The sequence below is a fragment of the Homalodisca vitripennis genome, chromosome 7, assembly GCF_021130785.1.
Source record: "Homalodisca vitripennis isolate AUS2020 chromosome 7, UT_GWSS_2.1, whole genome shotgun sequence".
NCBI classification, from domain to species: domain Eukaryota; kingdom Metazoa; phylum Arthropoda; class Insecta; order Hemiptera; family Cicadellidae; genus Homalodisca; species Homalodisca vitripennis.
The window spans coordinates 2001735-2073823 of NC_060213.1; the positions used below are offsets into that span (position 1 = coordinate 2001735).

The following is a 72089-nucleotide window of genomic DNA, read 5'->3' on the forward strand; positions in this document are numbered from 1 at the left end:
CTATTGGTCTTTAACCTGGAAATGACATGTTTCATTCAGTATCAGCAAAGTGTAATTTGCTTTTTGTTGTCTGTTTTTGGCACAAATTATATAAGCACAGATATATAATGTTTCATTTATTATTTAAATGTATAAATAGGATTTGAAATGAAATTATTTTTTTAGATATTACAAGGCAATCATGATTTTACTGTTCTAATAAAAACTATTATTGTATTATTAGCAATAACATAAAAGTTCTAAATATTACTAATAATACTTATATACTAAGGAAAAACAATACGGGCATTAAGGAAAGGTGATTCCATAATTCTACGGTTTTTATTTAAAAGCCAGCTAATCATATTATGACCTTCTGAGAACATAAATGAAATATTTGAGTTCTTCACAATTTATTGTTATTAAGTTAAAGAATATATAATTATCTTTTAGAGGTTATTAAAATGCGATTTACATAGTATAATTTTTGACGTGTATAACAATAACTGATATATTCATGTATCAACTTAGTTTAAATTTGAATGTATGATACGTCCACTGAGAGGTAGTACAAAATATGATTGTCAGGAAGTTTATGGGAGAGGGGAATGGAAGAGGCAAGTTGAGCAGATATTGATATGAGTGAAGACCTTGTAATATCCGAGAGTGTGGTGAGTGTCGGTGATGGGGAGGGAGGTGGGAAATGGATGATGGAAGAAGGAGGTCGGGAGGGGAGGTGGTAACTTATTGCTGTCATAGCCTCCATCGTCTGTTCCAATCTTGGAATATAGAACTTCCCGAATTTTTTCACATTTAGAACACAATGTATTGTCAGTGAAACCAGCGAGTGAATTGGAGCTTATAACTTTATTTTTGTTACAATTTGAAATCTTAGCACTGATCATGGGTCATTTTCTTAGTTTGATGATTTATTGGCTGAGCGTTTGTCTGTTTATCTACACAATATCTAGAAAACGAACTGAATATCTAGAAGCTACATTTATATATAGGCAACACAGAGTCTGGTGATGGTCCTTGTCACTCCATTGGGTTTGTCTGAGCGTTAGCAACAACTTTCAAATTGGTCTTGTGAGTGACTGTAACTGCAATAAAAAATGCAGAACAAATGAATTTGTAACTGAATGACAATTTTGAATTTTCAACACACAAGTCTGTGACTAAGACGTAAAACTTAGAGTTTTTTCTAAGTCAAACATACGAGTATGATATTGAAAGGGAAATGAAGCTGTTTGATAGTGGGGCGTAATGAAACCACCGTGAACCCTTAGAGGTTTGTGGGGAGGGTAGTGATTTGAGCTGCTTTCACCACACTGTAACTATCTAGATATACAACTGCATATTCATATTCTCTCTGTTGGTATAAGTGTTTGTAAAACTGTAATGCACATTACAACCATCTATGATCATGTGACTAGAATACACTTATCGTAAAGAATGGCAAAGGCCATTTCTTTTGGTGTTTATTGATATTTCTTCCATGTGTTCTTCGAAATTTGTCAAAAAATGATGAATATATTTTAGTATATTTTAGTATGTGATAAAAAATGTGCAATTAGTCCAATCTTAATACATTTATAAAAAGATAGCCACATTTCATTAATATGGTGATATTATCAATGGTATGTTAAACCTCTGAGTAAAACTGTTATATCAGTAAACCCAATTGGTGCCTGACATCTATTTGGATTATATCACAATTATTTTAAGAACTTGATCTGAACTCATTTAGGTACGGATATTCCATGCCAAACCTGGGTTTTGTCAGCTGAATTTCATGAAAGTTATTAAAAAACGTATACTACTATAAACATTGTGTTTATACTAGGCCGAAGGAATTTTTATGTTACACCCAACAAAACATGTGAAATGGTGTAAGTCAACGCCAGTTTTGGCATAATCTGTCAGCGTAAGTGGTTTTGCTGTATTCAAAACTGAGAAAGACTTGTTCATGAATAGTGTACAATAGCTTGCGTATCTTAAAACAAGTTTCTCTGCAGATAAAATACCTTGCACACTGAAAGCAAAGCGCTTTTGAATGGATCTTTTACACTAAAAGCACATCAGTGTTGGCATCATTTACTGCCGCGACTGTACATTGTTTAAAAACTATTACTACTTAGACCGTCAGAGTAATAAGACGTTCTGTGATTATAGCAACACGTCTACGACACGTCTTTTTCTTATGTTTAGAATTTGTTCATCCTTTTTATATGATCAAAGGCTTCACTTTATCTAAGATTACTCCTAGGATAATGAATTCCGGTAAGAAATAGTCTACGAAGTATTGAGTACTCTTCTTTCTTCGCCATCAAGAAGAAAAAATATGGTTGGCGTCATGAAGCTTCGGGTCACGTCTGTATGCATGTTATTCCAAATTATTTATTTTGACTCTCATCTCAGTAACTTCTCAAACTTGAAAATTACACTTTGGTTTGCTTATATTTACTCTTTATATTAGGATTTTAATGTTTGTAGAGGACATTTTTTAATTTCCCGGAAGGAAAGTTCTTCAGCGTCGGTTTGATTGGCTTCATGAAAAGTGCTAGAAGTATAATGTAACCAATGTTATTGCAAAGATACACGTGTAGGTGTTATATCAGGTATTTCTATATCCTTATATAATAATATTACGTATTATTTATTTAATATTATTTTATAATATTCTGTATTTCTATATCGTGAATCTAATACGTGTCGTAATAGTTAACGTGGTTGTATGTTTTATACTCTTACAGCCTCTCATCGCATTGTACTTTATTGTATTGCTCGTTGAACGAAAAATATTGCTATATTTGCTTTGTTTCCTTACTGTTAATTCATGAGAGAAGTGTTGAGGGTAATCAATCTCAACCATGGATATTGCGGAGACATACAAATGTAATACACACTCAGCGGGATATTAGTGGTAAGGATGTAAGGATGACGTTGTTGAACATGCGGTGCAGCAGCTGCAATCTATTAATGTCCACTTTGGTTCCTCCGAGTAACACCCACGTAGTGGTACTAAATTTGTAATTACGTGCATTAGAGGTTACACCATCATTATACGTGTTATAGTATAGTAGACGTTAAGTGTAGATGTCATAGGGAACATATAGCCTACATATAGACATGTCAAATGTAATAATTGTCCTTAATTCCAACCTTAAACAAAACCAAGGTCTTTTTCATTCTGTATTACTGTATTTTCATCTCGCATTTCTTGTGAATATCTTTTGTTCAACACTTAATTGGAACTCACACTTCAAGCAATAGAATACCAAAGGCATCCCCTTCATGTATCAGTGATATAGATTTTTGAACGTTTAAAAATAATTAAGAAAATTCAACCCTTATGTAATTATACCCTATTCTTAATTCTGATGACTAAAACAGTTTTCCTATTGCACCGTTTGAATGACTTCCAGAATTTTCTTTACTTAAACAGCATTTGTAAATGACTTGTATAACAATATATAAAGAATAAAATAAAAAAAAACATTTTTTCCTGTTTCTCTTTACTCATAGTTATGTTAGACGTTTCAAAGAAAAAGATATATAGGACATCCTTATATTTACTTCTGATAAATTAAGTCATATAAACGTAAATTACACTTCTAAACGTCCTCTCATCAGTTCCTGCATCATTCTTGTTAAGGTCTCTAGTTAACTTTGTCTTTGGGTTAAAAGAACGATTTTGTAGTCATTACAAGATGTAATTTTGTAAAAATATTGTTTAAATATATGGAAGATATACTTAAGTAGAAATTACGTGACTGTCTAGTATTATTTTCAGTTAGATGTTTAGTATGAGTTAAAAGAGTTTTTGGTAATAAAGTTATAGGAGATGGGGTCGCGAATTTATCCCATTAGCCGTGGCAGAAAGCTGTGTATCTTACCATCGGTTTTGTATGAATTTGGTAGTGCCCATCAATTGTTCACAAGAATGCTAGAACTTGATGAGTTTAAAAATCCTATTTATTTGTTTCAAAGATTGTGGTTGTTGAATTCTAGTCACTATTTTGGGAAGAGAGTAATTCGTAGATGCATGTTTTGTATTGAACTCTGACTACAAAAAGTTACATTTTATCTTTGAGTAGGTTTACTTTCAATTTAAAAATGTGATCGTTGAGGAAAAACTAGAATACAAAATAGAAATCATGCTATTCTCAGTTGAACTGCAAAATGTCACTCTCAAACCATTTACAGATCTACTTGGCCATCTAATATAAGAAAAATCATATATAGTCAATAATATACACACTGTATAACATATAACGATTAATCACAAATTATGGATTTTTAAACTCTTGTTCTGGGTTACCTGTCTGTTCTTCTATAGAGGGTTAAGAAATCGAAATTTAAAATTTGGAATACGATAAAAGATTAATATACTTTCAATTTGAATAATCCCAACTAATCTATCTAAAAATTAGTATAGAAACCCCTAACAGTGTAAGTATCCATGCATGAAGGCTGTTACAGATTTAACTACCATTTACACTGCGCGGTTTCATTGGGTTTTATGATACTTTTTATAGCTTTTGAAATACAAAACTTTTAATAAATTCATGCATGAATACAATCCTTTCAAATCACTTCTTATCCCTGCAGTGTAGGAGCTGAAAATCTCTTCACGCTCAGAAAGAACTAACGAGCTGTAACCCAGCAATAACACAAGGAGAAAGCATTTGTCCGTTCGTATTTTTGACAGTTAGAAATTGTAATTGCCATCTATTTACATACAAAAGATCTGTTTAGAGTTTACAGATAAGGACCTGTAAACACAGTCTTATAAGTGCTGTGTTAATGGCTAGGGTGTCATGTAAAACTTTAAATTTATAACTATTTTTTTTCTAGAGATATTTTGTTGACAATCAGAAAGACAGGAAAAATAATCTTCCTGTCCCAAAAAAGACAGAGGACAGAGAAACTTTCAAGCTTCGTGAATGAAGCAGGCTCAATCCAACTCCCATGGATAGATACTCATCATAATCGAACCTTTCATTTCTTATACAAAATGAAGCAAGAATACAAGTCTTAACAAGTGCAAGTGCAAGATTTCAAGACTATAGCTACATTTTTCTTGATATAGCCTACGAAATACTGTTAACTCGTGCAGCTATATAAACAAAGAGAAAAAAATTCTTTTGAACATTTGTGATTGTGTCAAATAACTGATAAGTACGCTTTGTAGATTGTAATTTAATTTCCTCTCTCTCCACCTTCACACAATTAGAACAATTTAAGCCAGAAATAAGTGAACGAAGTACAAGGAGGGGTACATCCTTATTATCTATCCCAATTCATCGAACAACTACCTTTAGCAAATCGTTTACCGTTTCTGCCTGCCGATTGTGGAATGCTTTACCTGATAACATCAGAGCCATCGATAAGCGCGCTCGCTTTGGGGCGGAGGTCAGGGCCTTGATGCTGGGGGCTCAGGGGGTATAGCGGTTGGCGGCTTTGGTGTGCGGTACTTGGGGCAATTGCATGCAATTTGAATGAATGCGAGTGTTTGTCTGGCGATATTATTGTAAATTTGTATACGTATAGTTACCATTATTATTGATGATTGTTTTGAATTTAAGATTCATTTAATACGTAATGTAAATAAATAGACTAAGTTTTAGTTATAAATATATACATATGTTAGTTTAATTTGTATGAGGTTAAGTGGTAGAGAGGACTTTATAGTCCTAACTTCGCCTCTAATAAAGTCATTTTTCATTTCATTTCATTTCATTTCACACAGTTGACGTTCTCTTGGCAGTCAAGAGTGTAATATAGAGTGACAATAGAACACCTCAGTGTGATGGCACTAATTAGTAATTGGCTACTTGTGTGTGATTAACTTAACTAATTGGTAAGCACTCTGACATATAAATAGGGACATACAGTCAGACATACTTCAGTACACAGGAGCTTATACCCCGGATTTGAAATCTCCACTTAAAATTAAATATCACGCTTTTAAATTAAGTATCTTACACGTTTATTATTTTAGGATCGTTACTTTCTTAATAGTTAGACAAAGGTCACATTAAATTTCTGTAATAGAACCATAAACATTATAAATTAACAACTAGTCGAACGGACGGAGAAAATCCTCTAATCCATTTTTAAATAAGTACTTGGCATTGTAATATTTATTGTTTTCTTAATAGGATAATAGTATGCTAAAGCTTGTAGTGGCTACAATAATTATTAGCTAAGCTTTAATGAAACGTATCACTGTGGGGGTAGAATACTTTTTTCTGTCTGTCTATCTGTTTGTCTGTCCTCACGATATCTCAAGATCCAACTGGTCTACTTTTGTTTGAGGTTTCATTTCTATATAGGAACTTTGAATTGAAAGATGATTGAGCGTTAGTGAATATTTTAATAAATAAATAAATAAGGTCTTTATTTAGCAAGCGTCCATCAGTAACAAAAACTGTTTTTTCATGAAAACTCTTGTCAGACATATAGAATACATGGAGAACAATAACGTAAACCATAAAATAAACGTAAACCACTAAACTATAAAAAACTAAACTAACCTGATTGCATATGCATGGGTCAGGCAAACACCACCTTCACACTCCCCTTAAATTTCTTACAGCTATAACTTTTTAAAGTGGGTGGCAAAGCATTGTATTTCTTTGGTCCAAAGTAACTAAAACCCTTTTTCCCCCCGTTTTCCAGCTTTGTCTTTGGTAGGTGCAATAGGCTTGTTCTGACGGTACTACGCACATTAATTTCTTGCCTGAATACCAGCTTATTCCTGAGGTATTCAGGTTTTCCCGTCTGAAGAATTTTGTGGACCAGATTGACGGTTTGCAAGTCGGAGACATCCATGATAGACAACACCTTAGCATTTAATCTGTACTCGCTGATGTGGTCGAATTTTTTCAGATTGTAAACGAATCTCAGTGCTCTGTTCTGCAGACGAGTAAGTATCATCAAATTTTCCTGAGTCATAACTACAAGCAAAAGCTGGAAGAGCATAATGTATAGTAGGAAATATTGTTGACCGAACAATTTCCAGCTTGGAAGATTCTGGCAAAAATTGGTGCTTAATCTGTAAAGGGCCTTTAATCTCATTGTCACTGTTTTACATATAGCTTTGACATGATTGGAAAAATCGAGTTGGGGGTCAATAGTAACACCAAGAATCTTTAGACTATTACTTGCCATCAAAAGCTTACCGTCCACAAATATACACCGTTCAGCGCAAGCTATTCACAGACTGACTACTCGAAGATAACCGGTCTACAAGCATCACAGAAACATTTTAATTAGAAATTCAATAGCAAACCATGATCGTCTGACCATTTCTTTACACTCACTAAATCAGTATTGACATGACGGACAGCTCAGCCGTTTCAGAGGGTTTAAAAGAAATCAATAGCTGTGAATCATCCGCGTAGGAATGCAAAGAACAGTGACTTAAGTGATCTTTCAAATCTGCTGTGTATATAAGAAAGAGAATCGGTCCTAAACAACTGCCTTGAGGAACACCGACGAACCTAGGAAGTGCTGTCGATAACTTCCCGTTTACCTTTGTACGTTGCGTACGCCCAGACAAATAAGATGAAAACCATTTAACTGAGATATCATCAAACTGGTAAAATCTTAGCTTTGCTAGTAACAAATCAAAATTCACCGAGTCAAAGGCTTGGGAGAAGTCAAGGGAAGTAATCACACTCTCTAGGCCCTTATCTTTAGCTGAAATAATTTCATCAATGACATTGAGAAGTGCTGAGCAAGTGCTAAGACCCTGCCTAAATCCTGACTGTGTTTCAGGAAGTAATCCTTCAGATTCTAAATATATAAGACTAGTTGTTCTGCCACAAATTTTTCCAGTATTTTGGAGATGACAGGAAGGATTGAGATAGGTCGAAAGTCTGAAACTAAGGTAGGATTGAGATTCTTTTGGCAGAGGAACCACCACGCTCTGCTTCCAACTAGAAGGGAAGTTGCCAGTTTTCAATGATACATTGACCAGGTGAGAAACCTGCTCCAATGCAAAAGGGACTCAGGCCTCTAACCATTTTTTATGGATATTCCATCCACACCAAATGCAGTACTTGTGATACTGTTCATCAACTCCTTTACCTTACTTTCGGATACAGGAGAAAAAGTGAAAGTAGAAATCTATCCCCTGCACATTTGTTACTGTTTTAAAGAATTTCAGTTTTTCTGTGCTCACTGTCCCGTTACAACCCATAGTTGAGAAGTAATGATTTAAATCTTCTAGTTCAACAGAATGGTCCTTTTCTTCAACTGACCTCATCAAACCACCATCTCTTAAAGTAGCCCAGAAAGTTTTAGAGTTTTTGTATTCAAAGTATCAGTAAAATACTTCCTTTTCGCTGATCGTATGGTCACATTGAGTGCGTTTACGAGCCCTGCAGTATGCATTCCTAGAAACCTGTGTTTTCAGAGACAAATAAGTATGTTTACAATTATTCTTCTTTTTTGTAAGGTATGCTATGTTTGAATCTCTCCAAGGAGCTTTCTTTCTTGTTATTCTTTTTCTCACCAAGGGTGCACATTCATCAAACACTTGGACTATTTTTCTTGTTAACACATTAGCGATATCATCCACGTTTCGATGAATCATTATGTTATCCCAGTGTATATTGGAAAGCAACATCAATAAACGTATCACCGTCAAAATCTCTAAAATTCCTATATGTAATAAACTTTTTCTTTGGATTTGGATTTTTTGCAAGGCACGTCCACAGTAAGTCAACCTGTGGTCGGTGATCCGTCTACCTTTTGTGAGTATAAATGTTGGAGGTATCAACCATTCCTACGTCAAGGTAATGGGTCTTGTCTACAATTATCAAATCAATAAGAGAAAATGAACTTTCTGTGACACGTGTTGGGCTCCTTAATAATCTGAGAAAGGCCCATTGATTGAAAAATTCTTTCGAGATATTTTACATCTGCCCTCTTTTGGTTCAGAAGATTCACATTCAAATCACCCAGCAAAATCACTGAATCAACACCTGGTGACTCGTCGATGTACAGAGCGTGGATTAAGGAGCTCAAGGTCGAATAAGGAACGTCTGGGGGGCCTGTATGCAATGCAGATAGTAGCTTCAAACCTTTAAGATTAACCACACCACGCTGATGTATTCAATACGGTTGTCAACATTTTGAAGATAAAGACGAACAAACTTAATTTCTTGTTTTACATAGAGAACTATAACCTCCACCACCATCTCCCAAACCAGTGGGCCTATCACAACGATGGAGTGAATAGCAAGGGACATCAAAAACATGAGAGGGGGTCTCCGAAGATAACCATGACTCTGTGATTCCCAACAGGTCAAACTGGAAGTCCTCAATCACCGAACACAGCTCCTCAAAGCCTGTATTCAGTGATCTAATATTAACTTGAGCTACTCTACAACTGTTGGTAAAGTCTCGGTGCCGTTTCCCGACAGGTTACTAATTAAAGAAGGGGAAACTGAATCATCAGTATGGATATCTGAGGGCTGGGACACACACACCTTTTGGCTCAGCAGACACAGCCTCATAAATTATTTTCAATGAGTGAAAAATAAGATCACCAAAACAGTCATTTCCCCTTCCGATTCAAGTGTGTCCCATCACGCGCTAGATGATGATATTTAACCACAGCGCTAGTGTCAAGGAACTCTACGTTGAAATTATTGCACATCAGCATTAGCTGATCATTAAAAATAAAAAAAGGGCTTTTCTGATTGATATCCTTTCTTGTCAGAACACTATTTACAATTATGATAGAGTTTGGGAATTCTTGTTTTTGCTGTACTCCAACAGGTCAGCCATAGAGTGAAGCACTGTGCGCTTACCCCAACCACCATTATACCCAGGCCCCCCATTATAACCATGAACAAGGTTGGTTTGTACCAACAAGTAGATATATTATTTTAGGTTGTGCAGATTTATATTTTCCAAGCTTATCTTTAATTTGAGAAATTTTAGCTCCCGGTTTAATATCCACGATAGCCCCACCATCTGCACACCTCTTCCCTGAGTAACGCAGAAGTGAGTCCCCAATCAACAAAACATTAGACATAGGAGTTTCCTGAATCTTCTCATTTGCTTGTATTGTATACTTTGGACCGCTTATGTCACTAGAAACCTTTACTCTTACATCTGAGTGCAGGACATTGCGATGAGTAAAGGGTTTCTTTACCCACTTTAGAAACTACTTTGATTTGGTACATTTACAGAAACCCTAGGTTTGTTTGTTTGTCGTATGAACGACTTGTGTTGCCATTTACCAGATGAATTGCAAATTGTTGTATCATTAATACAGGTACTCTCCAACTCAAGGGCTTGAAAACGGTTTGTACATTTTACAATGTGGTTACTTGGGAGGGAATTTAACATTTGTATTTTTGGTACGTTTACCCTTAGGTTTTTACTTTTACCCATTTCCCCGATTTTTTAGTTGGTGGAGCACCATCACAATTGATATTGCTAGAACTTAAAACTTGGTCTATATTACGAACATGACAGCGGATGGTGAACAGATTGGGACATGATTGGGCCTTGCAGTGGTTGGCTCAGATGGAGCTACCTCAGACTTATTTCTTATCAAAAGGCCACTAGGGCCATCGACAAACAGTGCATACCAGTTACTGAACGAACTCCCAGCACTTCATAGTTTTTTGGCAAATGCCCCTTTATGACTACATTGACCAGTACACTTAGGCCACATTCATAAACTATTGTTTTGTTGAGTGCAACTCTACTCAACTCATGGAAACTGTTTTGCCTTGAAGCCCAGTTTAATTGTTAACTGCTTTTGCAACTACTGAGTTTATGCCAAGCAATGAATCCAGATGGTAAACCAAGTGACTAGAAATGTAACACCATACAAAAGCTCAAGTGCAAGTGCGAACCAGTATCTTGCTGTAAAGCTGTGTTATTACTACTAACACACAAAAACGCTGTAAATAATCAAAGCTGTTTAAACATAAGTTCACCTAAAAGAGCTTTTACATCATTACAAGTACCATGGTTTTACAATAATACTAGTCTTATAGTTAACCATTCTGGTAACTAGTAAATAGTAGGATAACTAAATTTGTATATACATTGAGCACAGTTATACGATTCTTTGTTTAAAGTTTGTTATTGACAATGGATGGTTTGGCAGGAATACAGGAGTTAGGACATTTGCCATCGGTAATGGTTACAAAATGTATTAAACAACGTTTCGAGGATTAGAAACCAATTTGGATTCTATGATTCAAGGATTTGGATTCCAATCATCGACTTTTGCAAGCATCCTCCGTGAAGCCAATTAAACGACACTTGGTAACTTAATACTACATAAGAAAACACTTTATACGTGTATCATGATTTCCGGGCTCTATTATAAAATGATATTTGAGAGAACGAGCTGACTGTTGCAAATAACGCAAATAGATGAAGTAATAAAACGTAATTTTGTGGTGCAGTATAGCGTCTACGGGATGAGAGCCAATTGTATTGTATAAGCACAAAACCTGGGTTTTTTAATAGAAAAATACTTTGTGGATATAAGGATGGGAGGCTTTAAATAAGCCAAAAATATAAAATTAAATTAGTTATCCTGGCTTGACCCAATTAAAACCAACCGACAGACAAGTAAATACATTTTTAAACAGTGTTAGCTAAATATACAGGCCCTTGAAGTGTTGAGTTTAAGTCTATCTAGTATATGACTTTTATTTATGTGTCCGCTGGTTGGCTTTAAGAGGACTGAGCATGGAGGAACATAATCTGAGTAAAAATATCGTTTCATGTGTTAACCCTTTCTACATGCTCCTATTCGATCTCCATAAAAAATAATAAAAATATCAATAAAAAATAAGTGGCTTAAGATCGTTTTATATCTTAGAAAACTTCCATAATTCAAGAAAAGTTATATTGTGTGTTTATAGAATGCAAAATGGCTTTAATTCACAAACAGTTTGTACTTACATAACATTTTTGATGTAAATTACATCATTAAAAAATTACATTTTCATTCCATGCTATTTTCTTATGAATTACTTAAATTTTTCATGACATTTCTACCAATAATATTATAAAATATGGATTTTTCATCTGCATAACGTGAAGGGTGAAACGAGTCTTCTTCTTGCAAATTTTTGTTCATCTTCGGAATTTCCTGAAACAATCCCGGATATTATACATCAGATTTGAAATTCATAATAATACTGAAAAAAGAATCCTGCTATTTTTATAACTGAATTAATAATTCAATTATTAATTTTAAAGACACGAATTAATTCGATGCATTATAGTGTAACCTTGTTTTGCTGGTTTATAATAAAATGTTTATTTGGTGTTTATTACAATTAAATTCCAATTTTAAATTTATATTGAAGAGATTACATCACGAAATAGTTTATGATTCAAAAAAGCATATAAAAGTATCATATAATAATAAGAGAACCCTTAGAAATAACCAAGAAAGAAATAACTTTAAAAATAATCACGTACAATTATAAAAAGCATGGCAACCTAAGATAAAGAGGACATATTGATTACTAATTGATAATATTGTTGGTTGATTAAAGCTTCGCCTAACCACGATAGAGCCCGGGCATTCAACATAATGCATAACATAAGCATTCAACACAAGCGTATATGTATTATTACCAGAATCGGTTTAAAAACCTGTTTATAATTTAATTCTCTTTTTGACAATGGAAAGTTTTGAAGGAAATCATATTTTCCCAGAAATTTGTCATCCTTTAGTGGTAAATAATTCAATCACACTCAATTCGAGATCTGAAATCTGATCACTTCTTCAACTGACGTACCACATATGTCCAATCTAGATTAAAATAAACTAATCAAACCAGATAAAAGGTGGCCCACAGAGGGCGAAATATTTAAACAATTCATTGCGTTAGCAACGTAACCTAAATACAAAATGATAGTTTTTGTTTCTGAAGACGAAAGGCTAAGACCTAAAAAGGAAGGAAATTAAGTCCTTTAGGGTTGAGGCCAAGGATGTGTTAATTCAGCGGAAAAGTAGATCGTAAAACTGGTCCTAAAACTCTGACGAGTCTCAAAAGCTTTATCACTGGTCAGCTTTACACCGTCTACAGTGTAATAGCGGAACTCTCTGAGTGCGCTGTGTAATAATGTTACCTTGTTTGTAAAGTTTATGATTTATTACAGTCATCAGATTCTTTACGAGGATTATGTTTTCACTTTACATGGAGAAGATATAACAGTAACTTTTTATGTAAGGACTAACAGAATTATTCTTAAATACTCTTGCGTAATAGACATTATGATTTTAGTACCAAAATTCATTATCCTTTACAAATTCAAGAAAACGTTTATGTTGTTTCATAATACAGTTAGATGCTTTGTTACGATGCAATACAGTGTATAACATCGTGCATATTAGCTTGTTCGCTATATTTTAATATATTCTTGGCCTTTAAATTAGGAACTTTTTAAATATATAACCAAGTAGTATCGTGTGATTCTGTAATGCTACATGGATTTGCTGCACTTGATGGCTTTTTGTTTTGTTTTTCGTCCTCTTAGAACAGGAAACTGAGAATCCTTACATTGTACTTCCTAAAAGGACCTTTGTGCTTGCTTCCGGATTGACAGGATATTCAGCATGTGTAAGTTTGAGGAACGCCTCCTGTTGAGATCCATTAGGAAGGATCGCTGTAACCATATCTCAGTAATATGACCTTGGAAGAGGGGAGGCTAGCTCTGTACCAGCCTCTTCAGTCAACGCTGGCGGAAGTAGTAGTCAATGCACCCTTATGTCCAGGATATAAACTGCTTTTAACACTTAGAAAGCCCCACCAAATCTAACAGTCGTTCCCTGTAATAGACTAGACCCATCGATTTATCCTTGCACCTCAATATCTCGAAATTTGTGGTTTGTGATGTGCCACTCCTGGACATCTGTAAGGTTGCCCAGATTAAGCGTAAAATTGGTTTTGATGTACCCAATGTAGGTTAAACTGGAAATCTTAAGCCAGCCAGAAGTGAACTTTCCTTGATAGATATTTGATAGTTTGTTGTGTCTCAAATGTCACTTAATAGCAAAATTTGCTGTCATTGGGAAATTTTTAAATACTTCCTGAGTGTATTAGATGATTTCAATTTGTCGCTGGACTTCTCTGCTCAGTTGAGATAAAATTGTATCTATTGCTCATTATCTATTGTCAACATAAATCTCATCCTATACTGTATATTATAAAACCTATACTTAAAAGTATCTCTCAACCAGTTATCTCCCATAATCTTTTATCACTTTGTTTTTAACAGCAATTTTGAAACCTAAATTGTCATTTTCCGTTTTAAAACATCACTTTACATTTTAATGGCAAGTTTAAATTCGGTGAATGAAAGCCATACTTCCTAGGTAGCAAAATGATTTTAGGAAATAGTTAGTTCATGAAAAAACTTTCAGAGATTGGGTAATTCGGTATTTAGATAAAAATTAGAACCAACATTTTTTTCAAATTATGTACTCATGAATCTATTATACTCACAAATAATTATATTAATGCAAATTATAAAGTTTCATTAAAATAGTGTACATACTGTTGTATTATGTAGTTATAATATAAAATCTCGTTCTGGCTTTTAACGATAAGTTTGTTTAGAGTAATGGAGGTTGCACCGATATTTTAGATAACTACTGCTAATGGATTCGATCTAATCATAGTGAGTATGCAATAAATGTGTTGGTTTGCTCTTATTACGGAAAGTTCACTAAGGCATGTAAAATACAATCGCATGATGTTTTGGCGTAGATGTTTAAAAAAGATGCCACCTGTATCTACTTTAAAATATAATCTAACTATATTTACATCCAAGACTTTACCGAAATTTTTATTTAGATTTTTTATAGAAGAGGGGTATGACCGAGTTATCAACCCCTTGTAACAGAAAAGGGAACAAAACAATTTAACAAAATTATATTTGTTTACAAATAGTTAGAAATAGTACTTAGACAAAAAAACTGAAAAATGAAAACTCATCTCCTGTAATGGCAAACTGTGAATACAATCTAATATTTACCTTAAGAATCTTATAAAAAAGCCTATAGTTTTAATAATATAAATAAGCACAGTAAGACACATTTATTTATAACAATTTATATAACGCAGTGTTATTAAAATTGTGTATGGCATCAACCTAAAACAAACTGTCTAAAATCTCGTAAAAGCTATGTAACAGCTTTATAATGTTTACCTGTTTTACAGTAGCCAATTTAAAAAGTATTAAACTCTAAGGTTAAATCGGATATTATGTTTATATAATATTTATACGCTATTACATCTCTTACACTATAAGAGGTCACTAAATCAGCAAATGTTTTTTGGGTGATATTGAATTTTGAAGAAATGATCACTGGTGATGGATAAATAGTGTTTACCTAAACCACTGCAGAGTCAAAATAATATGAGTTGAAACGGTTTCAGAATCACTAGTAAAGTCGGCATCATTGTTTCTTCAAAGCTGTTCTTTCAGAACCCTTCCCAGCAACATACGTTAACTAACCAAAATGTATATGGAGTATTTGGAAATATATTTTACTAATGATTTTATCTGAAGACATGAAATTTTATATGAAACATAATTTCTACATATTCAAGAATGAGTTAAATGATGGTACTTGCACAACCGTGGAGTATGGATGAGTGTCATTGAAACCTTTTTCTTTGTAGGCTGACCCAATTTCTCTTTTGTCTGCCGGGGAATAAAATGTGTTTCTCTTTAATGTTGAACATACGCAGGAGAATGATATGGTCTCTAGACTTGAAACCTTGCTTCAATCTCAGCAAAGCCTGTTACACGATACGTGGCGTAACTTACTAATATTTCGAGTTATTTATAATCAGCCACTTTTTAAGCTTTTGAACATTAGTTGTACAGCACAGAAAGAAATGTGCATAGAAAACATTCAGTTTACTTATAAGGGAATTTATTGTAATTTATAAGTGATTTAGGATTAACTAAACACGCGTGGCAAATGATTTTAAAAAGAATATTTTAGTTTTGTATATCCTACACTGCATGACTACATAAAGTTTGCTGTTTTGTTTAATGCAATGAAAGTGTAAAAATGTTTTCAAACATGAAAGCCGGACTAAGCTCTCTCAATACTGTACAATTGGTTGATTCCCTGCGGAAAAATCTGGTTATTTCACATAAAATGCAATTAGTTTATTTTGTGGAAAATTCGTTACTACTCTGATAAGCTCTGATTTTGTTGTTTTAATGTGTGATGGTATTAAAATTTTTTTAAAGTGTCCAAGTTTTCATTTTTGCAATTAGATTTGTATTACTTTCGTACGATTCTAAAACCTATCAGAAGAAATCCTGAACGTTTTTGGCTATTTATTAAAAATAATGACAATATCTGCTTTTATTTCAATTCATAAGTTAGTTAGTTTGTCTTTTTGTATTGTCGTCTTGTAATATTTGTTTATGTATTGTCTTAGACAAACTGTTTTGCAGAACTTTGCACTTTTATTCTACCTTGTTTGTTACATTTTGCATTCCCCTAGTAAGTAATCTCGACGAGAGGCAGTTGTCTCACTCAAATCAGGAGCGCGATCCTGTCTCTGGATAAAAATAAAATAAAATTCAAACATTGGAGTTAAAGCAGCAACGCTCGGACTTACTCTAAGCCTAAAGCCGTCAGCCGAACTTAGAAATGACAAAATGCATAATTTTTACCGCAAATTATTGGTAAGTACATATTTGCCATAATTTCCATAGGATGGGCATTTGCATCCATACAATTAGGATATCCTCTTATTCGATGTTATCACTGACTTAAACAAACGTGGTTGATAAAATATGAGATGAAAACTCGAGTTCACAAGCCAAATTCTTGGAAGCCATCCTAACATTTTATACTTAAAACTATATTAAAATCGAGAAATTAGGGTAAGTTATAACAACTGCTGAAATTTCTAGGGGATGATCTATCAAGGTAATGACCCTCTTTGTTTTTGATTCAAACTTCAATCCTCTGAGAAAATACTAAGAATAGAAAACTAAAATAGAATAAATGTACCTTCCATATGAATGTGGGAGTCCTAACTACATAAATCTTGCGAATGTCAAGCCTTTTTCTTGTCGTTTGAGGTTATTCGTTTTCGTTTTAAAATTTTGTTCTTGCAATGCTTTGGTGTTTTCCAATTATATGATTATGAAAACTCAGAACATCTCAAGTACAGAGCATTACAAAAACATAAAGACTCAATTCCGTTTATGAATGAAATTTGCGTTATAAAATTATTCAATTAATTTAATGAGTGAGTCTACTCAAATAATTACTATTACAAGACTCGCACGCATTTAAATTAAGCATCATTTAAACCTACTGATGTGTAAACTATGCATTGTATAAGTGGGGAAACTATCACATTCTAGTCGTATGTTGCAATTTTAAATTCTTTACTTCCCCATATCAATAGTTGAATCCGTGTATTACTAGATTTACATAATTACATTTACGTGACGTGAGCAATGGAAAATTTTAACTTACATAACTGAAATAGGAGAGTGAAGCGGACAATAGCGCTAATGATATTTGGTTTGAAAGTTATTACTGATGCCATTAGCTTGTTTTGTTCTATTTTCACTACGTGCATTTTATAGTGCCAATAATGGACGTGATCATGAGTTGTAGTTTGATGTGATAATCTGGCGGTGGTTATGCTGCATGATAGAGTATTAAAACCTTTACTCGATGACAAAAATTGAATTAGAGCATAAAATCCAAATTACCACTACATTAATTACAATGCAATTTTTGAACTAACTTTTTACAGTATAAATGGTGCAATTTTTATATGGAGATGATGCTAAAGTTGTGATTGCCTTAATATGTTAAACTAATATAGACCGTAGTGGCTTATATTACTTTTATTGACAAGATCTGTCAAGTCAGATTGACACCACTTTTACTGGCTTACCACTTTTTATTGTAAATAAGGCATTATTGGAAGTGAGAACCTCAAATAAATGTAATACTGCTTATAATAGAAAACTAAAAATAAAATTAAGTGCAGTAGCAACAAAGCAAAGTATTTCTTGGAATCACTTCAACATATATATATATGCATAACACCAAAGAATGACAAAGTAACAAAAATGAGCGAATTTTACCAAAGTCGTAACAATGTGTGTTAGTTCAAATTCTATTGAACAAAATTTTTCTGGCCGAACGCTAGCGAAGCCTGTCATTCGAGGGGCTAAAGAAGTTTTATTCATGTCTTTTTCTCTGACCACGATATCTCGAGAACAAGTGACATATAGACTTGAGATTTTGTATGAGCTTCATTTCTATATAAAGGATATCGAGTTTGATGACAGTACAAGCTATTCCACGGGATTTGGCTTAGTAAGACATGAAGCCTAACGAACACTGAGCCGTAGACTTGACACTTTGTATGTGTCTACTCTACATTTGGTGTGGCGTAATTCTACCCTGTTGTAATAGTAAAATAATATTGAAAATATAATCAAAAAAGTTATAATGTGATAGAATGAACATTTATGTAAAACGGTAGATATAATTATATCTTTTTGAATATTAAAATAGATAAAGGTGAACCGAAGTAGTACAACACATTGTTGTTAGAAATGAAATGGTTGAGCGAAATAGGTACCAAACCTTACGTTGGCAATTTTCAGGCTTTAGTGTTGAGCATTTCTATCTAATAAAGTATAAAATTTCAAACATAAAAGAATACATTTAAAACATCTGCAAAAGAATAACAAAAGTTCAAAACCTTTTTGAAGTAAGTAGTAATTGTTATAACTTACATGTTCATACATATGTTTTAAGTCATGCATACGTATAAAATTAAATATAAAAACAAAAAACTTGTTTGCAAGCTTAAAAATCAATTTCGTACTAAATACAATTTAAATTGTGTAGTTTCCAAACAACCTCGTCTCAATGTATACTATTATTGAACACTAGTATTATGGACACTGGAATATTGAGTAATTTTTGGAATTTTGTATTCAATCTTAGAGACAGAAAAATGAAATTTTGGTTTATAATTAGAATAGGATTGCCATAGTTGCTGTAAATGTAAATTTACATTATTGTAATAATAAGCAAGATAGTTATCATTTATTGTTTTATAGAAAATCATATTAAAATTAATGAGTGTAAACCATTACAAAGAGACGAGTTGGTATTAAACTGACTAGTTGATTGGGGATTACTGTCTGAGACACATATGTTGGTAGTAATCAACTAATTTAATCTCTTATAAGATTAACAATGGAAATTTGGACTTGGAAACATTTCGGACAGAGACCAATAGTAAAATATATATCGAATCCGCAAAAGAAGCATTAATTGAACAAAGCGTTATTTTGATTCTAGACTCTTTGCACGAATGGTGACACTCGCAAACATTCCCTCTCGGGTTAAAAGGCTTATAAATATCTTAAACACAAGAAAAGATTCATAAATGTCACCTGTCAGATATAACGTTAAGAATATTCAAGTGGACGGCTATTATGAAAGTGTTTCCTTAATGTTAAACTCTATAATGAATGACGACACTCTGACCTCTCATATCTCCGATAAAAAATAACCATCCTGAATAAAAAAAATCTTTTTTAATAAATGAAACTACCGTTAAAAATCAAGGAATTATTTAAATAATATAAATGTATTTTCACTTTAATCTGTAACATTTAAAATTGTTAAAGACATTTGAAGTGCAATAATTTTAGTCAACAAACAATCTATATTTAATTAGGTTTTCATCAGAATTTGTTTTTTATATTCAAAAACTGTAATAAAAGCTTTAAAATACAAAATTTTAAATTGATTCGGTCAGACTACTGTTTAGTACTATTTTACAATTTCCTGCTTCCTATGATGGTACGAGTTACCCTAGTTGTGCGATGGTCATAAAACATGCCCAAGGTACCATTTTGCATAGGATATTGCCTATCCCTTCAATAAATTGAAACTGAAATTCAGCCACAGATAGTTTTCAATATACGGGTATAATGAAAGTACAAATCCAGCAATTCAATTACATTGAAAGCCTGTTTGTATGATTCAGTATATTTTGGTTTAATCATTATACTAAAGAGTTATTCCCTAATGATGTAATTTATTGCATACCTGTTAAATATACTATTGTTAAATATTTTAGAACTATGGCAGATCTGTTTAAATAATACAGCCTGTAGAAACAAAATGACCGGAAAAACAATTTTTTACGATAAAAACATAGTAGTGAATAAATTTAGTTTAAATTAAATAAATGTTACAAATTTTATTTAAAATTATTATTTATATTTATTTATTTACATAATAAAATGTATTATTTTAACATTTAAAAATAGAATTCGACCTTTTTAACTAAAAACATCGTTATTTTAAAGTTAGCATTAGTTTCACGTACTTAAAGTATTTGCTGAAATCAAGAAATACGTTTGATGAAATAATTCACATCAATATAGTATGAAAAAATATTATTAATATGATAAAAATTAAAATGAATAAAAGCATAAAATTATCATCATAATCAATTAATGTTAAAACTTTTATGAATGTTTTGACGTTTACATTATAATATGAGAAAGTGGAATTGATTTTGCATTATTTTAGGTTCCTTATGTCTACATTACATCGAGAACGTATGATGTTTAGTTGAAATATGTCTAGTACTTATACGTTTAGTTATATATAACTCTGTAACAAATAAACTAATGAAAACTATAACTTTTATAGTTATTGTTTAATTTGGATAAGTAACTTGCTAAATCTTAACTAATTCTTTGTAAATAGCAGAGATTCAATGCAATTTGAATTTATTACCTTGATTAGTTCAATGGTAGTATTTAATGATATTATTAATGGTTTTGTTGTATTTAGGGGAGGGTTTTCTCGGAGAGAAAACGGTAAATAGGAATAAATGATGTTGTGGTGAACACTATCCACAACACAAACTTTCAAAAAGACGTACAGTCGTTGGTTTTAAAAGAAATATTGGATTCTAGGATCCTTTTGAAGAATATGGTTGAATAATATGACATTGTTTCTTATATTAAGTCCTGTGTCATAATCCAAAACCTAAAAATTCAATTTGGAATATTCTGGAACCTATATTAATATACGAAATTTAGTCTTATTATGGTAAATCAGTAAGCTCTTGTTTTACAAAAAAAATATTTGTACAATATTTAGTAGTAATTTACAACTTTTGACTTAAATAAATCATGAAACACACTATAAAAATAAATAATAAGCAAGAGAAAAACAAATATTTATAACAGTTTCAAAAGTAGGGCAATATATTTAAATTGATTCAGTCTTGGATAGAAACAAAAGAAAATTTAATTTAGAAAATCTTATACACCCTTTAAAATAAGAAATTTAGACTTAAAATGCTTATGATTTTATGATTTTAGTTTGTTCTATTTTACAAAATATATGTTGATAATAACAATTGAAGTACTATAACATCCTGCTTACAAGGGGAACAGTACGAGTTAAAATAATACATGTAACATGTTAAAATTTCCATTGTATAAAGATAAACCCGTAATATATTTATTTAGTAATGCATTCAAAGGGTTAAGCATTTTGATCTTAAATAACCTTAAAATAAAATTTTATGTTTGTGGGAAGGGAACTATTTGTTTGGAAAGATCAACGGAAAAGAAGAGGAAGTAATTTACTGGAGAAAAGAATCCACACACTTCCGGAAAGACTTTCAGTGGTTGGTTTTAAGAGCAAAGGGCGGAAGCTGGGATCCTCTTGTTGCATTGTGGTGGAATAATAATATGGAATTGTTTTTTATTCCCAGTCCAGTATTACAAAACGATACTAAATTGTTTAGTTTTTCGTATAACATAGGAATAGTTATATGAAATTGTTTCTCACTCTCAGATCTGCATCACAATGAGATACTCAATCGTTAAGTTTTTTTTATATATTTTACAAATAATAATATTACATTATTTCTGATTCTCATTTAATATCACATCGCGATACTGAATCGTGTATATTTCCTAAACCAGAGGACTCCTTATCCTAAGCGGAAAATTATGTAAGAAAACTAATCTAGTGATAAAATTGTAATAGAATTTCTTTAAAATTAATTTTGCCAATCCGTTTAAAACACGAATAATTATGAAATACCAATTTAAGGTGTTAAAAGAAATAAATTACATTTTCAGGTAAATCTATTATAATTATAAATCATATATTTAGGCACAGAGCTACATTTTTCTGGGCCAGAACGTGTGACATCATAATTATTGTTTCTTTTTTATCCGAATTCGTGATGAATTATTTTTATTTTCAAACATGCACGTAATCATATTTTTCATTTTAAATTTTTTATTTTGAACATAACTATTACGATATTTAGTTTCAGTCACGAGCACAAGCTGAACAAACAGTCCTCAGTCACCGCTGGTGTGTGACAAAGCAGAAATCAAAGTACATGCCAAACGTTACATTAAACCTCAATGTAAACCGGGTTCACCTGATAGCGGAATCGACAAGGCCGGAAGTAGCTGCGGTCATGGCTGTCTGTATCCGGATCAATACCGGAAGTGAACCAGTGTTGTGCCTCTGTGTGCTTTGTTGAAAGTTCAGCGCTTTTCAGCTCTTCCTACTTTAATTTTATTTTTTACAACGGTTTTAAAGACATATCATGCTATATTTTAAGCGAGATATTAATGTCGAATTTTTTTATTTTAAAAATATACATGAAATTAATATACACAATACAAAATTATCCTATCTTATATGCAGTCAAAAAATATTTGCCGATAAAAAATACTGTCTCCACTCGGGATCGAACCTGCATTTCCATTTGTTCGGTGAACATGCAATATATATTTTTACTTAAACTGTTTTATATTAATTATGTACAATTCTTTCTATAAATAATAATAAAATTTTTTGGGCAATACTATTAATCTAAATAATTATATTTTTGAACTCATGTTGAATGTAGAAAAAGTCAGACATCTCCGAAATTCACTAAACAAACTCTATTTATCCTTAATTCACTGATGTATATTAAAATACAATGTTTAAATTTAGACTGAAATGATTTAATCACGTCTTATATATCCTGATAGGATTATAAAGTTTTATTATACTCTCATGATTTAAAGCCTACCTTTTAAGCGTAATAAATGTAGTAAGTCACAAAAACCGCGGCAGATTTCAACTTTTTCTAATTGAATATTTACTATACTAAACAACAGAAGAGTTTTATATTGGAGCTATTTTACACAGCAAAAAATATAAACGAAGTACCAGTGTACAATGCAAGAGATTATCGCAAAAACAAGGCCACTTTATCACAGAGTACCCGCAGAGAGTTTCTCTATTCTACAGCGGTCGGTGTAAAACTGGCCAACCCTAAGCCCTTGAGACGCGCCTCAGCTTTAGGGCCACCTTTACGGTCGACATTGCTGCAGATTTAACGCTGCCTTATCCTACACTCTGCTTCAAGGATCTGCATTTATCTTCCTTTTTGAATATAGAACATCAGCTGTCTATACCTACACAACAAATATGATTGTATCACAAATTATACAGAAGAACCCGATGGCAAACGATATTTAACGATTTTAAAGTAATAATATTAGAAATACTTAAAATGTACTTTACTCAATGTTTGAAGGGCTGAACTCAACTCTGTCCGTAATGACAAAAATGGGTACCTAAACATGGTTTGATCATGTTTCAAATTGAGAAATTTCAGAAAGGGGTGTGTGGATGACTCTAAATCAAAGCAACTCAACTGTTATCACATGATTACAATTTTATACTCTTTTTGAAACTGATACTTATAATGGATCGGTTTCTTAAGCCTAAGCATTAAGATGAATTACCAACTCTACATTTGATGTAAATACAGAATTAAACAATTAACACGTAAAAGTAATCCCCGTCACACGTCTTTTTATCAATCACACACAAGGAAGAGTCTTCTTTGTACATAATCGAAACTTAAGCTTTTAGCATATTGTGAAACGTGGAAAACATTTCTCTTAATACGAGTGTCCCTAAACTCTATCACTCGTAACAGAATTAGAAAGGCATAATCTAAATTTGGGATACTATAACGTTTTTGAAAACAGCAAAGGTTACATCAATTCCATTTTGAGATGAAAGGTAATTTCTACTTGAGCACTTATTTGATTTGAATTAACGTCAACTCTTAGTAAAAATTCTTACACTTGGAAGTACATTTATGATTAAAATACATGATATGACTCTATTAGAATTTTCCCACGGAGATATAAGCACTTGACATTCCTTTACTAAATAAAAACACGCATCCCCAACTGTATAATTAAATATTGATGGATTGTTACACAGCGATACTACCACACATCAGCTTAAATAACAGCAAACGTAAACTCTTTTAAAAATCGTCAGTTAACATCTTTATTTTAGTTATGTAAATCTAAATACATAAAAATAACTATATTATATAAGATTAAATCCTTTGCATTTTTCCACTACAGAAACGATGTAACCCGTGCTGTCGACTGAGTGCCGGATTTGTATAGTAAGAGATAGCTTTGTTAAAGTGCTAATTGATTTGGTATCAGTAACATGTAAGAGGGCATTCATTTACAAGTAGTAACGCCCATGTTAATGACGCGTTGTTCCACTGTTATTTAATGACACGATAGTTATTATCAAAGTTGTTTGGTATTTAATCTGTATCCTAAGTAATCGAATAATACAGCTCGTCCGGGGAGATAATTAATATCTGCTTTTTCACTAGAGAAAACGTAATAGGATCGTAAAAGTGCATAGGTTTTAACAAGCAATTTTACTGATGTTAAATTGTTTCGTTATTGGAAGTTTAAGCAAATATTCATTTATGTATTAGCTGAGCTTTAGTGAATACCATCATTCTTCAAGTTGAAACAAATTAAATTCTCTCTGTCTGTGTGTTCGTAGGATATGTCGAGAGTAAATTGACTTATAGATTTGGAAATTTACATGAACCTTCATTTAATATCGAGTTCAAAGAAGGCCCATGTCAATGCATGAGGTTTGGCTGAGCGTTAGGGAATATTTGCGAGCCTTTCCTTTAGGTAACCGTGACTTCAACCAGAAAGTCACAGAAAACAAATTTGTTGAAGTAAAATAATTGTTATTTTTCATTTGAACACGAAACATCGTAACGCATATGGCGTACCTATACGTAAGATACATCGGGAACATTTCTTCTTTAAATTTTAAATTATGAATGAACACTAATTTCTACATAAACCAAATTTAATTCTACGACAGTGCATGTCCATCCATGGGATTTGGCTGGGCGTTATGGAAGTCTGTCACTTTCTCTAGGCTGACAAAATTTATCTTAAGTCTGCCAGGACGATGCTAACATTTGTGTTTGTCCTCAGGATATCTCAATATTGAAATGAACTGTAGGGTTGAAGTTTTCCATGTACCTCACTGAAGCCTTTTACATTACACGTAGTGTGGTGCACTCCGACATTGTGTAGGAGGATTGTTTTTTTTAATGGTCGATTAGTTATCACCGATACAATTCAATAATTATTTAGAAAATGGATCGAGTGATCGAAATAAATGATATAGACCAGACTCCACATAAATTATTTGAAGTCTATCTTATCTTTGTTATACAGATACTTAATGATCCTAAATAAGTAGTTAGATTTATTATTGATCTTCGAGGTTATTTACTTTCCTGATCATCAATAGCCTGATGAAGATGCTACAAACCTCAATATTAAAGCTTTACAAAAGCAGACCTTTACATGTACTTTTAAAGATCTTCAAACAAGCGTGTTCGATTGGTGGAAGAGTTGCTGGGTAATGAAAATCGGGGGAACGGAGGTAGATCGAGACAGGGTATTGAGTTTCTTAACGAGAGCTTCACAAACATATCTTCTTGCATATCACAGACCCCTGATTCTCTGTTCAGCTGTTTTTTACAAATATGGTGGATTGGAAATACAAATACAGAAACGTTTCTAAACTTTATTCCTCATTTTCTATGCTATGACTCATTTAAACGTAATATTACATTATATGGTATAAAGTGTGTAAATGATATGAAATAGTTTATTTTACATTGAAATTGTACTTTTTATATATATATATATATATATATATATATATATATATATATATATAATTCTACAAATAATTCTGTATATCTTCCCTTTTAATGGCTTATTTGAAATTATACCTCAATTGAAATTCAAAGGTAAATAATGGTTTGAAAATAATCGTTTAATAAGGTTAATAAGATAAATTTTTAAAACACCTTACACATTTAGTTGCTTAAAATTGAAACCCTAATATAAACCAAGAATAAATATTATTTGTTTATGCGTACGATATTTTTTAAACCGAAGTTTTGCTTAACTTATTCAACGGAACATACAAGATCGCGTTGTACCAACATCTAAGAATAGATAGTGATTATCTGGAAACTGTTAAATATTCATATAGTAGGGTAAACCAGGACACGGGTGTGTGTAGCTTTGGGAGCGGTAGCTTATATACTTTTGCCTTTATAAATATTCACTCAATATGCAATATTTACTGTGCAAAAAAAAATTGTGATGTTACTAAATTTTTAATTTGTGGCATACGTACTATTTTCTGAATTTATTTTACAAAAAGAACATACATAATATAGACAAAGCACAGATATATTACATGTTACGTGTTGCGCAATTGTTACCCCATAATTTGAATTTTAGTTATAAAATGTTGTGATAATTTTAGTAATGTTAATTAAATATTACATTAATTTATAATATGAGCAGATAAAGTTTTCAGTGTTTCAGACATTTTGTTTTTAATTTCTATTACTTTAATTCGTTGGCTGAGCAGTAACAAAGGTGATTTATAAATCGAAATTAAAATAAACTTTACAAAATAATTCCTTTAGTTTATACTTACGACGAGATAAAAACTAAAACTAGAAACTAGTAACATGGACAATATTAAACATTTAAAAGCAGAAAAACGATAGTACGATCCTCGCTGCTTGGGGTAATATCTATCGTAATCGTTAATGTTAGGGACAACGCCCTCCGTGAGCATCTAACTAACCGCTATAATTTTGCTAATTTTTTGCTAGTGTAAAAAGACTCTACTATCGTATTTAAGTTTTAGGTTGTACTTGTTTGCCTTTTATTTAGGAATATACTACAGCACACGGTTTCCTAAAATGTACTAAAACTAAAGAGGGAAATTGTTTCTATCACAGTTTTACTAAAGTAAAAGTTTTACTCCGGCCCGGAGTACCGAGTAATCTCGAGTGAGAGAAGTGGAGACGCAAACAATGTCATATGAGAAAATAAATAAAATGAATCAATCATTTATTTTAAAAATAATTACTTTTAAAGCGTTCGGTAGTCCAGTCTCTTCAGGGTCTCCAGCTGCCGACAATTTACTGAGACTATTAGAGGAGATGGAATGTGTCAAAGAAGTGCCTCACCAAGAGAAGTTGTCTTTCACGAGTACCGCCACATGAGGAGTCCCTGGACCAGGCGCACGAGATAGAGAGAGACGAGACAGAGAGAGTTCCAGGGGGGCTCCAGAGGTCCACACTGACGGATAGTCCACGTTTGAGGGAGATCATACACTTTAGCACAACGAGGCACATGAAGAGTAAAGAGTAGGTAAAAACAATAAAGGAAAATAGTGAGCGAGAGAGGGTATTGAACAATGAGATAACAAAATTGTGCAGATACAATACATTTTGGACACAGTATTAAACAATGAAAAGCTTCAAGATTCGATTTGGGCAAAAGGTATTTCCCAAGATAAATAAAAATTTTAATTTTCATCGAATTTTAGGTACTTGTATTTTATAATATTTTATAAAACACAAGATTGTGGATATTTAAATTTATATTGCAAGTTTAAATTGAACTCATTATAATGATAATTCACAAACATATGTTCAGATTAATTGTAACTAAATCAAGCACTCAGATGTATATGGTTGTAATTTTGTTCTAATAACGTTTGAAGATTATCGACTTTCTAAATGTGTTAAAGAGTTTTGATTATATCTTATAAGGTAGGTTGAATCAAACATGTAAACTAATATTACCTGAGCCGGAGTAGATGTTTATTTATTTGCGCCTCATTATAAGACGCCCATTACATATGCCTCACACTACTGCATTTCTGGGTAGAAAGGTCAAAGTTTATTTTGTTCCATGTTTCTGTCTCCAAAAAGGGTATTTTGTAGTGCCGTGGAATGAAATTACATCCTAAAATTGATTCTACCGTCAATAATAATTAAATGTTATTATATTTATTAAAACAATGCCAAATAAGGAGTTGTCTGTCCAATGCACTGTGAATTATTTGCAAATTGTTTATGAATGTAGTAGCCCACATGTAATAATATGGTAGTATAATAATTCGTCACACCGATTCTCCGTTTAAGTATTATTTTATTGCTTTCTCAAAAACATTTTAATCGATATCCCCAATTACAGGGTTAGGCAAATAGCAACTTCCAATTCAAGAGAAAATATTACTCTCTTTGTAATTTATACTGTATTTTTATAATATGAAAGGTAGACATAACGTTACCAAGAAAGAAGAAATACCAAATAAGATCTATGCAACCACTAAAATTGGGGGAGAAAATAAATAACATTCAATGACATAGTGAATCAAAACACAATTTCAATACACTCATTTTTGAATACAACACAACAAATGTTACCTTATTGACTTATACACAAATACTAAACCAAGTAGAACAATTAATTCATTTTTATATTAGGACAAATCCTTTATAAATATAGACACTACATAAACGAAACACCTGTTAAAGTTTTTTTGTTTATTTGTGGATTTTGACAATAAACCAGAATTTCATAACAACATGTATTAAAAACGTGTAATAGATTGTGTATTATAATTTTTAGCATGAGATAACATAAGTGATTGTAAGTAAAACACGGATAGTCGTCCTTTAACCTTTGTCGATCTGTTCCCGGCTAAGTCATGAACTGAATGAAAACCATCATCACCGTCATGATGAAGCTGGCAACCTGCAAACATACAATACTTGTTAATCTACTGCAGTAGTATGATACTTATCTTCAGTCAAAGCGTAAATATTTTCCTTTAAAATTATATTTTCATTACTTGATTTTATTAACCCAAAATATTTTTATGAAAAGTATATAAATAAAAATAGTAAAATAATATGACTAAAGATGAGAAAGTTATTTTATTATATTATTATTGTTAAATAAGTATTGATGTCAAATTAAAAAAACTTGCCCTAGTTTATAGAATGTCAGTATCACGAATAAATATAAAATTTTTTAAGGTTTTTCCAATTGAGCATTGCCTTAAACATATTTTTAAATTATAATTTAATACATACGAAATGTTAAGTTGTGCAGTGTATTGTTGTAAAAAACATGCAGTCTTTTTAAATCCTTTTGAAGCTTTAAAGCTTCATATACAAAATAAAAAAAATAAAATTCATATAAATAAAGTTCATATAAAATTGATAACATTTTTGGTGTTCCACATTTAAAATATTTAATTTTAGTGTTTATTAGTTTTTTATATGATATAAATGTTTTTATTGTATTAAAATATGCAATAATTTACTACTATCTATTCGATTTAAATTGAATATAAATTTTAATATAAACTGAGGGACTCCAGTTTTTACGTAAGATATTCCAAACTGGTGGTTTTTTTTTACCGAAGTAGGTTTTTTTACCGAAGCAACGATCAACGATTGTATTTCACCTATTGTGACGAAGATATAATTATACAAATATTTATATGATTAAGAAATGTTCCTACACGTGCAAAACCTGATATAAGAATCAGGGTATACCATGATTAATAAAACATATCTACCTAATGTTTGTCTGCTGAAGTTGAAAATGTTCATAGTACTAAATAGTATAGGGGCTTTAAATTGTAAAATTGCATTCGAAGTCGCCAGTATCACTTATTAAGTAATGAATATTAAATATCATAGGATTACTTAGAAAAATATCCTAATTTTGAAGTGAAAAATATTATTAGGTAGTCATTATTACAGTGTCTTTAGGAAAGTGTTAAATAATATAATGTGCGGGATTTGTTTACCAATGAACACAAATCAGACTTGGATGCAAAATAAAATGATGTTTTATGTTTGTGCGTTATTTTATTTTAACTCAAGTAATAATAAAAAAATAAAATGTATTAATTTCTTATGCTATGAAAGTAAATAATCCTCTGTTGAACATCCTCCTATAAAATTACGAGATGATATTATTTTTATATGAACCAACCAATCATTTCTAAATATTTCCTGGAACAAAAGGGCTCTGTTACAGGGAAAATCTACATTTTTAAGCTTCTAAATCTAAAATGCTATTTATCTATAGAGTATAGAGAGGGAAGTAGAATTAAAGTTATCTCAAAATAATATATTGAAATAATTGTGTACTGTAGTTTGATATAGCGTGCTTCCTATGCTATAATTATATATAATACTAATACTATAGCTACCCAATGTGTGTACGAAATGTGAGAACAATAAGAAGGAAAGAAGTATTCTTCTTATTAACACGAATGCGTAGGAAGAAAATTATACATAATTCTGAACTAATACAACATTATAATTGGAAATAATCATTAACAATAAATATAACTTACAGAAGTGATGAAGGAGTTGTCAACTGAGAAGAAGTCAGCTGCTGTGAGATCCGTGGGTGTGTGAGCCAGTTCCAGCATAAACACTTCCAGCTGGAAATTTTGTATTTAATAAGAGAACATTTGATATTTTAGTTCCAGTACTCAATGTTTGCTATAAATACATCTCTTGGACACACCTTGAGATTTATACTCAACACAATAATTATTCATCCATACTATATTTATGAATGCTAATATTGCCCTGTGTAAGCCAAATATTAGACAACACTAGTAGCGTCAGTATAAAAAATGTAACCATAAGAATCTCTTGTGTGGCGGATCTCTACCTGTGAATAACTCTTTAACTCCCATTGCATCAGAGAATATCTCTAAAATCTCTAAATATTCCTCGAGGAATCAATATTTGAATATATTTGTAATTATTGCTTTACAGACTATTTTCCATAATATAGGTTATGTTATGTTTTTCCATATAAGTAGTTTTAAGGGTTATATTTTTATACCAAAAAGTATCTCGTTGCTAGCAAATCAATATTAATAAGACTTATAAAACTAGAATTATAAATATTTATATCTATATAAAAACAAAAATAACAACCAACTCAGACAAAGTAATTCAGATAACTGACAATTATGTATTTAAAATATATAAATACAAAACCAACACTATCTACTAAATATGAATATTAATAATACAAAAATAAAGTAAGACCCTGTGTAAACCAAATAGACAACACTAGTAGCGACACTATTCAACACTAGTAGAATCTCTTGTGTGGCGGATCTCTACCTGTGAATAACTCTTTAACTCCCATTGCATCAGAGAATATCTCTAAATATTTCTCCAGGAATCAATATTGAATATGCGTATATTACTAATTGTCGCTTTACAGACTATTTTCCATAATATATAGGTTATGTAATGTTTTCTCATATAAGTAGTTTTAAGGGTAATATTTTATTTAAAAAAATGTCCCTTGACGTTGCTAGCAAATTAATACTAATAAGACTCATAAAACTAAAACTATTAATATTTATATCTATATATAAAACAAAAATAACCAACTCAGACAAAGTATTACGGATAATTGACAATTATGTATTTAAAATATATAAATACAAAACCAACACTATCTACTAAATATGAATATTAATAATACAAAAATAAAGTAAGACCCTGTGTAAACCAAATAGACAACACTGGTAGCGACACTATTCAACACTAGTAGAATCTCTTGTGTGGCGGATCTCTACCTGTGAATAACTCTTTAACTCCCATTGCATCAGACAATATCTCTAAATATTTCTCCAGGAATCAATATTTGAATATTCGTATATTACTAATTGTCACTTTACAAACTATTTTCCATAATATCGGTTATGTAATGTTTTCTCATATAAGTATTTTAGAGTAATATTTTATATAAAAAAATGTCTTTTGACGTTTCTAGCAAATTAATACTAATAAGACTCATAAAACAAAAACTATTAATATTTATATCGATATATATAAAAGAACAAACAATTTACACAAAATATTCCAGATAATGACAATTATGTATTTAAAATATATAAATACAAAATCAAAAGTCTCAACTAAACATGAGTATTAAATAATCAAATATCAGATAAGACCTAAATTATACGTACAATAAATAGCCGCTCCATAATTACCACTCACACTACCGTATAAAAAAACCAAAAATAACAAAGAGCGCAGTGAATAAAAACTATTATATAAATATGAACAAGAAATTACAAATGTACTTAAACTATATTGCTAGTTGGCTAAACATTATCGATGCCTACATCACTCGAGGAGCTGAAAATGTAACTTCTGTCTACGCGTTTGTCGCTGTGTTCACTCAATATCCAGAGAACGTATTGAGATGTGGATGTTATGAATTAAACTAGTTGAAATTGCTTCAAGTCTTTACGATGAGGTACATGATGGTGTATGTCACTGCAGATTTAGTGAACATTTTAAATGGTTCTTATCGGTTACCACAATGTAAAAGAAAACATTACAGACTAATAAACTTATAAACAAGATGATATTCCTCTTTTAAAATGTGACATAATAACACATGTAGCCTAATGAATTGATCTATAGATTTGATATTTATAGCAAGCAACCTCACTGAAGCCGGTTTGGGCTCCTCGTACCTTGTTTAAACTTAAGTTATTCTTTTAGTACTGCACTGTCAGGAATATGGATTTTTGTTGTCATTTAATGTATTGATACAGATTTTATATTATTTGTTATCCATCCATGCTTTATTTTAAGGCTTTTTCTGTTTAAATACAATTTATAATTCACATAATTAACTATTCTTTCTAACCATTATGCTATCTCACAACTAAACATGGTACTTGTGGTCTCATACAAAATAGTAGCTCGTACTCAATTTATAGTCTTTTAAGGCCTTCCTATCGCACCTTTAAAGATTATCATACTTATTTAGTTTAAATTCTCTTCCGCTTTTGCGTACAAATCCCTAATATTACTGGAATAAAAAAAATGGTTGATAATTTTCCATTATGCATTATAAAACCCTATGGTTCAAATTTCACTGTCTCAAGTGTACAACTGTTCATGTCTAGGTTACACTGCTCACTGAAATTTAGACTTAAAACAATACATGAAACCCTGCCTTAAAAAGGCTTCTTATACCTTGCATATAGTTAAGTATATTTAATCCGTTTTAATATTTTAGTATTAAAGACATCAGTAAATCTTAAATATAAATAAGCTTTTGGATATTTAACACGTACCTACTGAGGTGAATAAGGTTTAATATATGCTTAACCCAAAAAAATCGGGAATAAATGTAACAGATCGATTTAGTTGCTTTAAGGTAAAGCGTAAGTTAAGCTAACACAAATAGTTTTCTACACTTATTCATGTTTCTCCTACTGTACTGAAATATTATTACTTATAAAATGAAGGTTTTAGTCTTCCAATGTCCTTCTATCTTAATAAGTATTAAGTAGCTTGTGAATAAATCCAAATACTAAAAAACATTCTACATTGAAATAAATATATAGTTTGTTTTTCTAAAGAAGAACCCTGACGGAGCCAGGTTCCGGCGACCTCTCTCACACGCTCAACATCTCACTTAAAACGTCACCAAAGTTAAGTATTAAGTATACACCTACATTACCTCGGAAATAATTTTTACTGATTGGATAGTATTCGTCCTTGTATTCGAGTAAAAGAAAAATATTTTGTGTTATTGGGAATTATTGTAAAAAAGAACACGGTTTTCTGATTAAAATTAAAGCTTTCTCTTTTTAACTCATAATTATTCCAAACCTAATCACAGTAAAAAGAATTCTTAAACGCACTTTGTTGTATGTCTCTTGAAGAACGACATACCAAAATTTGAGAGTTCTATGTTAATAACTAACGGCGTAATTATGTATTTTTGTAAACCCTTACGTAATTGGTTATGAGTTATTATTTTGATATATTAAAAATAATATAAATATAAAATATAACAATTTGGAAGGGTAATAGTGGTTCGAATATTTTTAATCGTTATAATATGTGGCAAAATTAGAATAATGCATTTCGAGGATTGGAATCTATCCTCTTGTTCGAGTGTCAAAGAGCTTGAGGCTAAAAGTTAAGCATGTACCAAAATTAAAATTATATATTAGTACGAGATGATGAACTTGGAGGACAACTAAATTTACCGATTCAGTGTAGAAACACGTTAGGTGCTTGCTCCAATCACTTTGTAATCTCGGGTACGAATGGGCTTGAATATTTTGACTTATAACTTTTCAGTTGTTACCCAGGACTTCAGTGTGCTCATCGATACGTATTTCTTATATATTGTAATTGTTGTGCGTGATTTACGTTATTTAAAACACGGATTTTTGACACCTGATGAAGATGATGGATTCCAGTGCTCGAAACGTAGTGTTAATTTTTGGTAACATATAAAGAGCGCGAACACCACAAATCCCATTGTACTGTCAAGTTACCCATCGTCAAAAAAGAGCACAACAGTTTAATATTTTTCCAAAATGTAAAACATTTTAACTGTAGATCCAAACATTTAACAGATATTACAATATTAAGAGAATATTATTTTTATTACTCAAAATCTATTTTTAGCATTAAATTAGTATTTTATTTTATCATAAAATTTATAGCAAAAAATGGCAGATTATTTTGAAGATTTGAAGATCTACATTTCAGGATGTTTAGTACATAGCCATCTTGTTTGAAGAATGAAGGATAATTTGAAAAATGAAGGAAACCGTGAACGCAGCCTAAATGCATTAGAATGTCCAGCATGGACTAGTAGTATAAGGGAGTCAGGCGAGGTTCACCTTGGTACTAGTTAACATACATGTAATGTATATCAGCCTTGAATGCTCTGGACAAACTAAAAACGAATATTAAAACGTAATAAATGTTAATAATATCTCAGTAACAAAAATTAATTTGTAAAAATGTTACGTACTTTCTTACGATGTTCAATTGAGTACTCCTTAGAGCTCATCCTCTTGTTTATCTCCCATGACAGTGATTCAACCTGAAAAATATAAAAATAATAAGAATATTTGCCCTCATAAAAAATTGTATACTTATATTGAATTTCTACATAAATATTTTTTAGATAAAATAGCATATACATTTCTTTCTCTTAGGAAAAGAAACTTATAAATTACAGCTAGTCCTGTAAGGACCTTTGCGCTGCTTCCGGAGTGACAGGGAGTGACAGGGTAATCTGGATGGATAAGGTAGGGGTAGGAACCGCCTCCTATCGAGATCCATGAGGAATAATTTAGGGCACGATTAGTAATGAGCCGCTAATAATCAAGACATGTCCCCTCGAAAGAAGGTAACCTTTCCAGTCAAAAGAGGCAGGGGGTGGCATACCCTTATGTTGGGTCTAGCAAGAACCTCTGAGGTTAGGGAGCGAATCCCACCAACTCTAACAGTCATCTCCCGCAATAGACTAGACTATCGAATTACTCAATCTTGACATTTGCGATTTGTGATGAGCCGCTCCTGGTCATCCATAAGTTTGCTAAGCTTTGAAACATTGGGTTTTGCACAATGGTAGGTTCAACTGGATGGTATTACCCAGCCAGAAGTGATCCCTGCTGAGTTAGCATATACATAGCTCCCTTCAAATTTTTAACAGACATAAAGTGGTATTATTTTATATGATCCATAACTAATATTATATTATATTCTGTTTTGTCTTCAAAAAACACATTACATTTTTTAAATAAGTAAGTATTGCTTTTAGAATACTTGTTATCTTTCTTAGCAGAGTAAAGAACGTTATGTTTTTCGCATGTTAAAGTATTTAAGGTAGGTCTTCTTTCATTTTGATCCATATCTTCTTGGCTTACTTCATATTTGTGTGTTTCTTTTGGTTGTTTCCTCCTTTTTCGAGCAAAAAGGTAGCGATCGGTAAATTGAACATGTGTTGACAAGTTTGAGCGTTATCAAACATTCTTTACATTCATCCGACGAACGTGTTTAGCAAAGAAGACTTCGGACGCTTCATAATAATAATAACAATCAATCTGTTATTACATAAAACATTTTTGTGAACAAAATGTATCGGAATCGTAAAATTTAGAAAGCTAAAATTTTCCATTCATTAAATTATGGTGTAGAGTGAATATTTACACGGCTGGAAACATCTTCGAGTAAAAATGTACAGTTTTAAATGGCCCTACTACAGACGGGGAGTATAGTATTAGTAAAAAGTATCTCTATAGAAAAATTAATGTCGTATTAATAAAATCCCTTTGTTTTAATTTTAACAGGTTTATGAATCTGAAAACCTCAGGACAAAGAAAAGAGGATATGCTATTGGGGATAGTAGATGTTTCATGGAATGCACTTAGAGTGTGATATAATAATATAGGTAAAATGAAAGACACATACACACACAGTAATAAACAATGAATTGAAAAAAATGTATTTAGCAGTTGTATAATTTCTATAATTATAAAAGTGAACAAGAATGTTCTTTTTTGATTATGAAGTAATAGCAATAAAGAATAACATTTTTCTGATTTAAAGCACATCGTTGGATTTAACATGTGATTTCGAGTACCACAATATTTCTTAAAGGCAAACTATATATTAAAATAATATCACAACCTACAAAAATACTTTTTAAACTGCAACAAAGGCTCATATTGGCTTTAACATTCTCTCACCCGTTTTCTGTATCTAAAATTTGTGTGCGACATAATCAATTGTCAAATGTTACATATTTTAAATCCAAAACAACGTGCAAAATTGGAGTACTATGGAATGACCCCTACTATATATTTTGTGGCCTATTAGGATAAAATCATTAACTCATTCAAGAGGGAAAGTACCATCCTGCTCTATAGTACATATTTTGTGGTATTTTGTTAGTCGTTACTATTTCCAGCTCATTATATACTTACACAATTCGAAATCTTTGATATTTTTCCTCCCAAGCAAAACAGTTCCGTGAAGATGTGACATTGCACCAATAATGCAAAGACAGGAGAATGATTCTCTATGCAATAAAACTCCTTATGCAGCCCGTAAATACTCCAGAATGCCGTTAGGCTTAGTAAGAAATTCAATAGTCCATGTTCTACCACATTTGCTGTGCGCATACAGAACATGTCGTCTATCTTCTGATTAAATCCAAGAATACTTCTCGTAGTTGCGAGTAACTCCAGTACATTGTCCGTTTCTTGTGCCTTTACTTGAATGCGATTCATCCTCTTTGAGACCATGTGCTTCATCAGAACAGACTGGAATGCTGAACAGATTAATATCTTCCTATTCAACATTTGAAGAATGTCCAGTTTCAGTGCGAACCTGAGGATGGAAAACATGTGTATCATCATGACCCAAAAGATCAACACATAGAAGAAGTCTGTTTGAGAACTCATCGTGTTTTCCAGTGCGAGATCAACGTTTGTGAGATCCTCAAGTCCGACTGTATCCATCTCATCGATACTGAAGATCGAATAAGTATTCATCGCGATTGATACTAGGAAGGAACTATAACATAATTTTGTTACAAAGGAAAGAATGTCGGTTACGTTGTAGGAGATTAAAAATACAACCACTGAGGTGAAACATATTATTTCTATTGCTCCTACTAGGAACTTGTTCCATTTTGATATTTTCCTCTTCCCAATTAGTTTTGGAAAGCTTAAAGGGTTTAAGTCCCATAGTTTTACTAAACTTATTTCTGAAAACATTGTACTATTGTAAACATACACTGTTTGATTTTTAATAACTGTTAAGAAAGCAACTGTGTTCATATGTGTAAATAATGTATTTAATTAAGTCTCATAGCAACAGTAAATCTATATACACTCAATAAATTATTATTAGTAGTCTTTCATCTCACAGATATTAAAATATAAACCATCTCCATGGTTTGCTTGATTTTCACAACTCAAAAATAAAATTGTACCTATTAAAAAACGTTTATAATATATTGAATCATTTGAAACTTACTAAATTAAATTTTAATACCGTAACATTACCGTTAATACATGCAACTGGGTTCAACCTAACAAGGCAAAGAAATCAACAATGTTTTTACTGTTGCCACAGCAACATTAGTTCAATAACCACTCAATTAATTATTTATGTTCATATTTCATTGACCAACATGCATAATCCATATAACATTCATTGTTGTACTCGGTTCAAGAATCCAACTTCCGTTGTTATAATCAATTAAAATATATTGGTCCGATTCTACTTACGTAAACAGTAATATTTAGGCGGAACTAGAATCATCTAAACAATAAATTACTACGATTCTGTATTAAATATACAGGGAGATTTTCAAAGTAGAATGGTCATTATAAAAAGAAACTTGGATGTATTCATATTGATAAGCTTCTTGTGATTAATTTATTTCAGATAACACATATATTAATTATTTTTCATAAATATTACATTTAAAAGAACATGTAGCCCAATGACTATCACACGGGCATTTTATGTATGTAGTGGTCCGAACAAATATCGTGCGTAAGGAATGGAAATAAACGAGGCTTTATCCACTGGCATGTGTTGAGGACTGTTGTTTCTGTCATATATTCTATATTCTGTTTGCTACGCTTTAAAGAGTGTATCAATAAATTAATTTATGGGATTTATAGTTATAAATAGTTATAGTGTCTGCAACCGCAAATGAACACTTAGCACACTAAATGATTAACTTATCTGATGGAATCCCTAATCAGGCTTTGCCTTTGGAACCTTTTTTCCTATTAAAATTAAATTATTATTAAAATTAGATATATAGTATGATGCAAAACTTTAGTAAATGAAACGGCAAGTACATGAAATACATAAAAGATCGGAGGTTATTGTCTATTTATTCGGCCGGATGTCGGAAGTGCAAGTCATCTGGTCTGTCTTCATGTCAAATTCCGGGTTTAGGTAGGAAATACCCCTGTAGCGGTCGAATATTAATTTATGAAAAATCTGATAATTAGTGTCACTAAAAATAAATTTAATACTTGTTATTTTATGGCAAAAGATTTATTACTAATAGTACGTTTTTTATGTTAACAGTATTTTAAATTTTTAATAAATAGTTTTATTTGCACATCTATGAGATTTTCTACATGGCGAGACTGTATTTGTAAAAGGGACTTCATTCAGTATGTTTACAGGCTTTCAAAGTAATTTATCACAAAAATTAGGTTTAAACTATACATTTTAAGTGAGCTGATCTAGAATTTTTTAATGCTAAATACATTTTTCCTTAATTTATAGAATACGTTAAAAGTAAAAGTAACCGATGAAATTATCCTTTTTGTAGATATATGACATATTAATATAACATTCAAATTATTGTTTGTAAATTCCCATGCTTATATACCTATCAATATAAACCATAGCAAGTTATTTATTATAGGTTAAAATCTGAGACTAACTTTATGATGATCACAAAAACCAATAAACTCGGCTAACAGTGCATTTAAATATAATAACATTCGATTTACAGTTTTCATGAATAATCTATTTTGAGTTACAATAAATAGCAATAAACAAGAAACTCCAACCAAATAATTTATCAGAAGCAAGATATACTTATTCAATTATATCTTGCAAAGTAACACAGTTTCATACTCGTACTCGTGCTTAGACTATACAACTTTATACTATTATTCGTTTCCTATTACTATTCATATTATTGGAAATTTTAATTGCATTTCAGAAACCAGTAAAGATATAAAACTTAAGGGGGTCGGGAGGTCAAATGGGTCAAAAATGACTTTTTTGTGTTTTTATTGGAATATTATTCTGCTTTTTATAGTGGTTAATTCAAGACCAATTTCATGAAAATCGGTCAAGTAGTTCTTGAATAAAAGTTTTTTTTTCTAAAGGCTGTACTTCAAATTTTTGGTGAGAGTTTCAGCATTGAGGAGACAGTATTTTATATTGTACTATAACTCTTTATGCAAAATAGAGCTGTATTACTATTACGTTTTTTGCTATTGGTACAGTTGTTTGTCAGCTGTTTTTTCTTTCATTACCTTGTTTGTTATTGTTTTCTTCTGTTTATAACCAAGAATAACATTTCAAATGTCACAGTTTATTTTCTGAAGTTCCTGGTGTTTTCTGTGTGTTAGAAGTTTTATTTCAAAGGTATTGCAATGCCTAGATTTTGTAACAAAGTCTTTAAAAAACGTAAGCAAGTAGGGAAGCCTAAAGTGGTGCTTGAAGATAGTGACTGTGTGAGAAGCCTAGAATCTAGGCCTAGTACACAAAGCCCAGAACCTAGGACTAGTGCACCAAGCCCTATTCCTCCAGAGCCTCAAAAGGAGAGTTTGTCTAGTAAGAAAATTAGTTCTTGTCTTGCAGATTACAATAAGTACCAAGGTAATTGTGATACTAATGACATTGTAAATTTGCAAATTCTTCAAAACCTGCTTGAACATAACCAAAGTGAATCGCTTGATAACATGATTTGGGCTCGTATTCCCAAGCGAACTTTTGTCATGCTATCAACTCTAGAATTAGGGGTATATGGTGCTATTGCTGTCTTCAACAAAGACAATGTAGTCAGATGGGAAGTGTTTGCTATATTAGGGATTGTACCTGGGGTAAACTGTATGTATGTGCTTCAAGACATGGACATGCTACGCATCAAAAAAGCGAATAAAGCCGTCGATGAAATAGAAAAAAAAGTGTTGAAGACAGACTACACTGGCAAAAAAGAGGCTAGAAGTCGACTATGAAGCAGAGGAAGCAGACAATCCCTCATATGGTGCAGGAATGCGTTTATAAAGCAAGTTTAGTTGCTAAGCTAATGGATGTTCCAAAGAAATGGCTTTATCCGAAAATGAATTTTTTTTCGGTAAATAAGGAACATTATCTCCAAAACTATAAATGATAGATCAATAATTTTTTTTATCTTGGAGAGGGCATTATTCTACACATTGTAACACATGGATTTAAAAAAAAAATTTTAATCAGAAAATTTTTATTGCGACTAATTTATAAAAATTACTGGTAATTTTTAGAATATTTTTTTAAAAATTTCCAAAAATCCAAAAAATATTTTTTTACAAGAATCTTGTGTTAAAATATGTATATTGTTGTGCTTAATCAAGAAAAAAAAGTTCTAAGTGCTATCATTTATAGTTTTTTGGTAAATGTTCCTTAAAGTTTGAGAATTTAACATGGGCTTAAATGGAGCTCCCGACCCCCCTTAAATTTGGTACAAATATTTGTATTGCAGTCTCAAATCAACATAAAATATTATACCTTCATTTCCATCTTCTAGATGGCCGACGATAATATCAACCATCTGTCATACTGAAAAGTATACGATGATTAAAAAGTACGTTTTCTCTTCATTTAAGATTAAGTAAAATAAACAAGTAAAGTTTGAGCTTATATCTTTAAATAAAACTGTGTTTTTAAATAAAAATTGAAACAAAAAAAAAACATTCAGATAGACGGTAAACGAAAAGAGATAGACCATTACTTGCACTACTCTTGGCCAGAAAAAGTATCCTAAAGTTTCTGTCGAGATTTTTGTTATATCAAATGTAAATTTAAAATAATTACTGGATAATAATAAGATGTAGTATTTATAATCTCTGGATGGATCCTCTATACTAATTTGTAATTAGCATCTCTTTTCGCACCTATACATTTTGTTTATTACTATATAATAAAGCATTAAATTTCTAAAAATAATATTAACAGAGTTAAAATGTCTAAAATGTTTTTTGATCAAACTTTAAGAGATAAATAGTTAATTGTAAAAGTCACCCACTTTGAAATCTGTGCAGACATATGTGGTAATGTAACGTCAAACGTTTCACTTGGGATCCTTTAGATTGGTTTTTAGATTGGTAAGAAAAGAAATAAATAATAACTTTAAAATTAAATTTTCTCTTCGAAGATTACCGACCATTGATCTAAAGAAAATATATTTATAAATACGAGTTATTCGAGCATTATGAACAAGTTTTTATATAAAGGTTTATCTGTTTAGAAGATCGCAAATGTATTTCCTCCATTACAACTTGGGTCACTTAGTAGCAAGTCTTCCTCCTCATCTCAAAATAAACAAAACATGAATTATATGACCACCATATCCTCTCACCCAACTGTTACTTAATGTATGCAGCACAGTTTACACGTTCACGCCTTGCTGTTACAATAAATAGCAAACAGCTGCTGTCGATTGTTAAATATTCATACCAGAGTGTGGTAAACCAGCGGTACATGGTTTGTACAGTTCTGTGTAGTTGATTCTGTTTCGAGCAATCTGGTTGATTTAAATAAATAATTATTCGTGGTATAGTATTTACTAAAGACGACGCTCATTTCTTTTCGCAGATCAATTTGGAATTTTTAATATCACATTTGGTGATATAGTTAGATGATTGCTCGACCAGCAAAAATATTGCTGATCATTCTCACATTTAATAGCTTTGATTTAGAACTGCATAAAATCCAAACGGATGGAAAATTATGTTTAAAAATATAATATTGTCTTTATGAAGGACTTTATACCAAATAATCGGTAAAAACTTATTTATGTTATATTACGTTACACGGATTTTTGCAATACATATGTGAAACCAGGCTTTAATATCTATCGGATTTATAAATTTAGCTATGAAGTAGTTTTATTCGAAAGAAGAACTGATTATTATTATATTATTAAATGTATATAATATCTAAATTTTAGTGCAAAAAGAAATTTATTTAGAATAAAATTGTATGATGTCAACAATGAATGGAAATTATGTGTGATTTCATTGCTTTTTTCTTAACCTGATTAAAATCGTATTTTTGAAAGAACATAAATCTTAGAAGGCCTTCTTATTGGACCTACTAATAGAAATATAGGACAAAAATCAAAATGTAAGTCTTCCCATAGGTGAAATTCTGCTAAAAAATGTGTGCTGTTAGTGCTTGGTTATAAGAAAATACGTTATGGATTCACTTTATTTTAAAGTCACTAATAAAAAACTTTTGCTTTGTTTAAAAATCAGCTAAGGAGGTTCAGATTTTATATAATATTAAACGTTGTTAAACGTCCTTAAAAGTCGTATTGTTTGAAAAAAAAAATCAATTCTAACTATTATTTTAGCAATAAGGTGCCACTGTTTTACGGTAAAATACCAGCCAAGTATAATTGCTTGTTAACAACTCGGGTGATTAAACCAAGAGAGGCTTTTGTCCGACCGTCAAAGTTTTCCAATTGTCAGCAGCGACATTTATTGGCCAAACCAACAATATTGTACTAATCTTTCTAAACTGCCATCGTTACATGTTACAAATTAGAATACGAGTACACACCAGATACCGCTGTTATATTTATGTAAACCATGATGATATTATAATGTACCATTTACAAAAATAAGATCCGTGCTGGATCCTCAGTATTACTTCATCGGGGAGTCAGTTTATATTATATTGACTAATATAGTTACCTCATTTAAAATTAAATCTTATTTTCTTAGTTAAAAATTGCACTCACAGGCCAACTCCCTGGCTTACATGGAAAAAACAGTGATATTGTAAGTTATTAATAACTGATCACAATCTTTTAATATGATATAATGCAATAACAGGTTTGGGATATGCAAAGAATATGACGTATAAATATGGTTTTTTTTGGGCAAGGGCTTTCGAAATCAAAGGTTTTATCATCAGTGAATCTACAAATAAATACATTTATTTGTTGAGTCGCCTGATAATGATATATAGGTTTCGAAAAACCTCGTTCAAAAAATAAACCATATGGTAAATTATTGCTTTATTAACATTTAGTACTATTTTAAAAGTTTTTCCAACTATTCCAAGAGTTTTCAATATGTTGTACGAGTATATTTGTGCCATAGCTGCTACAAAAGCGTTCTAAACAGTTTCTAAAGGATAAAAAAGAGGTAATATTTGAAAACCAAGGACAGAATTTATGGAGGTTGAATAAAGTTTTTATTACGAGAGTAATAACTTATACGCATCTTCTAACACATGGTTTACACGTAAACTTGAAATGAATTTATAACTAACGTAAAAGTTTTCCCTATTAACGAAAGTAATAATAAAGTTTTTATTACTAAAGTAATATAACTTATACGCATCTTTTAACACAATAGTTTATATGCAAACTTGAAATGTATTTAAAACAAACGTAAAAGTTTTCCCTTTATCACACCACATCGAAGCTTTGCTAGCTGCTAACAGAAGGTTCTTCACTTAGAGGTCTAAATATTTAAAGAATTGAAATGTGCTAGTAATGTGTCCATTCAAATTGAACTGAAAGACTTTGTAAGTTAATAAACCGACCGCGTAAGGTTAAGTACTAAGAAAATCAATTGTTTAACATAAGAAAAATACTGAACTATTAATAGCTTAATTCACTGTTTTTGAGTACAAAATATTTAACCTACTCACTGGTCAAGACAAGAAAACTAACATGAAGGCTCTTCCAATGTAAAACCGAGAATAGATGAATGGTGTGGAAACATCCTTGACGATCGCTGTAATCACGGGAAGGACAATAGCCGCATCCTGCCAGTTGGGTTGTTAATTTAGCGTTAACTTTGAACTGGGGAGCCTTCGTGTTGAATTTTCATGTGCTCTGTATTCCGTTGTCATTTTTAGAATTAATAAATTGCAACATAATAGTTGTAACGTTCGTGCCACCTAAATTTGAACACAGGGAGTAAAAATAGTAAACAGCAGTCCTTTTACGTGTAACTACAAACAACGGTGAATTATACAACCATTTTACTGCTCGATGTATCCTTAACTCGTATAAATAATAATTATAATCAGACTGCGTTAATACGAAACACAAACTAGATAAGTCCAGGAGGAGAGAGCCAGATTGCATTTAACCTATAAACACACAACCTGGTTTTTTATTTAACTGGATTTAGAAACTAGCGCTAATTTTTGAGGTGTTACAAAAAGGAAGGTATCAAAAGAGTTATGACACAACATTTTTTCCCACATCATCTTGACACACATAAAGCATTCAGCTAATAATACATAGTTCCTATTATCCACATAAGGGAACGGTCCAGTCGGCTGCTTATCGTAAAAACGGTAGAGAGAAACCGGAAATGACGATGCTCCTGCGATCTAGCTGTCAGAGTTTGCGATACTGACGCAAGCGCAACCTTAAATTGTTGACTTAGTCTCTTTAGGTAGTTATATGACGTGTATCACGCTACAAAAATATGTAATCTAAGATAAATGTTATTGTTTCACATTTTTGTTCTTTCGATACCCTCAATTTTCGACCTAGACCAAATGTAAAGTGGCCGAAGAGTGGTTTCTCCATTAGGTGTCGTCGGATATAGATAGTGTCATCCATTAGGTGTATCTTTCACTATCAATTTCAAGAAACCCCAAGTTTTTTGTCTATAGTGTGCCAAATGCTCCCTCCCCCTATATTATGTAGGTATACGAGTATGTCACATGAAACTTTGAAAATTCTTTTTTATATAAAAATAAATTATATAATTCATATTGTATAATGTACACAAGCAATGAGGGTGTCATATAATTCTGTCTGTGACGATAACACTTCTTATCAGTACCATCAATCTTATACTGTATCGAATATTCCCCTTATACGGATTGATAAGTTCCTAGCATAGTCCAAATGCCTATGGGAGTGGATAAAATAGACTTCAAAGGCCATCATTCACTCCTTTTTATATACAAAACACTTAAAATAATAATAGACAGTGAAGCAGATACAGTTATGTCATAATATTACCCACAAATCTGCATTGCTTTCAGTGTTTTATGATGGAGAAACAATAACTGTATGACAATCAGTTTATGAGCTATTCACCAGTTTATGATGACGTCATATTGAGTGACTTTATAGCCAATCTCGACAACAATCGTGAATGCTTACGCTATTACTCGCTCATCGATTTATAATTGCTATACCTTTTTATTATTGGGAATAGTGTCACTCGTTATAAGTTATGACTATAGAGAAAACATTATCATGTGTCTTACTATCTAATTTCTCATTTAATATTCGTAGGTACTTAACATATTTTAATTAAAGAACAACTGGTAAAACTTGTATTATAATCTTTTCAAATAGTTTTTTCGTGTAATTTGCAATAACGTCTATCTTGACATGTGTTGCCCAGATTTAGACTAATATTCCTACAGATAGTATGCGTAACAACCAAATAGATTTGTAGTTATCTATTATTTACTATGCACTGAGGACTTGGACCACGTGTTGCAAAAATCAGAATGATGGTTACGTTTACTTGTAGTTATTTGTTCTTTTTTCAGGTTAACGTTCCTGGAATGTGTCTTTTACAATGAATTTTTAGGTCTCGTTAGACTTATGTATATCAAAGTTAAGATTTAGAAGTTAATTACTAATGCTGATGGGTTTTATACAAAAAATCTTATACGTTCAATTTTCTAAACATCACAGCGTGCTCTAAAAGACTCAGGATTATCAGTTATACTCAGAAAAACTACTTTTTTCTACTAGAATTATGACAGTTTGTAAGCTATAAGAAAGAACCGTCATTTATTTTAATGCATATTTATGACATTTCTGTTATTTTACTATATGATTTTAAATCAATTGGTTCACAACAGTTACCAAAAAAACTGTAGTAACTAAATAATCAACTAATTTTGATAGAATTCATGTTTACAAAATAATGAATAAAAGGTTACCACATTTACATTTGAAAGTAAAAAATTAACAATTAATAAAACAGTAGATAATAGAACCCTTTTAACTGTTTCTGTCTAATTTGAGAATGAGCAACTAACATTGCATTACTTTACTGAGCATATACAGTTAAGTAAAGCCTACCCATTTTTTCGATTAGTGAACTTATAATAATTATAAACAATTAAAAGTCTATAGTATAAATGTAAGAGTTCAGGAAATACAATAGTATAAGTCATTTATATTGAAGCACCAATACACCCGACTTTGAGCAGATTCATGTGTTACCGTAAATGTTGTCCAATGAGAGGATATTTTGACGTCAAACATTACCACGATTGTGAGAGAGACAAATGGTCCATAACCACTAACGTAATCGATACAAGCCTTGATCGACAATTTGATAATCACGTAGACAACTCCCGATTTATGACAAATCAATAATTTATCGTTGTTGCTGCGGTATTTTTCTAGATTGTCTAATAGGGTATACTGACACAATATTTTAATGTATCTGTTATTTATTTTTTATCTGTAATACCACTTCTCCATCGGTATTATTTCTCTATTGGAAAATTAACCCAAGTATGTAAAGGAATCCGAAAATCACTTTCAATCATGTTTCATTAAAACTGTTTGAAATAATAATCTATAAAAAGTTCTGAACGTTTTATTAAAATACTATATAAAATACTCGAGATTAGTGAAAATTACATCAAGGCTCTATTCTTGACATACCAGAACTATACTCTACCGCAGGTCAGAGGTAATGTACAGAGCCGCCATCACCATTAGAGACAACGGTCAGACGTTAACTTGAGCATCTACCCATCTGAGGTAATACTAAGAATATAAAAATAAAATAGAATAAATGCACTCTCTATATGAAAGTGGGAGTCTTAACTATATACATCTTGCAAATGTCAAGTCTTTTTCTTGTCGTTTGATGTTATTCGTTTTCGTTTTAAAATTTTGTTCTTGCAATGCTTTGGTGTTTTCCAATTATATGATTATGAACACTCAGAACATCTCAAGTACAGAGCATTACAAAAACATAAAGACTCAATTCCGTTTATGAATGAAATTTGCGTTATAAAATTATTCAATTAATTTAATGAGTGAGTCTACTCAAATAATTACTATTACAAGAATCGCACGTATTTAAATTAAGCATCATTTAAACCTAATGATGTGTAAACTGTGCATTGTATAAGTGGGGAAACTATCACATTCTAGTCGTATGTTGCAATTTTAAATTCTTTACTTCCCCATATCAATAGTTGAATCATACTAGATTTACATAATTACATTTACGTGACGTGAGCAATGGAAAATTTTAACTTACATAATAACAGGAGAGTGAAGCGGACAATATCGCTAATGATATTTGGGTTGAGAGTGATTACTGATGTCATTAGCTTGTTTTGTTCTGTTTTCTCAACGTGCATTTTATAGTGCCAATAATGGACGTGGTCATCAGTTGCAGTTTGATGCGATAATCTGGCGGTGGTTATGCTGCATGATAGAGTATTACAACCTTTACTCGATGACAAACACTGAATTAGAGCATACAATTCAAATTACCACTACATTAATTACAATACAATTTTCGAACTAACTTTTTACAGTATAAATGGTGCAATTTTTATATGGAGATGATGCTAAAGTTGTGATTACCTTAATATGTTAAACTAATATAGACCGCAGTGGCTTATTTTGCTTTTATTGACAAGATCCGTCAAGTCAGATTGACACCACTTTTACTGGCATACCACTTTTTATTGTAAATAAGGCATTATTGAAAGTGAGAACCTCAAATAAATGTAATACTCCTTATAATAGAAAAATAAAAATAAAATTAAGTGCAGTAGCAACGAAGTAAAGTATCTCTTGGAATCACCTCAACATATATATATGCATAACATCAAAGTAACAAAAATGAGCGAATTTTACCAAAGTCGTAACAATGTGTGTTAGTTCAAATTCTATTGAACAAAATTTTACTGGCCGAACGCTAGCGAAGCCTGTCATTCGAGGGGCTAATGAAGTTTTGTTCATGTCTTTTTCTCTGACCACGATATCTCAAGAACAAGTGACATATAGACTTGAGATTTTGTATGAGCTTCATTTCTATATAATAATATCGAATTTGATGACAGTACAAGCTATTCCACGGGATTTGGCTTAGTAAGACACGTAGACTAATGAACTGAGCCGTAGTCTTGAAATTTGTTATGTGTCTACTCTACATTTGGTGTGGCGTAATTCTACCTTCTTGTATAGTAAAATAATATTGAAAATATGATCAAAAAAGTTATAATATGATAGAATGAACATTTATGTAAAGCGGTAGATATAATTATATCTTTTTAATATTAAAATAGATAAAGGTGAACCGAAGTAGTACATATTGTTGATAAAAATGAAATGTTTGAGCGAAATAGGCACCAAATCTTGCGTTGGCAATTTTCAGGTTTTAGTGTTGAGCATTCTTATCTAATAAAATATAAAATTTCAAACATTAAAGAATACATTTCAATCATCAGTAAAGGTATAAAAGAAGTTCAAAAGTTTTTAGAATTATGTAGTAATTGTTATAACTTACATGTTCATACATATTTTTTAATTCATGGATACGTATAAAATTGAATGTGAAAACAAAAAAAAACTTGTTTGCAAGCCTAAAAAATCAATTTCGTACTAAATACAATTTAAATTATGTAGTTACCAGAGAAGCTCGTATCAATGTATACTATTCTTGAACACTAGTATTATGGACACTTGAATATTGAGTAATTTGTGGAATTTTGTATTTAATCTTAGAGACAAAAAATGCAATTTTTGGTTTATAATTAGAATAGGATTGCAATAGTTGCTGTAATTGTAAATTTACATTATTTTAATAATAAGCAAGATAGTTATCATTCATGAGTGTAAACCATTACAAAGAGACGAGTTGGTATTAAACTGACTAGTTGATTGGGGATTACTGTCTGAGACACATATGTTGGTAGTAATCAACTAATTTAATCTCTTATAAGATTAACAATGGAAATTTGGACTTGGAAACATTTCGGATAGAGACCAATAGTAAAGAATATATCGAATCCGCAAAAGAAGCATTGATTGAACAAAGCTTCATTTTGATTATAGACTCTTTGCACGAATGGTGACACTCGCAAATATCCCCTCTCGGGTTAAAGGCTTATAAATATCTTAAACAAAAGAAAAGATTCATAAATGTCACCTGTCAGATATAACGTGCGACACTCTGACCTCTCATATCTCCGATCAAAAATAACTACCCTGAATGAAAAAATAAAATCGTTTTTACTAAATGAAACTACCGTTAAAAATCAAGGAATTATTTAAATAATATAACTGTATTTTCACTTTAATCTGTAACATTTAAAATTGTTAAAGACATTTGAAGTGCAATAATTTTAGTCAACAAACAATCTATATTTAATTAGGTTTTCATCAGAAATGTTTTTATGTTCAAAACCTGTAATTAAAGCTGTAAAATACAAACTTTTAAAGTGGTTCGGTCAGACTACTGTTTAGTACTATTTTACAATTACCTGCCTCCTATGATGGTACGAGTTACCCTAGTTGGGCGATGGTCATAAAACATGCCCAAGGTACCATTTTCCATAGGATATTGCCTATCCCTTCAATACATTTAAACTAAATACAGCAACACATAGTTGTCCTTATACGGTTAAAATGAAAGTACAAATCCAGCAATGCAAGTGCATTGAAAGCCTGTCAGTATCATTCAGTAGATTTTGGTTTAATATTTATACTAAGAGTTATTCCCTAATGATGTAATTTATTGCATACCTATTTAATATAATATCGTTAAATATTTTAGAACTATGGCACATCGTATTTAAATAATACAGTCAATGCTGTAAAACAAAATATCCGGAAAATAAATTTTTTTACGATAGAAACATAGTAGTAAATAAATTTAGTTCTATTAAATTAAATTTTCCATACTTTTATTAAAATTATTTACATATACATAATACAGAATATATATATATATACATATATATAAACATTGTTATTTTAAAGTTAGCATTCATTTCACGTACTTAATGTATTTAATTATATAGAAATACATTTTATCATTCGATACAGGCGTTCTCAATATTAATGTAATACGATAGTGCACATCAAACTAGTTTTTAAAAACCAATTAACGGTTATTATTGTGATACAAATTAGAATGAATAGAAATATAAAATTATCATGATAATCAATTAATGTGAACACTTTTATAAATAAGTTTTGATGCTTTCATCGAAATAATGAGAAACTTTTCTTTGGATTATTTAAGGTTCCTTATTTCAATATGACATCGAGAACGTATTATTTTGAGTTAAAATGTCTAGTACTTAAAATTGTAGTTGTATATAACTTTGTAACTAATACCACTAATGAAAACTAGTACTTTATAGGTATTGTTTAATTTTGGTAAGTAACTTGCTAAATCTTAACTAATTATTTGAAAAAAGCAGAAATTCAATGCAATTTGAACTTATAACCTTGGTTAGTTCGATGGCAAAATTTAATCATAATATTATGTGTTTTGTTGTACGTAGGAGAGGCTTTTCTCGGAGAGAAAAAAGAAAATAAAAGGAAATGTAGTGATGAAAATTATAAACAACACAAACTTTCAAAAGGCCGTGCAGTGGTTGGTTTTAATAGCAAAAGTGGATTCTAGGATATTGCAGAATATGTTTGAATAATATGACATTGTTTCTAATATTAAGTCCTGTGTCATAATCCTTAATGTAAATATTCAGTTTGGAATAGTTAGTGACCTACATTAATATATGAAATTTAGTCTTATTATGATAACATAGTAAGCTCTTGTTTTACAAAACTTTTGTTCAATACTTAGTTGTAAATTACAACTTTTGACGTACATAAATAAAGAAACACACTATACAAATAAATTTAAACAAGATAAAAACAACTATGTGTAAAAGTTTCAAAGGTAGGTAAAATATATTTAAATTGAAAGAGTTTTGGATACGAACAAAAGAAAATTTAAAATTTTTTATAATCTTATATACTTTTGAAAATAAGAAATTTTAGACTTAGAATTCTTATGATATTATGCTGTTAATTTGCTCTATTTTACAAAATATATGTTGATAATAACAATTGAAGAACGATAAGATTCTGGTAACAAGGGGAACATTAACGAGTTAAATAATATATGTTTTCCATTGTATAAAGATAAAACCTGTAATATATTTATTTCGTAATACCTTCTAAGTATTAAGCATTTTAATCTTAAATTACCTTAAAATAATATTTTTTCTTTTTAGGGAGGGGGAATATTTGTACAGAAAGATCAACGGAAAACAAGAGGAAGTAATTTACTGGAGAAAAGAATCCACACATTTCCGGAAGGACTTTCAGTATTTGGTTTTAAGAGCAAAGAGCGGAAGCTGGGATCCTCTTGTTGCATTGTGGTGGAATAATAATATGAAATTGTTTCTTATTCTCAGTCCAGTATTACAACACAATACTAAATTGTTTAGTTTTTCGTATATCATAGGAATAGTAATATGAAATTGTTTCTCACTCTCAGATCTGTATAACAAAGGGATACTCAATCGTTAAGTTTTTTTATATATTTTAGAAATAAAAATATTACATTATTTCAGATTCTCATTTAATATCACAACGCAATACTGAATCGTATAGTTTCTGTCCATGTGTATTTCCTAAGCCAGAGGACTCCTTATCCTAAGCCGAAAATTATGTAAGAAATTTATTTACAAATAGCATCTAGTGATAAAAATGCAATAGAATTTCTTTAAAATTAATGTTGTCAATCCTTTTAAAACACGAATAATTGTGAAATGCCGATTTAAGGTGTTAAAACAAACAAATTATATTTTCAGGTAAATCTATTATAGTTATAAATCAGGTATTTAGGCATTATTTTTATCTTTAAACGTGCACGTAATCACATTTTTCATTTTAAATTATTTATTTTGAACTAACTATTACAATATTGAGTTTCAGTCATGAGCACAAGCTGAACAAACAATCCTCAATCACCACGGGTGTGTGAGCAGAAATCAAAGTACACGCCAAATGTTACATTAAACCTCAATGTAAGCCGGGTTTACCTGATAGCGGAATCTACAAGGCCGGAAGTAGCTGCGGTCATGGCTGTCTGTATCCGGATCAATACCGGAAGTGATCCAGTGTTGTGCCTCTGTGTGCTTTTTTGAAAGTTCAGCGCTTTTCAGCTCTTCGTACTTTAAATTTATTTTTTATAACAGTTTTAAAGACATATCATTCTATATTTTAAACGAGATATTAAAGTCGAAAGTTTTTTTATTTTAAAACATACATGAAGTTAATTTACACTTAATACAAAATTATCCTAAAATAATCTTATATGCAGTCAAAAAATATTAACTGATAAAAAATACTCTTTCCACTCGGGATCGAACCTGCATTTCCATTTGCTCGGTGAACATGCAATATATACTTTTACTTAAACTGTTTTATATTATTGTGTACAATTCTTTCTATAAATAATAATACATTTTTGGGCAGTACTATTAATCTCAATAATTATATTTTTGAACTCACGTTAAATGTAGAAAAAGTCAGACTTCTCCAAATTCACTAGATAAACTCTATTTATCCTTAATTCACTGATGTATAATAAAATACCATGTTTAAATTTAGACTGAAACGCTTTAAGCTCGTCTTATATATCTTGATAGGATTATAAAGTTTTATTTTACTCTCATGATTTAAAGCATAACTTCTAAGCGTAATAAATGTTGTAAGTCACCAAAATCGGGGTGGATTTAAACTTTTTCTCATTGAATATTTACTATACTAAACAACAGAAGAGTTTCTATTGGAGCTGTTTCACGCAGTAAAAAATACAAACGAAGTACCAGTACCAAGAGATTATTGCACAAACAAAGACACTTTATTACAGAGTACCCGCAGAGAGTTTCTCTATTCTACAGCGGCCGGTGTAAAACTGGCCAACCCTAAGCCCATGAGACGTGCCTCGGCTTTAGGGCCACCTTTACGGTCGACATTGCTGCAGATTTAACGCTGCCTTATCCTACATACTGTTTCAAGGATCTGCATTTTTCTTTAATCTTGAATCTAGAACACCTGTTGTGTACAATTGTACAACGAATACAACTGTATCACAAATTATGCAGAAGAACCCTTTGTCAAACGATATTTAAGAATGTAAAGTTATTATATTGGATATATTTAAAATGTACTTTACTCAATGTTTGAAGGTCCGAACTTGGTTTTGTCCGCAATGACAAAAATGAGTACTTTAACACAGTTCGGACTTCAAGAGCGAAATGTCAAATAGGGGAGTTTGGTTTACTCTAAACAAAAGCAACTTAACAGTTATCACATGATTATAATTTTATACTCTTTTTGAAACTGATACTTATAATGGATCGGTTTCTTATGCCTAAGCATTAAGATGAATTACCAACTCTACATTTGATTTGAATACAGAATTAAACAAATAAAACGTAAAATTAATCCCCGCCACACGTCTTTTTAACAATCATACACAATGAAGAGTCTTCTTTATAGATAATCGAAACTTAAGCTTTTAGCCTATTGTGAAACGTGAAAAACATTTCTCTTAATACGAGTGTCCCTAAACTCTATCACTCATAACAGAGTTAGAAAGACATAATCTAAAATTTGGGATACTATAATGTTTTTGAAAACAGCAAAGGTTAACTCGATTCCATTTTGAGATGAAAAGTAATTTCTACTTGAGCACTTATTTGATTTGAATTAACGTCAATTCTTAGTAAAAATTCTTACACTTGGAAGTACATTTATGATTAAAATACATGATTCGACTCTATTAGAATTTTCCCACGGAGATATAAGCACTTGATATTCCTTTACTAAATAAAAACACGCATCACCAACTGTATAATTAAATATTGATGGATTGTTACACAGCGATACTACCACACATTAGCTTAAATAACGGAAAACGTAAACTCTTTTAAAAATCGTCAGTTAACATTGTAAGGTTGGTTTTGTTTAGATTAAGGTTGTGAAATATTATAATGTATTGTGAGCAAGGGCTGTTGTGAGAGGATTTAATAATTGGTTAGATTGGCAATACAACACCCTCAAATGAACCAACCCATATTTTATTTGTAATAGCATCTCATTATATTGATTAACATTATATAACAATGGTTATCATCAACCGACATTTTGATCATAAACTTTAATACCTTAATAATTTGAACACATGTTTAATATTAAATTATTCATTACAATTTATGTTAAATTTAACTAACTATAACATTTATTAGTAATTTTTGTAGTGTTGCAATAATATGTGTTCATGAACTAACGTGAGAAAACTTTCTTTTAAAATATCTAAACATTTACATAAATTTACATGATTAAAACAAATGAATGAATTTTCCAAATTGAGTACAGTTAAATAAAATATATGAAATAATAAAATATTAATTTCAATATTAAACTATTCAATCGATTTCTACACATTATAATCTTTTCTTTTCATTACTCTAGGTACAGGTACCTTGGAATTGTAAATGAGGCGTATTAAAATGATTGATGAACCCTGATATATGAAATAATGAAATAATGAATATTTATTCCTCAATATCATACATGTATACAAACAAGAGTACAGAGCTTGGAATAGGCCTTGCCACAATTGCCAGTATGTGTGGCTTGGGCGTCTAATATACAAACAAAAATAACATATCTGATAAACTTGAATGAGTCTAGTCCGTCTTGATGCTTACAACTAAACAAACAGCTCACTTGCAGCGCGCACGGCTTATCACTGCTGATAACAAACAAAAGAGTACTTCTTATTGTTAGGACTAAAACTATTACATAACTCCTTCTTCCTTCTCATTTATAGCGTTTACTAACATTCGATTTCAAAAAAATGGTGAATACAGTCTAGCATTAGTATCGTTTTAAAATAAAAACATTATTCATGAAACTCAGATCGCTTCTTTTAGTAAATAGCCAAGCTTTTAGCTTAGTACAAAACTCATTCGATTTAGAAATTTCCTTAATATCCATTGGTAATTGATTAAAATATTTTGGCCCTAAATAGAGATACGACTGTCTAAAAATTGATTTGTTTACTTTAGGCGTTTTTAAAAAGTCTTTTGTTGATGCTTCTTGTACCATGAAATATCTGTACTGATCCCCTGTTACCACTTAATATATAAAATAGTTTCAAAGTTTTGAAAACAAATAAATGCTGTATTGGTAAAATATTTTGATTAATATACAATGGAAGCTACTTTCCCTGTATCCTTTTTTGTTAATAATTCTAATAAATTTGTTTTGGGTCGTTCTGATGCTATTAATTAAAAATTTAAACGCCCCACCCCAGCAGGTGATACCGTACCGAAGACGAGACTGAAATCAGACCATAATATAGCGTACATAGCAATTTTGTACCACAGAAATTTTTTAAATAATAAAACTTCCTAAGGTTAAATTTTAAATTATTATAAATGGTCATTTACTTGTTTTTTCCACGACAAACGTTCATCAAGAATTACCCCTAGATATTTGAATTCCTTAACTTTAATAATTTTCTTCACAAGTACAAGTAATTGAATTTTTACATTTTGAAGAGTGAAATCTAAATGGTCTATCGAAAGCAAAATCTACACTGTCAAAAATTTATATATTTAGTTTTTTTTTACATTAACAACCATTTTGTTAGAATCACACCATTTCCTCAACTGTTTCAGGTCATTACAGATTTCACCGTATATTATATTTTTGTCTTTGTTAGAATAAATGTACCCCAAATCATCGGCAAAAGCATAAATGTCTCCAAAAAATTGAATGTTTAACAAATCGTTTATAAATATCAAAAATAGATTTGCTGACAAAACACACCCCTGAGGAACACCCACTTTGCACTACTAGAAAAAACTACTAAGTTCAGTACCAACTTTTACTTGCTGGATTCTACCTTTTAAAAAAACTGCTAAACCCAATTTAGCGCTACTACCCGCCTAATTCCTAAGGATTCCATTTTTAGTAAACAACACCTCATGATCTACGAGATCAAAGGCTTTCTTGAAATCTATGAAAAGGGCAGACGTTTTACACTTATTGTTCATGCTTAGATGTATTTTATTTACAAAACCCATCAACGCGTCTTCCGTGGATTTGCCTTTTGTAAAACCCAAATTGATTTTGATTTTGAAAAATTAAAACTAGCAAGGTAACTTATTAATCTTTTTTCATGCATTTCTCAAAGAATCTTGGAAAATACTGAAACTAAGCTTATAGGACGTATATTATCTATTTTGAACGAATATTAGGCGTTTTGAATAATGGAATAACAATACTTCTTTTTTAATATTTCCGGGAACACTCCAAGTCTAAAACTTAGATTTATTAATTTACTAATTGGAACAACGACGTTTTCAGCAATTTGTTTAATTACATGCACTGATATGTTATCGAATCCAGTTGATTTCTTATTTTTTAGACCATTAATAATGCTTAGAATCTCGTATGGATCGGTTTTTTATCGATGAAGAACGAATCTTTCCGTGTGGAAGAAGGTTTCCATAAACTGATATCATGAGAAATATCATCATTTTGTGATAACCTAACAAGAAATGAATTTAACTTTTCTGAAATTAATTTTGGGTCTTCTTCGAGATTTCCATCTTCAAGAATGATTTTGTTTATTCCATTTTTAACTACGTTACCAGTTATACTATTTACTATTTTCCATTGCTGGCTTACGTCTCCGTTACAATTTTGAATTAGATATTCATAATACACATTTTTGGCTTTGTCAATATCACTTTTTTAATTTATTACTAAACCTGTTAAAATAATCCTTGAAATTTTTCATCATAAGGCCTTTTTTTGAACATACCATACAGTCTTTTCCTTTTGTTTAATCTGTTTAAAATTTTACTATTAATCCAAGGACTGATAAGTTTTGCTTTACTTAACCTACTAACAATCATTCTTTCCTCTTTATTACTGTCTAATATACCATTCAAAATATTAAAGAAATTTTCAAAAGATAATGTTTACATTAGCTTCGTCAATTATACTATTCCAGTCTGTATATTTTTAATTCTTGATTGATCATATTAAAATTAAAAACAGTTTTTGTAAATGCAGTTTTTTGAAATATTAGAGTTGATTGTTAGCTTCATTTTTAGAGCTAAACAACAATGGTCAGTTAACCCAAGATCGAAAAATTGCTGTCTCAAACATATTCAAATTCTTAAATTTTAGAAAAATGTGATCGATGCAGGTGGAAGAGGTTTTACATATTCTGGTCGGAGAATTAATTACTGATACATAACCCATGTTTACTTAATACGCTAGTATATCTTAATGAATCAGGTGATTGTTTTAAAATATCTATAATTTCCATCCCCTACGTAAACAGTATTTAACTTTAAGAGAGATAATTGCGATTCCAGCTCTTCTACAAAAGAACTTACTGTACAGGATTGTAGTCTATAAAAAGCAAAAAAATATTAACATCGAGTTCTGTCGTATTTTAAGCTCGAACAAAACACAATTCAGCCGTTATCATGTCAATTTCCACCTCTTGAACTGATAGCTCTTCGTCATAATAACATACAACGGCCTCCAGATCTGTACTGATTATTGCATTTACCAATTATATTATATACCAGGTATTTTGTAAAAACTTAATTCTTCGCTGAGGATCCATACTTCACTTAAAATTATTAAACTAATTTTTTGTTTTGCATTATTGAGTTCTGCTAGAAAAACTATTGAAATTTTGTCTCAAACTTCGAATATTTAAATGAATTATTGAGATAGAGCCATCAGCGTCCGGAGAGGATGGTGAGAAAAACGCATCATTGAGAGAATTTAAATATTGTGAATCCAATTAAAATAAAATCAAAGCCACATTTTTTGCTCACTGATTACAATTTTAGCGGTATTTTCCCACTTCATCAAGGCTAGTGATTTTGAAGCATTTCTTCCCCCATCATCCCTCCTGAGATAGAACTTGCCATCCTTAAACCAGACATACTTGACATTGCACTGCTTGCTTCTTTCCTTGAGTTGAGCCAAGAAGATCTTGTTGTCCGGTGACAGATGTTCATTGATGTACACTCCTGGTGTCCGGAAAGGCGTTGTTCACTCTGCGGGCCGATTGGTCCTTGTTCTTCTTGTAGTTGGTGATCCAGACATCTCTCTGCATCTTGGTTCTGGAACTGGAACGACCATGGGTGGGAGCTCGACCTTGCTTGTAGCTGGGAACTCGATGTGCAGCCATCACCTGGGTGTCATGAAGCTCGACTCCTATGGCAGTGCCGGTGTCACGCAAGATCTTCATAGTGTCCTCGTTCCGCGTTTCAGGGATGCCGCTGATCTCCAGATTGGTTTCTTCTAGAGTATTGCTCCAGCTCTCTGACTTTACTTTTGAGCTCATTGACTGTATCGCCCAACTTCAAGTTTGCTTCAGTTAACTTCTGGTTTTGTTTCATAATCTCGGCATAATCCAGCTGGACTTTTTTTAAGCGTCTGGTTTGCTGTGTCAATTTTTGCTGACAGGAACTCAACCGACTTAGTAAGCTCCTGCATCTGGTTTTGAGTGAGATTTAAACTCCTGAAACATTTCTCTTTTGAATGCCTCCATGGTAGACACAAGAAACTCTTTGTAATACATGTCGAACTAGATGACTTACTGCTTACTGAAGATTGTTTTTTTTTAGATTTAACACATTCCTCACATTTCCAATCCTTATGGCCGGTACGAGTTTTGATTTTATCTTTGATTACAGTCTATATGAAATACACGTTCACAACCACCAACACACTTCACAGGATTGGAATCCTCCTCAATACAGTTGCCGCACTCGCCACAGTTAGCCATAGTTACCAAGAAATAATTAAAGTAGACGAAATATTCAGGCTAATACGCGCACACACGCCACTGTAGACACACGTGTGTAGCTGTGTGACCTTGACTGCGGGGCACACAGAGCAGTGCTGTTATCAGTCCGACTGCCGGACTAACGACTGAAATTATATATAATATAATACTATATAATTATATATAATATATACAATATTATATATAAATATAATACTACGTTCCTAAAATTAAATACAAGATTATATTAACTTACATTTTTTGCACTTGACACTTATTACGCCTCAAAGATTTTTCCCCGCACACGAACACAAGCACTGGCACTCCCGAACGTCGTTTTTCGAATCACGTCCTCGACTTCCTCCCCTCCTCCTTGTTCCTCATTTTTGATTTTGTTCTCCCGCCAGCTCATGGCCACGCCTCTACCAAGTTTCTCCATCATAATTGGTGAGTACCAATTTTTCATATCAGCATGGCTGTCCCTTACATCGTCGCATGATTTTTAGAAATAAGCATTTCCGCTGCTTAAACAAGCATTTCCTGTTTGTTCATCATCGGTGTCTGGGCGGATATGCGTATCCACTTGCATCCGGAGGGTGTTTGTATAGAATTGTAATACAAGACTTCCTTTCCAGCAACTATCTGTACATTGATTCTATGAATTTTGTTATACTAATAATTACGTATTTCTTACAACATCTTTATTTTAGTTATGTAAATCTCAATACATAAAAATAACAATATATTATATAAGATTACATCCTTTGCATTTTTGCACTACAGAAACGATGCAACCCGTATTGTTGACTGAGTGCCGGATTTTTATAGTAAGAGATAGCCTTGTTGAAGCGCTAATTGATTTGGTATCAGTAACATGTAAGAGGGCATTCATTTACAAGTAGTAACGCCCATGTTAATGACGCGTTGTTCCACTGTTATTTAATGACACGATAGTTATTATCAAAGTTGTTTGGTATTTAATCTGTATCCTAAGTAATCGAATAATACAGCTCGTCCGGGGAAATAATTAATATCTGCCTTTTCACTAGAGAAAACGTAATAGGATCGTAAAAGTGCATAGGTTTTAACAAGCAATTTTGCTGATGTTAATTTGTTTAATTATTGGAAGTTTAAGCAAATATTCATTTATGTATTAGCTGAGCTTTAGTGAATACCATCATTCTTCAAGTTGAAACAAGCTCTCTCTGTGTGTTCGCAGGATATGTCGAGAATAAATTGACTTAAAGATTTTGAATTTACATGAACCTTTATTTAATATCGAGTTCAAAGAAGGTCCATGTCAATGCGTGAGATTTGGCTGAGCATTAGGGAATATTTGCGAGCCTTTCCTTTAGGTAACCGTGACTTCAACCAGAAAGTCACAGAAAACAAATTTGTTGAAGTAAAATAATTGTTATTTGTCATTTGAACACGAAACATCGTAACGCATATGGCGCACCTATACGTAAGATACATCGGGACCATTTCTTATTTAAATTTTAAATTATTAATAACACTAATTTCTACACAAACAAAGTTTAATTCTACGACAGTGCATGTCCATCCATGGGATTTGGCTGGGCGTTATGGAAGTCTGTCACTTTCTCTAGGCTGACAAAATTTATCTTAAGTCTGCCAGGACGATGCTAACATTTGTGTTTGTCCTCAGGATATCTCAATATTGAAATGAACTGTAGGGTTTAAGTTTTCCATGTACCTCACTGAAGCCTTTTATACGACACGTAGTGTGGTGCACTCCGACATTGTGTAGGAGGATTGTTTTTTTAATGGTCGATTAGTTATCACCGATACAATTCAATAATTATTTAGAAAATGGATCGAGCTATCTAAATAAATGATATAGACCAGACTCCACATAAATTATTTGAAGTCTATCTTATCTTTGTTATACAGATACTTAATGATCCTAAATAAGTAGTTAGATTTATTATTGATCTTCGAGGTTATTTACTTTCATGATCATCAATAGCCTGATGAAGATGCTACAAACCTCAATATTAAAGCTTTACAAAAGCAGACCTTTACATGTACTTTTAAAGATCTTCAAACAAGCGTGTTCGATTGGTGGAAGAGTTGCTGGGTAATGAAAATCGGGGGAATATATGGACTGGGAATATATATAAATGGACAATATTTAACATTAAAAAGCAGAAAAACGATAGTACGATCCTCGCTGCTTGGGGTAATATCTATCGTTAATTGTTAGTGTTAGGGACAACGTCCTCCGTGAGCATCTAACTAACCGCTATAATTTTGCTAATTTTTTGCTAGTGTAAAAAGACTCTACTATCGTATTTAAGTTTTAGGTTGTACTTGTATGCCTTTTATTTAGGAATATACTACAGCACACGGTTTCCTAAAATGTACTAAAACTAAAGAGGGAAATTGTTTCTATCACAGTTTTACTAAAGTAAAAGTTTTATTCCGGCCCGTAGTACCGAGTAATCTCGAGTGAGAGAAGTGGAGACGCAAACAATGTCATATGAGAAAATAAATAAAATGAATCAATCATTTATTTTAAAATAATTACTTTTTAAGCGTTCGGTAGTCCAGTCTCTTCAGGGTCTCCAGCTGCCGACAATTTACTGAGACTAGTAGAGGAGATGGAATGTGTCAAAGAAGTGCCTCACCAAGAAAAGTTGTCTTTCACGAGTACCGCCACATGAGGAGTCCCTGGACCAGGCGCACGAGATAGAGAGAGACGAGACAGAGAGAGTTCTGGCGGCTCCAGAGGTCCATACTGACGGATAGTCCACGTTTGAGGGAGATCATACACTTTAGCACGAACAACGAGGCACATGAAGAGTAAAGAGTAGGTAAAAACAATAAAGGAAAATAGTGAGCGAGAGAGGGTGAGATTGAGTAATGAGAAGATAAGTGAATGTGTGCAGATACACATTGAGGGAATTTGTGGACACAGTATTAAACAATGAAAAGATGGTGAAAATTCGATTTGGGCAAAAGGTATTTCCCAAGATAAATAAAAAATTTAAAATTTTCATAAAAATGTTAGGTACTTCAAAACAGTATTTATTCTTACTTTTTTTATATAAATTTTGAGGTTTCAATATTGTGGATATTTAAATTTATAGAAGTTTACAATTGAACTGTTATAAGTGAATATATTCACAAACATAAGTTAAGATGCAATGCAGCTAAATCAAGCCCACTCAGATGTATATGGTTGTAATTTTGTTCTAATAACGTTTGAAGATTATCGACTTTCTAAATGTGTTAAAGAGTTTTGATTTTATCTTATAAGGTAGGTTGAATCAAACATGAAACTAATAATACCTGAGCCGGAGTAGATGTTTTTTTTATGACTACTGCGTTTCTGGGTAGAAAAGTCAAAGTTTATTTTGTTCCATTCTTTCACTAAAAATGGTATCTATAGTGACGTGAAAATGAAATTACCACCTAAATTGATTCTAACATCAATAATAGTTAAATATAGTATTATATTTATTAACAAAATTCAACATAAGGAGTTGTCTGTCCAACGTACTGTGAATTATATGCAAATCGTTTATGAATGTAGTAGCCCATATAGAATAATTTCACTTCGATTCTCCGTTTAAGTATTATGTTATTGCTTTCTCAAAAACAATTTAATATCCCCAAATTACAGGGTTAGGCAAATACCAACTTCCAATCCAAGAGAAAATATTACTCTCTTTTTAATTTATACTGTATTTTTATAATATGAAAGGTAGACATAACGTTGCCAAGAAAGAAGAAATACCAAATAAGATCTATACAACCAGTAAAATTGGGGGAGAAAATAAATAACATTCAATGACATAGTGAATCAAAACACAATTTCAATACACTCAGTTTTGAATACAACGCAACAAATGTTACTTTATTGACTTATACACAAATACTAAACAAAGTAGAACAATTAATTCATTTTTATATTAGGACAAATCCTTTATAAATAGACACTACATAAACAAAACACCTGTTAAAGTTTTTTTCGTTTATTTGTGCATTTTGAAAATTTGAGAATTTCACAACAACATGTATTAAAACTGTAAGAGATTGTGTATTATAATTTTTAGCATGAGGCAACATAAGTGATTGCAGGTAAAACACGGGTAGTCGTCCTTTAACCTTTGTCGATCTGTTCCCGGCTAAGTCATGAACTGAATGAAAACCATCATCACCGTCATGATGAAGCTGGCAACCTGCAAACATACAATACTTGTTAATCTACTGCAGTAGTATGCTACTTATCTTCAGTCAAAGCGTAAATATTTTCCTTTAAAATTATATTTTCATTACTTGATTTTATTAACCCAAAATATTTTTATGAAAATTATATAAATAAAAATAGTAAAATAATATGACCAAAGATGAGAATGTTATTTTATTATATTATTATTGTTAAATAAGTATTGATGACCTACTAAAACTACAAAACACAAAGTTGCACAAAGTACAAAACTTGCCCTAGTTTATAAAATAAATATAAATTTTTTTAAGGTTTTTTCAATTGAGCATTGCCTTAAACATATTTGTAAATTATAATTTAATACGTACGAAATGTTAAGTTGTGCAGTGTATTGTTGTAAAAAACATGCAGTCTTTTTAAATCCTTTTGAAGCTTTAAAGCTTCATATACAAAATAAAAAAAATAAAATTCATATAAATAAAGTTCCTATAAAATTGATAACATTTTTGGTGTTCCACATTTAAAATATTTCATTTTATTATTTATTAGTTTTTCATGTGATATAGATGTTTTTATTGTACTAAAATATGCAATAATTTACTATTATCTAATCGATTTAAATTGAATATAAATTTTAATATAAACTGAGGGACTCCAGTTTTTACATAAGATATTCCAAACTGGTGGTTTTTTTTTAACGAAGTAGGTTTTTTTACCGGAGCAACGATCAACGATTGTATTTCACCTATTGTCACGAAGATATAATTATACAAATATTTATATGATTAAGAAATGTTCCTACACGTGCAAAACCTGATATAAGAATCAGGGTATACCATGATTAATAAAACGTATCTACCTAATGTTTGTCTGCTGAAGTTGAAAATGTCCATAGTACTAAATAGTATAGGGGCTTTAAATTGTAAAATTGCATTCGAAGTCGCCAGTACCACATATTAAGTAATGAATATTAAATATCACAGGATTTACTTGGAAAAATATCCTAATTTTGAAGTGAAAAATATTATTAGGTGGTTATTATTACAGTGTCTTTAGGAAAGTGCTAAATAATACAATGTGCGGGATTTGTTTACCAATGAACACAAATCAGACTTGAATGCAAAATAAACTGTTGTTTTATGTTTGTGCTTTATTTTATGTTAACTCAAGTAATAATAAAAAAAATGTATTAATTTCTTATGCTATGAAAGTAAATAATCCTCCGTTGAACATTCTCCTACAAAATTACGGATGGTATTATTTTTATATGAACCAACCAATCATTTATAAATATTTCCTGGAACAAAAGGGGTCCGTTACAGGGAAAATCCACATTTTTAAGCTTCTAAATCTAAAATGCTATTTATCTATTGAGTATAGAGAGGGAAGTAGAATTAAAGTTACCTAAAAATAATATATTGAAATAATTGTGTACTGTAGTTTGATACTTCCTATGATATAATTATATAAATACTAATACTATAGCTACCCAATGTGTGTACGAAATGTGAGAAGAATAAGAAGGAAAGAAGTATTCTTCTTATTAACACGAATGCGTCGGAAGAAAATTATACATAATTCTGAACTAATACAACATTATAATTGGAAATAATCAATAACAATAAATATAACTTACAGAAGTGATGAAGGAGTTGTCAACTGAGAAGAAGTCAGCTGCTGTCAGATCCGTGGGTGTGTGAGCCAGTTCCAGCATAAACACTTCCAGCTGGAAATTTCGTATTTAATAAGAATACATTTGATATTTCAATTCCAGTACTCAATGTTTGCTATAAATAAATCTCTTGGACACACCTTGAGATTAAAACTCAACACAATTATTCATCCATACTATATTTATGAATGCTAATATTGCCCTGTGTAAGCCAAATAGACAACACAAGTAACGTCAGTATAAAAAATGTAACTATAAGAATCTCTTGTGTGGCAAATCTCTACCTGTGAATAACTCTTTAACTCCCATTGCATAGAGAATATCTCTAAATATTTCTCGAGGTATCAATATTTTAATATGCGTATATTACTGATTGTCGCTTTACAAACTATTTTCCATAATATACTTTCTTATTATATTTTTCAAGAGAAGTGAATTAAAATTGAACTTTGTTAAAAACTTTAATTGAGATTTGGAAAAGTAGTAATTTATTGATATTTAACTGGAACTGTTTTATTGTGAATTATTAATTGAAAATGAATTGAACTTTAATAATTGTTAGAGAGAGAGTTGTAATCTGAATTGCAGAGACTTGAAAGTTAAGGTTCAAATAGTGTAAAGAGAAGTTTAAATTTTTATTTTGAATTTTGAGTGAACTTAGAAGTGAACATTTTTATTTTAGTTATTTCCAAGTGGTATTTCATTTTTATTTTAAAACTTTATTATTTTATTTTAGAAGAGAGTTTTGATTTTTATTTTGATATATTTGATTAATATTTTTATTTCTTGCCAAAGGACTTTTTAAATTTACTGAACGGTTTGTCAATTCTTTGTGGAAAATAGAGTGATAAAAATTCTGAAACGTTGAACTTATTGATTTGCCAGTTAAAAATAAATCCATTGTTTTTATTTAGAACTGTGATTTTTATTTTAGACAATCCAGATAATATTTAATAGTTAACAAATTTAGTTATACATTGTACTTATTATTCATCAGGATCTTTACTAATCAAAACATATTTTATATCGTCTTGGATGTATTATTGATGATTTAACATTAATACTCTGGAATATTAATATCAACAATCCAAGTCGTTATATTGACTGCGCCACTCTGCTTGTAAAGTATCCAGTGAATTTTTAATAAACTTATACAAACTGTTATAAACTTTGTTAGAAAACTTTGGCAAGAACTTGTGTTGTCTAGTTAAGTTAAATTTATTTAACAAAAAAAAATGGCTCTCAAAGTGGACTTTTTAAGTAAGGACGAATTAATTTATGAACTGTGGTTCCGTGGTGTGGAAACAATTACTGATAGCACTGTAGATAAACTTAGAAAGCTATTGAGACAGGTAGTAGGTCTCAACATTGTTGGCAATAAGCTAAATTTGTCTAGTAAAGTAAGTGGCAATGAGGAATATAAACAGTGTGCTGCTATGTATGAAGTGTTAGTTCTTCGAGTGGAAAAGGCAATAAAGGGTTCTAATAATTTGGAAATTTTGCGGTGCCAGGTTAAAATTGCTCATTGGATAAGGCGAATGAACAACCTGAAAGGTCTATTCAAATAAACGGATAACTTGATCAAAGAGATTGATAGAATGTCTGAGGGTTTAGTAGCTCAGGAAGAGTCAATGAAATCAGTAGAGTTGGACGAACAATTATGTAGCGAAATAGAACGCCGACTATCAGAATCTAACCTGGAGACGGAAAATGAAAGTGTAGCACTTGAAAATATTACGAAGGGACCAATTCCCGTTAATATGTGTAATGATGTTTTCGTACCTGAGAATCGTTCAATTGTATATAATAAGTTACCTAACCCACTTGAAAGGTATATTAGAATGTTCAAGGTAACGGACGGGTTAAAAGTAAATGAACTATTGGAGTTTTTAAAAGTTGTTTAAAATTAAAAAATACCAAACAAAATGTTCTGATCAAGAAATCCTGGAAATTTGCGTGTCTTTTTGCCAAGGTCCATTATTGGCAAACATTTTGGATGCGAAAGGGTATGGACAACCCGTCAGTGTTGTTCATGAAAATTTGTTAACTACCTTTGTACCCCTTTGTTATCGCGAGAAATTAAAGTTTGAAAAGATCTATCGCCCCCAAAAATTTAATGAAAACCTGAGTGGTTTTATACTGGATGTTAAGGAATGGGTTAGTATATTAGCCACATCAATGTCAGAGAGGGAAGTAGTAGATATTATTAAAACAGGTTTAAACCCAGACACCCGCAATAAAATGATATTTATGGGAAATCCCACTTCGCACAAAGAGTTGGATGAAATCTGCATAAGGTGCCAAAATATTGAGTATGCGGATAAGTTGAGGATGGTTCAACAAGGCAACTCAAGCAGGGAAAGTAGGCCTATAACTAATCACATTCAATTAGGCCATAACAACCAAGTTGTATGTTTTAAATGTAAGAAAATAGGACATTACGCTAGAGACTGTAGAACTTGGCATGGTAATGAGGTTAGTAATCAACCTAAATTGCCTGTTGAAAGGCCACCCCGTTTCTCCAATATTCCAAAAAACTTGTAAAAGGGGAGGGCTTAGAAAAAGGTAGCTTAGATTCTAACCCTTCCCGTAAACTGGATACTCAAAAAGATTTTAAATATAGTCCCCAACAAAAATCCGGACATATTAACCACATGTGGCAGAAACGCCATGAGGAAAGCCAAAGTACCTTGCCAAGTGTACTAGTAAATATAGAAAACAAAGTTAATGTGAAATTTTTGTTAGACACTGGAAGTACACTAAGTTTAATCAGTGCGAAACTTTATAATCATTCAAGGGAAGCGAATTTAGTTAACAAATTGTTAGAATCTAAGGTACAATGTGTTTGTGCTGGAAACCAAAAATTAAATGTACTAGGAGAAGTAAATCTTAAAATTAAAATTGACAACTTATCCTGGAAGGTTAATCTAGTAGTAATTAATAACTTATCACAATGTGGAATTTTAGGGGCTAACTTCATTAAATCAACTGGGTTGTTAACTGATTTAAAAAACAATGTGTGTAGATTCGATTTTAACTTGAACAAGTCAGTGCATTTAATTCAAAACACTAGTTCTAATGTGTTAAATATAAATCATAATTATAAGATACGGAGTTCCGAAGCTACACAGCAAGTTTTAGAAATCATTGAAGAGTTTCCTGAAGTTTTTTCTGAACGTCTGGGGAAAACTCTTGATTTCGAGTACAAAATCCAACTAAAGGATGATGCTATAGTCAAACTGCGGCCTTATCCACTTAACCCTCTGAAGATGGTGAGAATGAAGGAGATCATCGGTGAGCTACAAGAACTCGATGTTATCGAGCCAAGCCTAAGTGAGTACTCCAGTCCGGCCTTTTTGGTGGGAAAGGAACCGGGAAAAGAAAGGTTGGTGATAAATTATAAGGAATTAAATAATAAGATTGTACCGTATGACGATAACACATGGGGGTGGTGACTTCTGAGGTCGTAGTAATAAATACTAGAAATACAAAGTGTACTTATAAGTTCAGTTTAATTACGAAAACTTAAAAGCACCACTTTTAGATGGTAAAGGAAAAGTTATGTACTGCCACGTTGCTGCCAATTAGAATATAATAACTAAAAAGTATGTCTTCTAGGTGGGCCTAAAATATCCAATGTTCTATTTAATTATGCGTACGACGTTTTACTTTACAAAACAATAATATTTCACTTCCCTTCACAATAGGTAGACTCACAACCCTGTAGTCTAAGAACGGTTATTTCTAGAAGAGGAGTAGAAGTTGAGAAGTGGTAGCCATCTATTCAAACAACACGTGAGATACATCAGCTACGTAACCTCGCCTAAAACAAATTCGCGACGGTATTAGCCATTTAATGATACAAATTACTATTTATAACAACGTGCTCGTCGCCATAAGGACGACGCCACCACCTTTATCTATCTCCATCAAGCAAATAAAAGATCTTCAAGGGTAAGTTACTTTACTATTCACATCTTTACTTTACGTTACATTCATTTTATACGTTTTGCATCAAAGGGCTAATTTAATAATACGAAAAGATAAATTTTACTTACGGACAAAGCGCGCGAGGTCTGATCGGTTACGTAGTTGGGCTGCTACAAAGGGTTAGAAGAAAAATTCATACGCGTGCCAATTAGGTAGTTACTCCGCCCAATAATTTAGTTCCGGAACATTGGATGTAAAATAATACTATATTATACTGGCTGATTAGGTTGCGAAATTTACATTGTATGAAATTTAATTAACTAATTTACGGTACAAGATTGAGGCTGTAAATTTTCCAATTGGGGATCTCCATTCTTTATACCCGCATTTAAGTGGTCACCGCTATTTCAGTATCATAGACTTATCAAAAGCTTATCATCAAATTAGATTAGCTGATGAAAGCCAAAATTTGACAACTTTCTCTGTGCCATTCGGTAGTTTCGGTAGTACTTCTTGTAGGCAGTGGCGTTTTAACTGCTTATTTAAATTCTTGGACACTTAAAATTTAAATGTGTATTAACATACTTAGATGATATTATAGTATACTCAAAGGGTTTAGATGAGCATTATGCTCACTTAAGGGAAGTTTAACGCTGTTTGAGGAACCATAACCTGACAGCAAATGTTAATAAAGTTAAATTTTGTTACAAGGAAATAAATTTTCTGGGACACATTGTGGGTGGAAATAAATTAAAAATTTACCCAGAAAGAACTGTAAATATTCAACAGTGTAGGAGACCTAAAAACAAAAAGGACATTGCGCGGTTTATAGGAATGACGTCCTATTTTTCTAAATTTATTGAAAACTATGCGGACATAGCGGCTCCTCTGAACGCTATGAGGAAGAAATGTGCAGTCTTCCGGTGGACCGAAAAGTGTGAAAAATCGTTTGTACAGTTAAAGAATAAGATATCTAATCCCCCTGTGTTAGCTATTCCTGACTTTAATAAAGAGTTCACCCTGCAGTGTGATGCGAGTGACAGGGCTATAGGAGCTTGCTTATTGCAATAAGATAACAATAAAAACTTAAAACCTGTGGCTTATTACTCGAGAAAATTTACTGAAAATGAAGAGAAACTAAGTACTTACCACAAGGAGGCTCTGGCAGTGGTGTGCTCAATAAACAAATTCAGGGAATTTCTCGAAGTAAGGAAGTTTAACTTGTACACTGATAACTCCGCACTTTCTTGGGTCTTGAGCAACCACACTAAACTAAGGAAATTTGGTAGATGGGTGGAAACAATTTTATCAATTCCCTTCACTGTAAAGCATATTACGGGGAGTGATAATGTGACTGCAGACTGTTTGTCACGGCTGTTTGATGACAATGATGAGGTTAATGGAGAGGTGTTGAAAGAACTGTCAAATAATTCTGCTCTAAACGTGTGTACAAATAGTGTAGTAAATGTAACTTGTAATGTAAATAACTTCTATCCTTTCTTACCCAAGGATTTAGAATTGGAACAGAATAAGGACGAATTTGTGCAAGAAAAGTTAAAAAACATTAGTAGTGATGATGAGCGCAAAGTTTTATGGGTAGAAAAAAGAATTTTATTTTATACAAATTCGAGATCTAAATGCCCTAAAATAGTTCTCCTCGAATCTATGTTTAAGGCGGTCTTTGATTATTATCATAATAGGCCAAGGGGGGGGCATTTTGGAGTTAATAAAACATTAAGGAAAATTACAGCGGTGTTTTACCATCCTAATCTGAATGAGTTTGTGAAGTCCAATGTTAAAAGGTGTTCTATTTGTCTTAGCAGTAAACCTACTAACTTGAGGGACCGTGGTGAACTGCATGTAAACATTTGTCTAAGGTCACGACACGTCCACTACAGAAAATCTACATGGATGTATTTGGACCTCTACCTAGATCTTCAAGACAGAATGAATACATCTTAATCATGGTGGACGACTTCACAAAGTACAATTGGATCGTACCTCTCAAGAAAGTAAATTCAGGTATGGTGTTGCAAGCTTTAGAGAGTAATATTTTTAAAAACTTTGGTTTGCCGGAAATTATTGTGAGCGACAACGCTACTTACTTCACCAGCGGGCAAATCTTTTCAAATAGGGTGTGAAATTAATCACTACAATCCCGTACAACCCCCAGGGTAACAAATCTGAAATATATTTAAGAAACTTAAATTCAATTTTGACTTGCTTGTATAGTGATTGCAAAAGGAACTAGGACTCTGATTTAAATAAAATTCAACAAGTAGTTAACTCGTGTGTGAATGACAGTACTGGGTATAGCGCATATTCTTTAATGTTTAATTTTAAACCTAACAATGAGTTGGATTTAAAGTGGAACTTGAAATCAATTTTTGAAAATTTAGTGCCAAAGGAAAAATGTAAAAAATATGCGGAGACGTTGGAAAATTTAAATAAACAGTTTATTA

At 31.5% G+C, this 72089-nt stretch overlaps 2 protein-coding genes across 2 annotated transcripts in view; both read right to left on the reverse strand.

Moving 5' to 3' along the window:
* Nucleotides 1-28948: 28948 nt before the first annotated feature.
* On the reverse strand, nucleotides 28949-35321 carry LOC124366498. Its single transcript, XM_046823086.1, has 3 exons — nucleotides 35149-35321; nucleotides 30671-30760; nucleotides 28949-29049 (listed from the first exon to the last, which is right to left on the reverse strand). The coding sequence occupies exons 1-3, from the start codon at nucleotides 35314-35316 to the stop codon at nucleotides 28996-28998; spliced, it is 312 nt and encodes a 103-aa protein (XP_046679042.1). The 5' UTR covers nucleotides 35317-35321; the 3' UTR covers nucleotides 28949-28995.
* Nucleotides 35322-63815: 28494 nt separating this feature from the next.
* The window catches only part of LOC124366499, a 14334-nt gene continuing 6060 nt past the window's right edge, over nucleotides 63816-72089 (reverse strand). Inside the window, exons 2-3 of the mRNA XM_046823087.1 lie at nucleotides 65662-65751; nucleotides 63816-64038 (exon numbers count right to left, since the gene is read on the reverse strand). Of these exons, the coding sequence (XP_046679043.1) occupies nucleotides 63985-64038; nucleotides 65662-65751 (144 nt within the window). The 3' untranslated portion in view covers nucleotides 63816-63984. The remainder of the gene's footprint in view (nucleotides 64039-65661; nucleotides 65752-72089) is intronic.

Excerpts from the sequence above, each read along its gene's own strand:
- LOC124366498 (XM_046823086.1), bottom strand. The coding sequence starts at position 35,316 with ATGCTATTTTATCTAAAAAATATTTATGTAGAAATTCAATATAAGTAT. Across the intron at positions 30,761-35,148 it reads CAATTGAACATCGTAAGAAA|CTGGAAGTGTTTATGCTGGA; the intron begins GTACGTAACATT and ends CAAAATTTCCAG. Across the intron at positions 29,050-30,670 it reads ACAACTCCTTCATCACTTCT|GTTGCCAGCTTCATCATGAC; the intron begins GTAAGTTATATT and ends GTATGTTTGCAG.